The sequence below is a fragment of the Amphiura filiformis genome, chromosome 12, assembly GCF_039555335.1.
Source record: "Amphiura filiformis chromosome 12, Afil_fr2py, whole genome shotgun sequence".
In the NCBI taxonomy this organism is placed as follows: domain Eukaryota; kingdom Metazoa; phylum Echinodermata; class Ophiuroidea; order Amphilepidida; family Amphiuridae; genus Amphiura; species Amphiura filiformis.
Window position 1 is genome coordinate 37688741 of NC_092639.1, and position 71910 is coordinate 37760650.

The 71910-nt window shown below is 37.6% G+C and overlaps 1 protein-coding gene across 1 annotated transcript; it reads right to left on the bottom strand.

The window, feature by feature from the left end:
• Positions 1 to 29782: 29782 nt before the first annotated feature.
• On the bottom strand, positions 29783 to 59606 carry LOC140166152 (transcription factor SUM-1-like). The gene is made up of 3 exons (XM_072189543.1): positions 58630 to 59606; positions 44976 to 45033; positions 29783 to 33304 (listed from the first exon to the last, which is right to left on the bottom strand). The coding sequence occupies exons 1-3, from the start codon at positions 59206 to 59208 to the stop codon at positions 33114 to 33116; spliced, it is 828 nt and encodes a 275-aa protein (XP_072045644.1). The 5' UTR covers positions 59209 to 59606; the 3' UTR covers positions 29783 to 33113.
• Between the last annotated feature and the right edge of the window lie 12304 nt (positions 59607 to 71910).

Below are 71910 nucleotides of genomic sequence, written 5' to 3' on the forward strand. Positions count from 1 at the left end.
ACAATGGGCTATCATACACTGAATACATCAGAGGTCTAGCATACTTGGTTTTTAAGTTATGAAGGTTTGTGATGTGTATTTTCTTATGTATTTTATTGTTTTTTACTCCATATTTTTGCCTTTATATCAATTTAAAATTTGCATTTGGCCCCCCATGGACCAGATCGTGTCACATTTTATACACTTCAAAAGCTGTTGTTTTGTCCAAATCTACCTTGGGTGTTGAAAAAATTGCACCCAAATAATTAAGCAGACATCTTTCTCTATAGAACATGTTTATAACCTACATGGTCATTTTTGACGCCAAGTCACTGTTAAAAATGCACTTTTTGTTGGTCACAATTTTAAACTCATTTTAGTTGGTGAAAAAATGATCACGTAGTTTTAAAAGATGCACAAATAGAAATTGCGCAATTAATTACTGCTTATGTGAAACAAGAACATAAACCGAAATAAACTTAAAGAAATTGCCCCAAAACGTTCATAATAATATGTCTATGCTGTTGGTGTCATTTGATGAAACACATGTATCAAATATTTAATAGTAAAGTCTCAACATTCGGCACTATCTGGGTCCACAAGATTGAGATATAGCAGTCGATCCAATCACATATAGGCCTGTGCAGGGGTGCATCGTGCCGTTTGAAGACTGTGGTCCGCATTGAATCTCATCGGTATACCGGTTCCTTAAACCACAAAGGGAGTAAGTGTCTGCAAAGCACTGTCTGAAATGTCTTACAGCCATATTGTAACATTTGCTGATGAGTTCAATGTTTTTCAAAGTAATGTATATACTTGAATACTAACATAATTAGGCTGAAAAAAAATCAAGGCTCAGTATTTGTGATACAATCGGTGATGTTAAATAAATGACGTGTCCCGTCGTTTTATTCATACGATCAAAATATTAGTCGAGCGCATACACGATGCTCATAACATTGTAAGCGTTTGGGATGGTCATAACACATCAACCGATCTCAGTCACGGCCGACGGGGTGGCACGCATTGGCGAGTGAAAACTTACAAATCTATTTCTTTTGTTACAGTATGGCTCTAAGTGTCAAATTTAAAAGTTTTAAAGTTGAATTAATCAAAGTCTCCTAAATTTTGGTCAATTTTCAACAAACGAAAAAGCTCCACAATTATTATGGCCCAAAGTATGAAAATGTGAAATCACGTTAGGTCCAAAATGATTAAATAATTATGAATCCGGTTCCAATTACTTGTTTTAAGTCTTTTCTGTATTTCTGTAAACATGGTAAATAACTTGCCACTTTTCACTTTTCGAAACAATGATACGGGCAATGATATTTGCCCGAAAGGTACCGGGAGATTCCTTTTTACAGGTGTGCACACTAGAGCTATAGATATCAAACGTGTACATGTTATATCATATATCATAAATTTGGATACTGGTAAACTTAAAGAGACTGCTTCCAATTTAGTGTATCTTGACTATGCAAACAAGCTAATTAACATGGTATCATTTTCAGCATTTTTTGCCATCTACTGCTAATAACAATGACACATTACAGTTAACTAGCTCAATGCATTACCACATTTGTTTCACTTTCTGTTTCATTTGCAACTGTTTTAGGCTTATACATTGATTGATTGATTGATTGAAACTCACCCACATGTTGTGATCCTCCAATTCTCTATTACCGTTGGTGCATCCAGCTCTTCCCTGATTAGTGACTCCAATCCTCATTTTCGCCAGCCATCCAAGATACCACAAAAATAAAACCACAAAGAGAAATGTTATTACATCTAAGAGAATATAATGTGAACACCGCCAAATCAAGCTCCTATTCTTTCACATGTTAAAAGGTACAGAGGAATGTGTCATTTTCTTATGATTAAAAATCCCTGGTTCATTCAAAACACCAATTTAACTAATGTTTATGATATCTTCTACCATGACACCACAACAATTCGTCGGTCGCAACACATAGTGGCGTACGTGAAGGACAAAATACGTCTCCGAGCTAAGGGTTTTTGCCCGGGTTTTTTTTGAAGGATATGCTACTAGTAAGCGAGTCGATACTCCTCCATGGATATCTTTCAGTGGCCTGATTTCATTTGAAATTGAAGTTTAAAGTTCAAACTATTAAATTGCATCTTTAATTGTTAACAAGGAATAACTACTACAGCTAGCTCTAAACCTATACGCCACTATGTGAAACGGAAAATTTGGAAAATCACTCTACGCCACTATGTGTTGCGACCGACGAATTTTATGGTTGATGCGACTCGGATTTTTTTGCGGCGGTACATCGCAAACTATGCACGCAGAAATGTTACAGCACACCGTCTCTATGTAGTGACGTCATCCATCAGGTGGTGTAAAGCCAAAAACGTGCCTTAAATTTCCTCAGAATTGTAATATTTTTATGCTTAGATGTTGAGAAAACCATCCACAAAGTACAGCTATCACACAAGACAAGCACACACAACATTGAGCTCCCAGTATATGACAATCAGGAAGGATAGGAGGAACTTGGAAAGTAAGAAGAATGACACCCAAACAGAACCAACATGTGTACCTAATTTGAGCTTTAATCTATATAATAATACGCTATATCTGAGTCCGTCTATGAGTCTGTCCGCCTTTATTCTTGGAACGGACAGGTCGCAGCCCCTCAAACTTGGTGGGTAGATGTGACATGGGCCAAGTCAGAGCAAGTTTGGATTTGTTAGTAGATTTAATTCTAACACAGAGACCCCAACCTGGGGTCTTGTCGCTTGCTACCCACAGGTTGCCATGGCCATGTAACTACTACCGTATACGCTTGGTGGGAAGATTTAACTTAAAGAATGACCATTAAAATAAGACAATGTCACAGTAATTTTAGGGTCATTCGGGGTCCAATCGTCATAGATTGTTGCAGATTAATCAAATTTGTGAGAACGACCACCAAAGCGAGCCAGTGACACTTTGGGGTCATCTGGGGTCAAATCGCCATAGATTTGTAGTTTCATGAATTTGGTTGAAATAACCTCTGACTGAAATCTTCCACCAACCGCCTAAACCAGGAATGTTTCTGTTTTTAAGAACCGCGAAAACCAAGTGACCGCATTGTGATCACAAAACGCCAAATTACTTACTAATCTGTGAAATCACCCCGTAGCTGGGTCTGGTTGTCTGACGAAGCACCGAGTGCCTCTGCCCTCTTGATTCTACTTCAGTCCGCAATCCGCCAACAATGGACTGGTTGGTGTCATCATCAATGGTTGGCGTCATCATCAAAGGTTGGCGTCATCATCAAAGGTTGGTGTCATCATCAATCAATGGCTGGTGTGAAATAGGTGAAGCATCGGCTGCACAACAAGCAACCAACCAGGTTGCACTCCAACAAGCAACCAGGTAACCATGGTTGCAACACAAGCAACCAAACCTGGTTGCACAACAAGCAACCAGGCGAGGCACGGTTGCACAACAAGCAACCAGCCTGGTTGCACGACAAGCAACCAGGAGGCACCGAGTGCCTCTGCCCTCTGATTCTACTTCAGTCCGCAATCCGCCTACAATGGACTGGTTGGTGTCATCATCAATGGTTGGCGTCATCATCAAAGGTTGGCGTCATCATCAAAGGTTGGTGTCATCATCAATCAATGGCTGGTGTCAAATAGGTGAAGCATCGGCTGCACAACAAGCAACCAACCAGGTTGCACTCCAACAAGCAACCAGGTAACCATGGTTGCAACACAAGCAACCAAACCTGGTTGCACAACAAGCAACCAGGCGAGGCACGGTTGCACAACAAACAACCAGCCTGGTTGCACGACAAGCAACCAGGAGGCACCGAGTGCCTCTGCCCTCTGATTCTACTTCAGTCCGCAATCCGCCTACAATGGACTGGTTGGTGTCATCATCAATGGTTGGCGTCATCATCAAAGGCTGGTGTCATCATCAATCAATGGTTGATTTCAGTATCAGTCAATCAATCAATCAGAAAACGTCAGTAAATATAACAATGCACCCCTTAGAATCTGCCTGACAGGATCATCAACCTGGTGGTGAGCAAAATAATAATCAAGACTAAGCCGGGAGGAAGAAGCTGTGCCATTTGTATTTTTACATACTTGGAACCCTTTATCTGTAGTATCAGGATCCATTCAAAATAGAATTTGGTTGAAATTTATTGCCAAATATCACATATATACTAATATTTATTTCTTATATAGCGCAATTACATCAAAAGAACTCCAGGCGCGTTACAAAACATGAAATTAAAAGCACATACATTAGACGGTCACCTGGCTTTCGCGGTTTGTATCAGCACAAAAATTCCTGGTTCATAAATTATGATTGGACGATTTCAGCAAGCTTAAAGTGTCAGTAGAAGTCATTTCTACCCAGTTTCATGAAACTACAACTCAAATTTCAAGAAGCTACAACAACATATGGCGATTTTTACTGCAGATGACCCCAAAATATTACTGGTTCTCACTAAATTTCATTAATCTGTTACAATTATGGCGATTTGACTCTGGATGACTCCGGATGACCCACAAATGGCGTTGTCTTCATCTGTGGTCATTGTTTTAGTTACATCCACATTAAAGCGTGTAAGTTAATAAAGTGGTTAGTGTTAATAACTATAATAATAATTAAGTGTTAGGGTTAGTGTTAATAACAAAATGTAGTCATATAGATACGGCTTCCACAAAACGATCACGCAGCGCTAGTGGCGGAGTTCCGTTTTCACACAAAAACGCAAGTAGTAAATACACGCTTCTGTAAAAGATTATCAATTGCGCTCTCACTATGGACCACAATAGCCTCATCCCAATGGCATACTCCAATAACCTCAAATTAAACAATCATAGTGCAAAATTTGACCTCAAGTTGCAGAGTATGAGTTTTTGTACCCAAATTTTTCAAAGGACTTTCAATGAATGTACAAATGTATTGGGGTTAAAGAACTGTGCCCCTGATAGATAAGTATGTTGTGAATCCTAGTGTCTTCAGGTATGTCACGCGTTTTTGTTCATTCAATTCTGAATGGAATTTGTGAAACGATCTGCTCCATGGGGGCCAAAGGAGGCATTTTTAAAAATTGACTTAAGATAATTATTATCTTATACAAACAATGGGCTATCATACACTGAAAACATCAGAGGTCTAGCATACTTGGTTTTTAAGTTATGAAGGTTTGTGATGTGTATTTTCTTATGTATTTTATTGTTTTTTACTCCATATTTTTGCCTTTATATCAATTTAAAATTTGCCTTTGGCCCCCCATGGACCAGATCGTGTCACATTTTATACACTTCAAAAGCTGTTGTTTTGTCCAAATCTACCTTGGGTGTTGAAAAAATTGCACCCAAATAATTAAGCAGACATCTTTCTCTATAGAACATGTTTATAACCTACATGGTCATTTTTGACGCCAAGTCACTGTTAAAAATGCACTTTTTGTTGGTCACAATTTTAAACTCATTTTAGTTGGTGAAAAAATGATCACGTAGTTTTAAAAGATGCACAAATAGAAATTGCGCAATTAATTACTGCTTATGTGAAACAAGAACATAAACCGAAATAAACTTAAAGAAATTGCCCCAAAACGTTCATAATAATATGTCTAAGCTTTTGGTGTCATTTGATGAAACACATGTATCAAATATTTAATAGTAAAGTCTCAACATTCGGCACTATCTGGGTCCACAAGATTGAGATATAGCAGTCGATCCAATCACATATAGGCCTGTGCAGGGGTGCATCGTGCCGTTTGAAGACTGTGGTCAGCATTGAATCTCATCGGTATACCGGTTCCTTAAAACACAAAGAAGGGAGTAAGTGTTTGCAAAGCACTGTCTGAAATGTCTTACAGCCATATTGTAACATTTGCTGATGAGTTCAATGTTTTTCAAAGTAATGTATATACTTGAATACTAACATAATTAGGCTGAAAAAAATCAAGGCTCAGTATTTGTGATATAATCGGTGATGTTAAATAAATAACGTGTCCCGTCTTTTATTCATACGATCAAAATATTAGTCGAGCGCATACACGATGCTCATAACATTGTAAGCGTTTGGGATGGTCATAACACATCAACCGATCTCAGTCACGGCCGACGGGGTGGCACGCATTGGCGAGATAGGCGCTTTGTTTTGCCTCATTTATCCGGTTCAAATATAAAAGTGGACACTTTTGAGAGTGAAAACTTACAAATCTATTTCTTTTGTTACAGTATGGCTCTAAGTGTCAAATTTAAAAGTTACAAAGTTGAATTAATCAAAGTCTCCTAAATTTTGGTCAATTTTCAACAAACGAAAAAGCTCCACAATTATTATGGCCCAAAGTATGAAAATGTGAAATCACGTTAGGTCCAAAATGATTAAATAATTATGAATCCGGTTCCAATTACTTGTTTTAAGTCTTTTCTGTATTTCTGTAAACATGGTAAATAACATGCCACTTTTCACTTTTCGAAACAATGATACGGGCAATGATATTTGCCCGAAAGGTACCGGGAGATTCCTTTTTACAGGTGTGCACCCTAGAGCTATAGAAATCAAACGTATACATGTTATATCATATATCATAAATTTGGAGACTGCTTTGTTTCCAATTTAGTGTATCTTGACTATGCAAACAAACTAATTAACATGGTATCATTTTCAGCATTTTTTGCCATCTACTGCTGATAACAATGACACATTACAGTTAACTAGCCCGATGCATTACCACATTTGTTCCACTTTCTGTTTCATTTGCAACTGTTTTAGGCTTATACATTGATTGATTGATTGAAACTCACCCACATGTTGTGATCCTCCAATTCTCTATTACCGTTGGTGCATCCAGCTCTTCCCTGATTAGTGACTCCAATCCTCATTTTCGCCAGCCATCCAAGATACCACAAAAAATAAAACCACAAAGAGAAATGTTATTACATCTAAGAGAATATAATGTGAACACCGCCAAATCAAGCTCCTATTCTTTCACATGTTAAAAGGTACAGAGGAATGCGCATACTGCAGTTACTGTCCGTTTTCCTATACATAATACACAGTGCTCTTTCCCATTGACGCGTGACCTCTACAAATAGAAATGTTACAGCACACCGTCTCTATGTAGTGACGTCATCCATCAGGTGGTGTAAAGCCAAAAATGTGCCTTAAATTTCCTCAGAATTGTAATATTTTTATGCTTAGATGTTGAGAAAACCATCCACAAAGTACAGCTATCACACAAAAAGTAGGCACAGCCGCCTTCTTTTCCAACTATTTTCCATTAAATCAACCTGGAGTGGTTCTCAGAATGAAAACACTGTATTTTTCTTTACCAGCCATTCAGCTCGGACCCGATTTGGTGGCGTGAGATACAACCATGTACACTTCCTAGATTTGAACACAAAACACCAAATGAATTAGTTCCAAATCTGTGAAATTAGCTTAATTACATACTTCAGTTTCTAGTTGAACATCTGTTCAACATTTACCTCTGGGTGTGTGTTGCCTGCAGACAGACAAGCACACACAACATTGAGCTCACAATATGACAATCAGGAAGGATACGAGGAACTTGGAAAGTAAGAAGAATGACACCCAAACAGAACCAACATGTGTACCTAATTTGAGCTTTAATCTATATAATAATACGCTATATCCGAGTCCGTCTATGAGTCTGTCCGCCTTTATTCTCGGAACGGACAGGTGGCAGCCCCTCAAACTTGGTGGGTAGATGCGACATGGGCCAAGTCAGAGCAAGTTTGGATTTGTTAGTAGATTTAATCCTAACACAGAGACCCCAACCTGGGGTCTTGTCGCTTGCTACCCACAGGTTGCCATGGCCATGTAACTACTACCGTATACGCTTGGTGGGAAGATTTAACTTAAAGAATGACCATTAAAATAAGACAATGTCACAGTAATTTTAGGGTCATTCGGGGTCCAATCGTCATAGATTTTGTAGTTTCATGAATTTGGTTGAAATAACCTCTGACTGAAATCTTCCACCAACCGCCTAAACCAGGAATGTTTCTGTTTTTAAGAACCGCGAAAACCAAGTGACCGCATTGTGACCACAAAACGCCAAATTACTTACTAATCTGTGAAATCACCCCGTAGCTGTGTCTGGTTGTCTGACGAAGCACCGAGTGCCTCTGCCCTCTTAATTCTACTTCAGTCCGCAATCCGCCAACAATGGACTGGTTGGTGTCATCATCAATGGTTGGCGTCATCATCAAAGGTTGGCGTCATCATCAAAGGTTGGTGTCATCATCAATCAATGGCTGGTGTCAAATAGCTGAAGCATCGGCTGCACAACAAGCAACCAACCAGGTTGCACTCCAACAAGCAACCAGGTAACCATGGTTGCAACACAAGCAACCAAACCTGGTTGCACAACAAGCAACCAGGCGAGGCACGGTTGCACAACAGGCAACCAGCCTGGTTGCACGACAAGCAACCAGGAGGCACCGAGTGCCTCTGCCCTCTGATTCTACTTCAGTCCGCAATCCGCCTACAATGGACTGGTTGGTGTCATCATCAATGGTTGGCGTCATCATCAAAGGTTGGCGTCATCATCAAAGGTTGGTGTCATCATCAATCAATGGCTGGTGTCAAATAGGTGAAGCATCGGCTGCACAACAAGCAACCAACCAGGTTGCACTCCAACAAGCAACCAGGTAACCATGGTTGCAACACAAGCAACCAAACCTGGTTGCACAACAAGCAACCAGGCGAGGCACGGTTGCACAAGCAACCAGCCTGGTTGCACGACAAGCAACCAGGAGGCACCGAGTGCCTCTGCCCTCTGATTCTACTTCAGTCCGCAATCCGCCTACAATGGACTGGTTGGTGTCATCATCAATGGTTGGCGTCATCATCAAAGGTTGGCGTCATCATCAAAGGTTGGCGTCATCATCAAAGGTTGCACAACAAGCAACCAGGCGAGGCACGGTTGCACAACAAGCAACCAGCCTGGTTGCACGACAAGCAACCAGGAGGCACCGAGTGCCTCTGCCCTCTGATTCTACTTCAATCCGCAATCCGCCTACAATGGACTGGTTGGTGTCATCATCAATGGTTGGCGTCATCATCAAAGGCTGGTGTCATCATCAATCAATGGCTGGTGTCAAATAGGTGAAGCATCGGCTGCACAACAAGCAACCAACCAGGTTGCACTCCAACAAGCAACCAGATAACCATGGTTGCAACACAAGCAACCAAACCTGGTTACACAACAAGCAACCAGGCGAGCATGCACGGTTGCACAACAAGCAACCAGCCTGGTTGCACGACAAGCAACCAGGAGGCACTCGGTGCCTCTGCCCTCTGATTCTACTTCAGTCCGCAATCCGCCTACAATGGACTGGTTGGTGTCATCATCAATGGTTGGCGTCATCATCAAAGGTTGGCGTCATCATCAAGGTTGGTGTCATCATCAATCAATGGCTGGTGTCAACCAGGTGAAGCATCGGCTGCACAACAAGCAACCAACCAGGTTGTACTCCAACAAGCAACCAGGTAACCATGGTTGCAACACAAGCAACCAAACCTGGTTGCACAACATGCAACCAGGCGAGGCACGGTTGCACAACAAGCAACCAGCCTGGTTGCACGACAAGCAACCAGGAGGCACCGAGTGCCTCTGCCCTCTGATTCTACTTCAATCCGCAATCCGCCTACAATGGACTGGTTGGTGTCATCATCAATGGTTGGCGTCATCATCAAAGGCTGGTGTCATCATCAATCAATGGTTGGTTTCAGCATCAGTCAATCAAACCGCCAACAATGGACTGGTTGGTGTCATCATCAATGGTTGGTGTCATCATCAATGGTTGGCGTCATCATCAAAGGTTGGCGTCATCATCAAAGGTTGGTGTCATCATCAATCAATGGCTGGTGTCAACCAGGTGAAGCATCGGCTGCACAACAAGCAACCAACCAGGTTGCAGTCCAACAAGCAACCAGGTAACCATGGTTGCAACACAAGCAACCAAACCTGGTTGCACAACAAGCAACCAGGCGAGGCACGGTTGCACAACAAGCAACCAGGAGGCACCGAGTGCCTCTGCCCTCTGATTCTACTTCAGTCCGCAATCCGCCTACAATGGACTGGTTGCTGTCATCATCAATGGTTGGCGTCATCATCAAAGGCTGGTGTCATCATCAATCAATGGTTAGTTTCAGTATCAGTCAATCAATCAATCAGAAAACGTCAGTATATAATCATGCACCCCTAATCTGCCTGACAGGATCATCAACCTGGTGGTGAGCAAAATAATAATCAAGACTAAGACGGGAGGAAGAAGCTGTGCCATTTGTATTTTTTCATACTTGGAACCCTTTATCTGTAGTATCAGGATCCATTCAAAATAGAATTTGGTTGAAATTTATTGCCAAATATCACATATATACTAATATTTATTTCTTATATAGTGCAATTACATCAAAAGAACTCTCAAGGCGCGTTACAAAACATGAAATTAAAAGCACACACAAACGTTAGGCGGTCACCTGGCTTTCGCGGTTTGTATCAGCACAAAAATTCCTGGTTCATAAATTTAAATTATGATTGGACGATTTCAGCAAGCTTAAAGTGTCTGTAGAAGTCATTTCTACCCAGTTTCATGAAACTACAACTCAAATTTCAAGAAGCTACAACAACATATGGCGATTTTTACTGCAGATGACCCCAAAAAATTACTGGTTCTCACTAAATTTCATTAATCTGTTACAATTATGGCGATTTGACCCTGGATGACTCCGGATGACCCACAAATGGCGTTGTCTTCATCTGTGGTCATTGTTTTAGTTACATCCACATTAAAGCGTGTAAGTTAATATAGTGACTTTGTGATAGAGATTGGCCATGGTAACCTATGGAGAGGAAAAGAGAAGACCCACAGATTGGCGTCCCTGGGGTAGAAATCCACTAACAAATGCAAGTTCCGGGAAATTGAGTGCAATTTTTTTTCTGCAGAATTCCCTGCCTCTAAACGAGTAAAAAATGCATACGGTCATAACAGTGATCACTTTAATGGAGAGTGAAATAACAAAAGTGCAAATTTAGTCAATTTTAGTATAAAATACACTCTGCAAAGAGTGCAGTCACTGCAGTGCAATTCACTCTCAAAAAAGTGAAATTGGAGTGATCACTGGCAATCCATAAAATAGCGAAATATCACTCTTTCACGTTTAGAGAGGCACGAAACTACTACTTTGTGATAAAACATGAAACAAATAACTAAAACGCACACTTCGAGATATAATTACAAGCGTTCGCTCATCACGTTATGCTTTCTCGTGTAAACTACCGTGAACATCACTAACGACTCAACAAGCATGTATTCAGATTTTCCACCTCAGATCAGGGTAGGTGTTATGTCTTGTATTTTTGTACTGGGTAATTATTAATTGCAGCAAATACAAGGACAGACAGACTTGCTCTTTAAAACTCAAGTAAAATTATAATCTATTTTTTATTAGGCCTATACCGAGCGACACTGACGAGAGTGGACGTGTTTTGAAAGAGCTCTCCGAGCTGGACGTTTATCCCCTTTAAGTTTCCCTTTTTACTCGCATTTATTAGTTTGGTTTTACAATTATCGCGTGGAATTGACTTTTGTGAACACTGTGGAGCACTTTTTGATGTTATTGAGAATCTATTTTGGTGGAAATTGGAAAGACTTTGTGAGGATCATTCGTCGGAAATTCGCGCCACACTACCACATACTACCGGAAGTCACGTCGCGTTGTTTTATCATCCCGGAATTTCACAGCCTTAAATTCCCCCTTTTTACTCGCACATCTTCGTTATTTTTACAATTATCGTGTAAAATCTACTTTTGTGAACATTGTGGAGCACTGTTTGATGTTATTGAGGTTATATTTTGATGGAAATCTGAAAGTCTTGGGAGGATCACTCATTTAAATTTTCGCGCCATTTTACGCACTACCGGAAGCCATGTTGTTTTTATCATCGGGATTTTATTCAGCCATTGGATTTTTACTGACTGCCTCAAAGCTTGCCAACCCTAGGAATGAAGTAGGAACTCACTTTCACGGTATGAATTTTCCATTTTATATTGATATTGACGCCAGCCATTATGTTATCCAAGTTGAAATACCAAGTATAAGTCTACCCACCCAGTATTACATTTCATATTATTGTGCTATCGACCAGAGATTTGGTAGGGGTCTTCACACGAAAAATGTTATCTCTAAACTACCAAACGGCACATATGCAGCCATTCTGATTGTAAACATTTTAGCAGGTGATATTGAACAAAACCCAGGGCCAGCTAAAAGAGGAAGAAAGCCCAAGTACCCATGTACTACGTGTGATCGTGCCGTCAAAAATGCTGACAAGGGAATGCTTTGTAGCCATTGTAATGACTGGTCTCACAACAGCTGTACGGGAGTAACTGATACATCTTATGAATACCACATGAACAATTCAGAGGTAGTTTGGTTCTGCCCGACCTGTGAGTTATTAAACATTGCTCTGCCAGACGTGTCATTAGAATGTAGCCTGAGCCACAATCCTTTTGATATTTTGAGCGACTTAGAGGAGGAAGCTGAGTTTGATACCAAATTAATTTCTGGGACGAACTCGGTCTCTGCAAATAAAACCTCGAGCCCTAAACTGACTAGGACAAGGAAGACAGTTAAACAAAAAGACATTGAAAATAAGCGTAATGCTGGAAACAGAAAAAACGCATGTGATGCTGACAATTGTACTGTGAATCAAAATCCTCGTAGACCTCCAAAGAAATTTGGTAATGTTGTTAAAATAGTCATTGCAAACTTTCAAAGTATAAATAACAAAACCGCGGACCTTGCTGCATTTGATAATTCTGAAAGCCCGGATATCATCCTGGGATCTGAGTCATGGCTTGATGGCAGTGTTGCATCAGCAGAAATTTTTCCCAGCCATTTCCAAGTAACCAGAAATGATAGAACGAACACAAGGGGTGGAGGAGTTTTCATTGCAACAAAAGACACCATACCAAGACTTGAACGACCAGATCTTAATGGAGAGAACTGTCACGGTGAAATAACATGGTGCCAATTGCTTGCTGATGGTACCAGTATGTTCATTGGATCATATTATAGATCGCAGACAGCGACTACTGACTTTAAAAACCTGAATGACTCGTTAGTAAAGATTTACGAAGAAAATAAATCCCCTCATATAATTTTAGGGGGTGATTTCAATTTACCCAAAATGACATGGAAATCGCCCATCATTCCAACCAACTCTCTGCAACAAGAGATCATAAACATTGCTGATGATTTTGGATTAGAACAACTGGTTATGTTCCCCACACGTCGTGCTGCAAATGGAACTGAAAACATTTTAGATCTTTGTTTCACCACGCACCCGTCACTTGTGAGGAATATTCAGCCGCACTCTGGCTTTTCTGATCACGGTGCAGTTGTTGCTGAATTCAATATTAAGGCACCCATTCCATCAAAACCACCGAGAGAAATACATCTGTGGAAGAAAATGGATGAAGAAAAATTTCAGAAGGACGCCCATGACTTTGCAGACAAATTTCTGAATTCTCAACCAGAGTCCAAGTCCGTTGAGGAAAATTGGTGCTCCTTCAGAGACTCTATGTGCAACTTGATTGATGAAAATGTTCCAACTAAAATGGTGTCTGGCAATCCTCGTGTCCCATGGCTCACAACAAGACTCCTAAAACTTTGTAGGAAGAAAGAGAGGTATTATAATAAAGCAAAGAAACTTGGAGGTGTTGGAAGATGGGAAAAATACAAGAAAATCAAAACCGAGGTTAACAAAGAACTAAGGAAAGCCAAGCGTGCACATATCGCAGATATTTCTGAAGCAGGAAACAAAGAATTTTGGAAATACATCAAGGCCCGTCGCAAAGATAATGTTGGTGTTCAAAGCCTGAAGATTAACAACCAGACTGTGACTGACGACCAAGGGAAAGCTGAAGCCTTAGCGAATCAATTCCAAAGTGTCTTCACAAGGGAGGACAATGATATTCCCAGTATGCAAAAAAGCCCATTTCCGGACATGCCTGATATTGACTTTTCTGTGAATGGAATCGCGAAACTGCTAAAAGACATAGACATTTCAAAGGCCACAGGACCTGACAAAATCCCAAACAGAGCTTTAAAGCTGGCTGCTGAACAAATTGCACCTGTTCTTAGCTTCATCTTTAGACAATCATACGACCAGGGTATTTTACCAGAAGACTGGCGCAGAGCAAATATAGCTTCCATCTTTAAAAAGGGCTCAAAGAGTGACCCTGCAAATTACCGCCCGGTTTCACTAACCTGCGTGTGTTGTAAATTGATGGAGCATATCCTGGACAGCCAACTTATGAAGTATTTAACAGCAAACTCAATCATCACTGATTTCCAACAAGCTTTTAGAAGCGGCAGATCGTGCGAAACGCAGTTAATCGCCACGATTCACGACCTGACTGAAGCACACAACGACAAAAAGACTTGTGATATTGCTATACTTGATTTTAGCAAAGCATTCGATGTAGTTCCGCACCGTAGGCTATTACAGAAGCTAAACTACTATGGGGTTAGAAATAAAACGCTCAACTGGATTGAATCTTTTCTCACAAACCGTCACCAAAGGACTGTTGTGAATGGGAAAACATCAGATTGGATGCCTGTATTGAGTGGTATCCCACAAGGCACAGTATTGGGGCCTCACCTGTTCATACTCTTTATTAATGACATCACGGACTCCGTAAAAGCGACGGCAAGATTATTCGCTGATGATTGCATTATCTACCGTACCATCTCAGACCAGAAGGATGAAGAGTCTCTTCAACAAGACCTGAATAGCCTGGTAAATTGGGCTGATAAATGGGGCATGAAGTTCAATGCCGCAAAATGCAATGTCATGAGAATATCAAGACAAAGAACTCCAGGGAGTGCAAACTACACCATGATGGGGGAACATCTTCAAGAAGTTACAAATCATCAGTATCTAGGCGTGCATATTGAAAACAATCTCAAATGGAACAAGCAAACAAAACATGCTTCTACTAAGGCAACAAAAGTGCTCAATTTCATCAGGAGGAACTGTTATAACTGCTCCAAAGGTGTTAAAGAGAAGCTGTATCTAACCTTGGTTAGACCACACCTCGAGTATGCCTCGATAGCATGTAATCCAGTCACAAAAGAAAACACAAAACTCCTCGAAATGGTGCAAAGACGCGCTGCACGCTTTGTCTTAGGAGACTATGGAAGAAAATCAAGTGTGAACAATATGCTTCAAACCTTAAATTGGAACACTTTGGAGCAGAGACGTGAAAAGCAACGTTTATGTGCTTTTCACAAAATAATTCATGGTGGATTTGAGCTTGAATTGAATAGATACACCACCAAGAAAGTTGACAGACCAAGACGGACGCACAACCAACAATACCAGAGCAACTCTAATTTCATCACAACAAGCCAGTTCGCTACATCATTTTTCCCCTTACAATTTCATCTTGGAACCAATTACCCCAATCGACTGTAGACATCAAAACAACTGAACCCTTTAAACAAGCTATTTCAGAAGTGGACCAGACCTCAACGACGACGACCAGAAGTAAACATTAGCGCCCCACACTCTCGTCAGCCCTGTGTTTCACTTCCACGAGGAGGTCTACGGGGAGAAATTCTACAAGGTACAAGGTACAAGGTACCAAAACACGTTTTACGTCGATTTCATTATGGCGTGCCAGAAATGTTACATTTTCGCCTAGATACGCACAATATCACAAGGTGGTGCCTAAATATCAGAACATTTAGCTTTTTGCAGCTACAAACATTACAAACATTAAACATAATTCACCAGAAGATGTTTAAAGTGTTAAAAACCACCTAGATTACAGAGAACACCAGTAGGCCTAACATAATTTTTTCTCCACCTTGCGATGTTAATTGCCTGTGATATGTGCACCGAATTAATAAAGTTCTCCAGTATCACGAAATGACATTCAGCTTGTTATTTTCACAAGATCGTGTAAATGTCAAATGATTTTATTTCATTATTATCATTTAGATGTGATTAACATCAACTTTGGAATTCGCATGGTTTTCTACGCAAATAAATAATTTTGAATGGGGAAGTGAACATAATTACCCAGCAAACACAAAATGTTTTTAAAACGTTTTGATCAGGTTATATGTTGGGCTTTTGGTTTTGGTAAACACGTTTCAATAACATTAAGTATCGGGTTATATAAAGGTCATGAAAACGTTTTAAAACGTTCTGTATGAAAACACACTACAAAAATATTTTTCAATGTTTTCAAAATTTTATTGAAAAAAATATTTTTCTACAAACATTTTTTGCCAGATATTTTGTCAACACTTATACCGATATGTTAGAATGTTTGCAGTAAGTTATCAAAAATGCTTTTGAATGTCATGAAAACGTTTCATACCCTTTATTTACCTTTATATAACCCAACATTTAAACGCTTTCCGGCAACCTTTTCTAAACTTTTGCGAATGATGTCGAAAACGTTTTGTGTTTGCTGGGTAGTGGGTACACATGTACATGTTCACCATTATAAATGTTCATGTTCAAAACATTAGTCTCAGCTAAGACTAAGTTGATGATTGCACTATAAATAACCATGATATAGGCTTAATTTCAATTGCATTTAAATCGATGTGTATAGGTCTACTTAACTTTCATCAGCATGTTGTACGTGTACTGCAGCTATGTGTCTAAAAAGAGTTCCGTTTCACCGTGTCTTCATTATAACGCAGCTCCAAACTTCTTTTGTACATCACGCAAGTGATATGATCTTCTTTCTGGAACATAAAATGAAACGCAGTCTCATTAGAACGACCAGATAATTCGGGCGAATCAACCACGAACGTCATTTATAGGCCTACTTAGGGGCTGTGCAATAATTATGAGCCCCCCTCCGGGGGTAAAATTTTCAAACGGCTCGCCAAAAATCGCTTGCTCCCTCCCCCCCATTTTACCCTCCCCCAGGGCTCATAATTATTGCACAGCCCCTTAACTTTGTCGTTTCAATGATCAGTGATGATGTTGATGGTGATGGTAGATTTGATGATGATGATGATGATGATGATGATGATGATGATGATGATGATCATGATCATGAAGAATCGCTCCCCTCTTCGGCTCGCCAAAATGTCTTGCCCCCCCCCATTTTACCCTCCCCAGGGCTCATAATTATTGCACAGCCCTTTAACTTTGTCGTTTCAATGATCAGTGATGATGTTGATGGTGATGGTAGATTAGATGATGATGATGATGATGATGATGATGATGATGATGATGATGATGATGATGATGATCATGATCATGATCATGATGATCATGATGATCATGAAGATGATGATGACGACGACGACGATGAAGATGGTGGCGTCGATGATGATTTATTTCCGTTTCGTTTATTCATTAGTCGTTTTACTGCTATCGTTTATTCGTGTCATTTATTTCGCATTGTGACACCGATTTTATTGGAATCATTACTAAGACTTAGAGGAACACACGTATGATGATAAATGATGATGACAATAAGATGATTACTTACCAGTTTGATTTTGGAATTTGTGAAAGAATCGAAGAAATACGACAGTCTCAGAACAACGTCTGTATCCTAGCTTGATGATGTTATTGTTGAATTTTCGCGCCTTGGCTTTAAGGGGTGTTTCTATTCCATAATACATTTTGAGTATCTTGTATTTTTATGCAGGTGATTATCACTTGAGGGGATCATTGACTCTACACTTATGGAGTATTACTATTACTCATTTATAAAGAGATCCATAATACCGAGGTTCCCTATTTTGGACAATGGTCGAGGCCCAATGCTCTAAACTGAAAACGGAAACCTGCAAGAATAGGCATACACTTGATTGATTACATCGATCGACCAAAAGGAAAACAAAAATATTCACAAGATAAAAAAAAATAGAAACACAAATAGAAAAATTGAAATATTGTACTATTGTATTATAGATAAATAAATAGATAAATAAATAAATAAATAAATAAATAAATAAATAAATAAATTAATTAATTAATTAATTTAATTAATAATCATAATATAAAATAGAATAAAGTAAAATAAAGTTAAGTAAAAGTAAAATTTGTAAATTCAAATAAAATTAAGTAAAATACAGGTATAAGTAAAAATAAAAGTGTAAGCAAAAGTAAAAACAATAAAAGTAAAAGTAAAGTATAAACAAGTTAAATAAAGTAAACTTAAGGGATGGGTTTATATGTGTGTAAATGGAGGAGAAATGGGAGGATTTTGGCATGTTTGCTGTGATTGTTTGCCTAGCAATATTGATCACAAGTACACAATTGATGGTGCATATCAAGGACCAAACTCTATAGTTTTATATTTGAGCACGATCACTTCTGTAAGGTCATGGGAAATTATGTAAATCGGCTTTTATATTTGATGTTGCATATCGGCTCACGCACTTTTTTTTTTTTTTTTGTATTTCACAAAGTCCCTGTACTCTGATGACCCTATGACTTTTTGCTGGTATGTTGAGCACTTTAAACAATTAATTATAGTACTTACCTCCTACTTTAGGAACATGCGTATGCCTTAATGTATGTCGACCATGTCAACAACCCAGTGTAGTTTTACATGGTTGGAAAAGTCTATTTCCTTTCGCTATTTTGCCAATCATAATTCATAAATTGTCCAACTTTTTGACAAAAAGAGTTTTGCAACTATTCCGCCAGCAAGGAAACACAAATTTATGTGTATCCAGTGCGTCCTTTACGTTTAAATAGTTCAGTTTATTGTCAAGTTGTGCCTCTATACGCCATATTTACGGAATTGATGATACGAGCTGATACGGAATTTTTGAACCCAAATTTCTTGAAATATACATTACCTTTTAACTTCTCGCCACGAAATTGGATTCATAAGAAGGTCAAATACAAGCCTTCCATTATGGCTGGTATCATCATCTCGATTGGTGTCTTGTGTTAGTATTATTCCATATTTTGCTGGTAGAAGTTCAATGAAACCCTCCATAATTCACGACAACTGTCACTTGTGTTATAAACTCGATGTGTTTACTATATTGTCGCTCGGGTCCGCGACTAATCGCAGGGACCGGTCTATCATTAGCTATTCTATACACTTTTCAATAGCCTTATTGTGATGTGTGGGAGTTTTAAAAGCCGAGCCATGAACAAAATCTAATGCGAGCACCCGGGGGGCATCAACTTTAGAGGTGACGGTATGTGCCTGTCAATATATGCCCCTCTTTTGAAGCCGACTATACCCGATGACCAGACACCTTCAGTTTTCAAAATATTATACCCAATGATCCCTTTTTCATTTTGATTGTACATAATGACCCTTTTTTTTTAAAAAAAACCCCAACGTTTTGTACTGATATGCGCCTACTTCGCGACGCTTGTCCAAAATGGCACATATACCCATCAATTCTAATGTTGAGTGCCCCGGGGCGAGCGCATACTGCGGGCCAATGAACAATGAGATAGTGGCTTTTCTGATATCGCTTTGAGGAACTGTTGAAGTATAAATCAGCCAACGAGTAGGTGTGTCCAAATTGCACATCTTGAATTGAGACCAAGACATGCTGTTATTTCAATTGTTATACCGTTCCGGTTGGTTTATTACCTACCATTGCCTACGAGATGCAGTTCTAAGGTGACAGAGGGACGGGTCTGCAATTCGATTCCACAACCATTCATACCTTTCATCTGTTTTATTGTATTATCGTGCGAATTGCTCCGTGGTACCTTACGGGTACCTGAATTTTATTTGAATGAAGATGACTCTGTCATGCTCGACGTCATATTGCATAATTTCTATACAGTATATGCAATAAACCAACCAGAACAGTATAACAATTGAAATAGGCAGTTCTAAGATAGGTTAAGAAGAATATAACTTCACAATTCTGTATTATTATTCAGGGTTGTAACGTGTGTCTATGCTGTCATGTAGGCCTACCTGGCAACAGACACGCCCCCGGTACAAACAGGTGAAATTTGTAGAAAAGCGTGATTATGACAAAAACATTAAAAATGATACTTTGAGGTATTGTTTTTTAATTTTTGTATGGCAGATCATACATACACATGTGCTGAGGTCAAAAAGGTACAAATTTTGTTTTTGACCCCTGACTCACCTGTCATTCCAAACAACCCCTTAAAGTAAACTTAAAGAGATTTTTTTACATAAGGGTATTTTTGATGAAGTATATCTATCTACTACTGATAGGGATATAGACTAAGTAGCTTTACCTACTGCTGATACATGTATTGATGAAATAGCAACTTACTGCATGCTGGTATCAGTATTGATGAAGTAACTAATACTCCTTACACCAGTATTGGAGAAGTAGTCATTGATGAAGTAGTTATATACCATGTATATATACTGCTCATGATAAGGGTATTAAAGATATAACTATCTACTGCTGATATAGCTTGAAATCAGTACTGATGAATTAATTATCTACGGCTGATAAGAGTATTGAGGAAGTAACTATCTACTGCTGATATCAGTACACTGATGAAGTAGTCATCTACTGCTGAGAAGTATATTATTTAGCTATCTTCTGCTGATAAAGGTTTTGATGAAGTAGCTATATTCTGCTGATATCACTATTGATGTGGTAGTTTAGTGAAACCAACGTTAGGCTGAACAAAACATACATGGACACATGGTTATTTAAGTTTAACAAACACAGCTTTAATGATAATAATGTCTTATCCTTGTAACATATACAGGGTGTAACAATAAAATTTGTACAATTTTGAAAATAGAATGACACAAGTATGCCGCTTATGTTATAAATAAATAATAAATAAATAAATGATATTGTGTGTTTGATATTTATATGTATATCAAGATAATTTCTTTAGCCACCAGCTAAGCTTTAATTGTTTCAATAAAATCAACGGTAAAAAAGTGAAGATATGGCCAATTATGTAACCTAGTCTTAAAACCGCTTGGGCCACTTTTGTCTAAACTGTTACAAAAGTGACTGAATAGAGTTGGAACCATGGACGATGCTCTTATGATAGGTAGTTTTAAACAATGGGGTATTCGAAGTGGTAGAAATGATTACATAATAGAATATCTCCTTGAGGTTTTGAAAGTCACAACTAATCACTGACATAACAACCTCATTTACTAGAAATCGTGGCTGCAGCTCAACAACTTCAACCCCAATTCACGTTGGAAGAGCGTATTTTTATGGTTGTGACATTCGGTAGCACATGGAGTCAAGCAGAAACCATAAGATTGTTTATAGCTCATTTTCCAAACTCATGTCTTCCATCAAGGCATACATTTACATATAACTATGAGAAGTATGTGGTATTTGTTAACAGAAATGCTGGCAATAGTGGTCGCCCCAGAACAGCTAGAAGCCAAGCTGAACTTAATTTCAAAATCCTATTGTTTTGTACTTATGGATGCAAATACTGTTCTCAGTTTTACCAACGATATCTCAGGGATATGAGAAATTACTTTATTTATAAGATAATTTGAAATAAATTGCATGACTTCATTTATAGATTCTAAAGAAAGATTATATTATCATTAAGTTCGTGTTAATTATATGAAGAAACACGACTTATAAATTATTCTTTTGTGTCAGTTCTTTGATGTTTAATGCACGATAAGCATATCTACGCGGTACAAACTTGATGTGCGCAAACATGGCAAAAGTGGCCCAACACGTTTTCTGGACGTTTTAATTAATCGGACATAACTTTTGAACCCAAGCTAGTAAAGAAACCAACTAAACGTCTTCTTTTAGCCAAGATATTACTAATTGTATTACATATAACATTTGTGCCATAACTTTTTTAGTTTTTTCCTGAGAAGTCAAAATGCAATTGTATAAATTTTATAATTTTTTGTTACACCCTGTATAGTATCTCACAAATAGCGGACCAAATACAGGATTTTGCCATCAAAACATTGAAAAGCAACGAAAAAAAGCGTTTGACCTATGACCTGACCCGCATTATAGTCTTCAATACCGTATCGTACAATTGCTGATACTGGGTGTATCAAAGTGATGGGTACCCATCAATATCCAGTGAGCATGGCCAAGACTGTTTCCTTTGTTAGCACATGTCAGTCATCTATGGTTACTGGACCATGTAAACCTGCCAAAAACGAGACAAACTGCTAACCCTATGTAAATGATGAGATATTACCGTAAATATTCAAAAAGATGGCAACTCATTTCAAAAAGACGGTAACTCATATATGGGACATAGGCCTAGATATTACATAAATATTGATAAAATAGTGAGGAGAAGGGAAATGTGAAGAGAGAAACTGTAACACACAAGCAAGCAGCCAACGAGTGAAACCAAAAGATTGCAACGTGTCAGGTATGGTCTGATCCACGTTTAACTTATAATGAACCATTGAAAGTTGGATATATAAAATTAACTAGTAACAAACGCACGGCGCATGCGCGAGCCGGGAAATTCAGTTTTGGTTTTGAAACGTAAACAAAGCTGAATATCAAAACGACTCCATGCAGAAAATCACTTCTTTTTATAAAACTAAGCAAAATTACAACAATTACTTTAGGGAATATAAACACCAAAGTCATATCTAGCACATATGTCAAAAAGAAGTCGAAAATTCATCAGATAAACGAGAAAGGGTCGAATTTTCGGTTAAAAAAAATTTCGAAAAAAATCATATTTTTTTGGCCTTTAAACTTGGCCATAAAAAATTCCCGTACACCACCAATTTCATGATTTTTGTCCTCAAAAATTAACTGAGTAATCCTCATAGTGTTTTCAAGTCAATTCCCCGGGAGACGGAGAAACGGACATATAGAAAAAAGATATTTAATTTTATTTTATTTAATCCACAAATTGACACCTGAGTCGGGGCGTTGCAAACGTGTCGTACATGTGTAGGGACCGATTCTACAGCAAGCTTGAACTTCCCGGCTCGCGCATGCGCCCTGCGTTTGTTACTAGTTAAATATAAAATGGAAGTGCGCCATCGAAAATGGTTTGTAGCGATAACAAAATCTGTCGCACTCCAGTTTCTTCACGTACGTCCGTGTGCCATCGCCAGCCCTGGCCATCGCCAACAGTCTTCGAGCGCCCTCATCAAAGCCTTAGTTCTTGATCAACACTTTATTGTTCATACTGCAGCTCAGTTACTGTCCGTTTTCCTATACACAATACACAGTGCTCTCACCATTGACGCGTGACCTCTACAAATGATGTATGTTGGAAGAATGGGCACTTGCCTAGTTAACATCACTGTGTGAAAAATAACCAGCCAATATTTAACTTATTCTCCAAACTTCTAGCAAATATATTTCTCTAACATGACCTAAAATTAAAGCTAGGTTAGATGTTCAGAAATAGTCGCACTTTTGTAAAATATGAGTGAGGGCAAGGCATAGCTAGCCAACTCCCCGTGTTAATTGAATGGAGATTTGACCGAAAATCGGACCGCTCACTTCTGAAGGATGCCACAAAAAAACGGTACAAGCTACATTTAAACTATTCTCTGGCAATCATCATGATGAGTTTCTTATATAGTATGCCGAAATTGGGTACTGTAGGTGATTGACAAAGGGTCGCACTTTTGTGTTTTAGGAAGGATATTTAAACGACAGATAACACCAAAAATATGAAGAAATTATTTCCAAACCGTGTTAAGTCAACACTCATTATGTTGCTCATTTTCAAGAATGCTGGTTAACAAAAAGCAGGCCATTGTCTCATTTCGTGAACAAAGGTCCACTACCATTGTTTCCTTGCGTTTCCTTTATAATCGGTTACCCAACTGAAGCTGTATTATAGCAGCTCATTGCTATATCGCACATATAAAACAGACACATGTGCACAGCCAGAGAAGATCCGATTTAATCAGTTGATCTGTTTCAATGAGTGTTATCTTGGTTTAATAGCTTTTAATGGGGTTTAAGCCCTGCAAAGGTCGAGGTGAATTCTACTGTAGACATGACTGCATCATGTTGGGAACATAAAAAAATAATATTGAATAATTATTCCGTTATAGCGGGTATACATATAGGGGAAAGTGGGGTAATCCCGGGCACCTTTTGTTAAGGCTACACAGGTACAAGATTAAATAAAGTTCATCAGTGAAAATCATATCAATGCAAAGTAGGAGTAATGTTCTAACTAGTAACCAGTTTTTAATAACTCAACATCTATAGGCCCTAGTTAATAAGTTATAATTAAAAAACAAAATGGAAAAAAATGATGGGGTAATGCCGGACACGGGGTAATCCCGGACACATGATTGTTGCTAAGAGGGAAAGTGGAGTAGGATGATAATCCCCTGCATGTATTAGGTACTTCTGTTACCTCAAGCATGCAACTATGGGGGCTGTTGTTGTTGTCTATATTTTCGAAATAACAAGTGTCCGGCATTACCCCATCTGTATAGAGACGCATGTGTGTTCGGGATTACCCCTCTTGGTCTCGATTTATTTTTTCAGTGCTTGTTCTACTAATCCATTTTTAAGATACCAGAATTCATACATCCAGCTAACAATCAAGTATCAAACATAATTTTCAGCCATACTTAATATGTGTCCCTTGTCGCTTTAACTGTCACCCAGCTAATAAATCACTGTTCAGATAAAAAGTCAAAAATGACAATTTCTGTTTTTTCGTAATTTTCACAAAGAAAGACGAGACCCAAAGCGCTGGTAGTAGTACACGTGGCGCGTGAGGTACACCTTGAGGAAGCTAATACCCTAAGGTAGTATAATAGTGCCACCCTTCTCCGTTTAGCTGCAATCGACGTGTCCGGGATTCCCCACAGTCCGGCATTACCCCACTTTCCCCTAGCGGTGCCATTCTAAATATCAGGCATTGACGTGACGTAGATTTCTTTTTGACATTGAGGGGGATGGGCGTGGAAAAATTTTCTTGAAATACGGTGAATCCGATTTTGAAGCTAAACTTATTAAAATGTTGTGCAAAAGGGGAATAAATATTTGGGCTTTGGGGACTAAAGGGGCCAAATATGAGGTTAATTAGGTCAGAAACCATATACAGGCGTCAACATTGGGGGATGATTGTATGGACCACCCCCCTGGCAAAATATTGGGTTTTTTTTTCATGCTCCCGCGCCCCTCCAGGGATCTACGCCTATGATATCAGGCTTTATTTCGTTACTGTATAGGTTTATCATAGAATCACAAGTCATGTAGAAATTTATTATTATGCCACTATTCGCCGTAGAAGCAACGGGGCCGGATTTACCTTTTGGGGGACCCGCTGGGCCAGGCCAAAATTTGGAGGCCCCAAAGTCTCCGTGAGGAAGGCATTTGCACTCAAGTTGCCAAGTTTTGGTTCACGTCCCGGGAGGGGGCACTCGAATATGAAAGTGCCGTACCTGTCAGGAGTACGATACTACCTATCGGTGCTGTCAGGGGTCAGTGGCGGCTCCAAGAAAATGGGGGTCATTATGTGTGGAAACACTTAGAATTGGGTGTCATCATTGACCGTGAAAAATAACTTTCTGGACAAACAAAAATTTGCAACAAATTGCCATTTTAAAGCAAAAATTGCTACAAAAATGTAAAAATTGCGCAAAAACTTGTCTCTTTTGTTGTCAATAATATCTAATAAAAAAGGGGGGTCATTCGGTGTAAGCTGATGAAAAAAGTCATCTGGTGGCAGATTTGCCTCAGAAATGGGGGTCTATTGACAAGCACATGACGAGTGCGCCCCCGGGGGTTCACGTAAACTATTAGTGGCGGCGAAAGCAATAGAATTTAGAGGTAGACGACCATATTTTGTTCTGATTTGATTATAATCATAGTACATTTGCGCGAGAAGAGCGCGAAAAAAATCAATTTCAGACTATTTTAGCCTAAAATAGAGTTGAATTTTGCTTTCTATAAAAAGGGCAAATTCAAATTATTGATCATGAGTTTTTAAGCGTGAAAAGCGCGAAACACTCTCTTCATGCTCTTGGAATTGAGAAACACCCCCAGTCTTGGTAGGCCTATATGCTATCAAATTCAGAGAGGTCAGAGGTGGGTGAATTTAATTAATATTATAGTATTTTGCGCAAACGGCCAAAACATTCGTTTTGGTCTTTGGCCTTACCTCAAGAACCGCAAGACCTATGGAAATATAAATGCGATTATTGGCTTCCTTAAGATTGGTCTAAACCCTGGCATGACAACTTAGTTGCACAACTGCTAAATTGTTGGTTTAAAGCTCGGGGTTTAAAGTCGAGTCCGACTAAAGTATACTCAAGAACCACAAGACCTATGCGATTATTGGCTTCTTTATCAGGTTGGTCTTAACCTTCACTCTAAAATTTTTGGACGCCTGATAACACCTTTTTAAACACCTTTTTTGTAACAGTTCTTTTAACACCATAACATGTTCCACTATTGAACACTGGTGTTCCAAATAATGAACGACAGTGTTCAATGTGTTCCAAATATGAACGGCAGTGTTTAAGGTGGTGTTCTAGGTTTTGTTCCACTATTGAACACTGGATGTTCAAACGTACCTAGAACACCACCTCAAGAACCGCAAGACCTATGGAAATATAAATGCGATTATTGGCTTAAGTGGTCTTAATCATGGCAATTAAGTTATGGGTCTCACAACTGCTAAATTGTTGGTTGAAAGCCTATACCTCAAGAACTGCACGACCTATGGATATATAAATGCGAATATTGGCTTCCTTAAGGTTGGTTTTAACCTTGGCAATTTATGGGTCTCACATCTACTAAATTGTTGATTTAAAGTCTAGAACCGCAAGACCTATTTATTTATTTATTTATATATTTATATATTTATTTATTTATTTATTTATTTATTTATTTATTTATTTATTTATTTATTTATTTATTTATTTATTTATTTATTTATTTATTTATTTATTTATTTATTGAATATTAACCAACTTTGAGAAAATTGCCCTAAAATGGTTTAAATATGCTAGATTTAGCAAAAAAATCATAACAAAACCTGATTTTCACCCAAATTTCAAGTTGATCCCGGCAAAAAAGAAAAAAAAACGGATCTTAGATAATGTATATCCAACTTTCAAAAATATATTTTTAAAAACAACAACAAATTTGACTCATTTTTTTCTGGATACGTTGCCCGAAAAAAAATTGGGTTAAAACATAAAACAGTTTAGGGGGATTTTCTCCTAAACTGAGCATTTTTGCCCAAATTTGATCTCAGATGTGGATTCATCAAGTCATTTTTATTCTAAATATGTATACATTTATATACTTCAGACCAACAATTTGGCAGTTACGAGGCGAGGCCCAAAAGTTTCCATAATATCCAGAGTTAAGACCAACCTTTTAACTCATTTCGTTTCAGATCGATGTAAAGTTTAATGGCGAAAACAGGAAAAATATGGCTCCAAAAGTCAGATTCGCACATGTCATTTTGAATAAAATAAAACATCACACAAAACGTCTTGTTTATAGTATAATTTATTTACAATACAAAACTTTATTATCATATATACAAATGTTCATTATTTTCAGATGCACTTACAATTAAGGGATGGGGTATGAACGTTTGGACAGTATTTATTAGGGGACATTAGAGCACATCAGACATATCGAATTGCATTCTGAATACGAAGAATGTCCTTCTGATATCAAATAATTTTGATTTTTTTGAAATTCGCAATGTAATATACACATGATTAAAAATTGATATTTTTGATATTTAACAGTACTCGAAGTAAACTTTATAAATCTGATGATTTATACTTAAAGTGTATATATGTAGGTGGGATGAAAAGCCGACGATCAATTGGAAATTTTGACCTTTCGTATTGAAGATCGTCGGCTTTGCCTCCCAGCTACATACACTTTAAGAATATATCATTAGATTTATAAAATTTACTTCGAGGACTGTTATCACAAATGTTTCAATTAGGATTGAACTATGTTTCATTTGGCAAAACAGATAATATTTTATTATCCAAAAAAGTTACTGCTGCATATTTCTGAAATCGGGAGTACACCATTTTAACTAATACTCATTATCACTGATTATAGTGGAAAACATTTCCCTAATCATGCGCTGAGTCATTGTAATTAAGAAAATGACAATAAATGAAAGTTTCTTTGTTCTTTGAACACTAAATCAATGCTTGGTAAACATGAATCAACTTGTTCAGGTCATTATGCAAGGAATAGATGCAACCATCATGGGCTTTATACAAGCCATATATATAAAATTATAATAATTATCAATATTTTACAATATGTTCTTATATTCTATCACAATATGTTGTTAAAATCACACCAAATAAATAATACAAATAACATTTGTACATAAGAATAACTGGTGATGTACAATACATACATAATAACCGATTATTCCTTTTCCCCCTTCAATGCTATAAGGTATCCCAAAATGATTAGGCCCTTCACAAGTGATTTCGAGTTTCCTATTGGAGATTGTACAAAAAAGATGAGAAAGCTTTTAATTATTAATTACTTATTAGTTTCTTTCTTACGCGTGGTGGGGTCTCCCGTCAGTCCGAATTTGTAGGTTTAGGGTTAAGTTTAGCCTAACCCTAAAAAATTCGGACTGATGGTGGTTTGGACTGACGGTGTTTCGGACTGACGGATATATCAAAGTAAGAAGGTAGCAAATTCATGTAATCACACTGTTATTTAACAGAGAAAATGTCAAATAAAAATCAAATAATTATTTTGCAATTCTCAATTTTGGATGCGAGCGGGAAATAGGAAACTTAAAATCAATTGTGAAGAGCCTTATGACCCACTTCGAGAGACCATCTTATTTTACCGTTTATTATATCTGGCCTTAAAAAATCAAGATAACAACAACTAAATCAGGACACCCTGTATATTTCTAAATTTCTCAAGTGTGCAAAAAGCTTCTAGAACTACAGAAGCAACTTTGCTGTAAGTCGTTGCTGTTGCCCAAGAAATAAACAGAGTGTTGTCACACCAAAATGTGAATAAGTAAGATACGCCCAGCTATACCATTTTCCACCCTGATGTGGCAGTGACGTCAGTGCGCATTTCATATGGCGCAGCTACAAATCGCTTAGTGTTCGATCAAAGCGCAGGCGTAAAGACGCACGCGATTAAAGACGCCGCATAAATGCGCGTGCGAAACAGCTGCTTCAACGATTTGACGTAACTGCCACATCAGGGTGAAAATGGCATAAGAATTTACGATAAAATATCAGAACCATATATCAAAATTATAAATGTCGAGTGACGGTACATGAATATCGTAATTTACATTCTGGGGTAAATTGAGTTATCAATAAAATGGGGTATGAACATGCTTAGGTATTGTGCAAACATTAACCCTAACCGCCTAAGGGCTTTTTGGCGACGGAAGGGAAAGAAGGAAAGAATAAAGAGAGAAAAGAAGGAAAGAAGTTGTTTGCTCTGGGTGGGATTCGAACCCGAGACCCCTCGCATGCCAAGCACTCGGTCGGCGACACTTTGCCACGGGTCTTGGGCTTCGCTGGCCAGCGAAACCGTGCCTATATATCACTTAGGGCGATTGCGTCATCACACCACGTGGGATGCATGCACGAACAGCGCATATATCAAGTAGTATTTTGTAGTATTCAGGAGGGTTAGGGTTAAGGCTATTTCACAAATCTTTAAAAAACTAATTCATTAAATTTTAATTTAACAAGGTTTTTATAATTAAAGACAATAATAAGTTAAAAATTTAAATGCAAAAAGTTAACTCGCTTCTCCTGCGAAATTACAAAAATGTCCCTTACTATTTTTTTGTTTTTTTTTTTAACCCTTATAAGAACAATTGGACAACATAATTGAAATGCATGTCTAGTATACTAGTCGCGTAAATATCTTTAACTTGTTATGGTTTATCATTCCAACCATGACCAGTCTCATTTACTCGTATCTGTCCTCGTGACGCGTGTGTTTCTCCATCCCCTCACGAAAATCCCCCGTCCAAACTGGGGAAGCTGCATGGGAACTATTTCCCCAGCCAATAATTATTACAACACTACTTGCGCTAAAAGTATGGGATTTTCGAGTTGTTGGGGCGTCATCAGAGGTTGAGAAAAGGCCTTCCCATAAAACACTGCAGGTGTATTCGACTGCAGACGACAAGTTTCAAATTTTTCTTTCAAAATTTCATAATTGTATATTTTTTATGACCATAATATGGAATCAGCATGAAGTGCATCAAAATGAATACAACAACGCCTAGTATTGGTTCTGTGGTTCTTGAGATAGCCCTTGATATTTTGAGAAAATATCTCAAAATTATTGGATTTCGTATGTTGAAGCCTATGGCACGCCACGCTGAGCATTTCTTCAAACAATTCTTAAAAACAATTCTTCAAATAGTAAGGCTAGTGACAGTAACCATATTAATTAAACTGAAAAACCGCAGTGTAAGCTTACTTCTTCATAATACTAGTACTGATCGTAGATCAGGAAAAGAGTCAAGGAAGCCAATACTCGCATAGAACCCATATCATTTCTCTTGTGTGTCAGCTTATTTGTCTCAATGTTTGAATGAAAACGCCGCTAGGTTTTGCTCTCCTTCGACGCGCCTTTTTGAAAGATTAATTCGCATATTAGGTATGAATTTGATATACAATCTTACTATTCTGAATCATTTCATAGTTGCACAGTTTCAACTTCTAGGTTCATCGCAATTTCTTTTTTGAAATGTTTGAAGTACAATGGAGTCGGTTAGGCGGTGGCCTCCTTTATATACGAACACAATTGCGTCAGACGGAAAGATCAGACCAGTATCTCAGACTAAACACTGTTAAATTTTCTGCACTATAATATCCACGTATCACCGTATGCAATGCTAAGGAATTATCCCGATAATCTCACTTGAAGTATTAATCGATCGATTCCCTATTATGTCAATGTAATTACTCAACGCGCGTGACCGCTGTCAAATGAGTGATAGACCAGCTATTCTCATCTTCTCTGGATAGACAAAAGTACCTCTTGTCGATTAAATCCTCCTAACTCGATTCCGGTTCAGTGATTATTTTTGCTAGTGATATACGGAAGTCGTTTGGTATGAGTATCGAGGATAACATTGACATGGGATATGTGTGTTCAATCTGACTGGCAAAGGCAAGGATAAGGCAAAGGATTCAAATCATTGCGTCTGACCCAAAGTCTTCCGCATCAAAAGGGACCTCGCGCCTTATAAGGATGCTGGTCACTGGCGGTTAACAGGTGATGGTTAAGTTTCCAAAGGCATAGTCCACCGGTGAGAAGCTGTTATTTATTGTAACCTGCTAAAAATCCGATAACACGTTTTGGGCACAATAACAACTTTGAAATCGGATTCAGATTGGCTTGACTATGCTCGCAATGCTCTCTGGGAAAGCATTCCACTCCTCTTGTGACTGGGTGTCATGTCAGCCGGTTTTCCATGTTATTCTAGCTCAGTCTCCCCTTGCAATTCCTATCTGTCCGTCGAACACGGGATTAAGACGACAAAATCGTCGTCGTCGACGATGTAATTAGTTCACCGGCGAGCTATCTAGCTAGAGAGCTGCATTTTTTTCTGTCAAAAGTCAGAGATATGTCTGATGTACATATCTCACGTAATGCAGGTTAAAGTCGCATTTTTCATTTAAAGATAAGGCAATAGAAGTGTTCTAGATGCTTCAGACTTTCTTAGAATTGTACGGTGCTCCATTACGTGTTACTGGTAACCATACACTTTAAAAGAAACCTATAGTTTATATTTACATCTACTAAAGATAACGAAATGAATTCACTGCCTAAATCATATTTAAAATGTCTCTATAAAAGGTACACTTATGGTTCCAATTCGCAATCTGAACAGAGGATTTATGTTTCAAAATAAAGAAAATAATAAGTAATTAATAATCAAAAGTTACCTCGTGCCAGCCTTTTAAAAATCTTAAACAGCAAACTAAGAATCAATTCTGAAGCGTCTAATCACTTTATGATTCGTCACAATTTCTGCATAGCGCCGAAATAAGATATGCATCTTTGAAAAGAGGAATACACCTATAGAGGGCGGAGTAATCACTAAATTCACATCGGAATTTACTTTATTACACTAGTGTGTGTATCTTTGCAACATTCTCATGCAATAAAGGCATCCGTCAAATTTGCATCAAACAACAAGTTTGATCTTGTCTTTAATACTCAAATACGCACAATTTTCAGTTTACAAAAATGCATATTAATATTAATTATGTACATCATCTGTTATGGCTAATGGGATTTGGTCCATTGTCGTTGACAATTGCATGATACAATTTTTGAGGGCATCCAAGGAGTCAGCTCCAAATTGTGTTGGAATCAACTGCGGTATTTTATTTACACTACAGTCAGTCTACCATGTCTACTGTGAAGTACAAAGTACTAACGCGGACGCACACATTGTGCCGACTTTGAAGGCACGCATACCTGCAGCAGAGACGCGGTACTACGCACTGTTAACGCGCTGTGTACGCGCGAGTTGTCACTTTGTACTTCAGAGTAGACAAACTGTACACAATCTTGTCTTGAAATGAAAGTATGGGTGGAAACCATCTACGCAAAAAATAATGATATATGCAATGTGGTATTATTGCAGGCTTTTTCGGCATATTTGAGTCTCATCATCAAGATTTTTTTCTTTCTTTTCTTTTCTTTTCAAGATAGTCAAATCTAACTCCAGCATCTAGAATGAAACGTCTGCTGTGTAGATACATTTAAGGCACCACATCGATTTTGGTCCTATAACACTATCGGTGCCCGGTTATAGGTACCGATGACACTTTCTATCATACCCTGGTGAAGGAATAAACTGTATTGAATATAATAATTAGCATTTGTATAACGCTATCGTTTTTCATTGAAATAAAAACGAAAGCATTGTGCAAATGTTCAGCAGGGTACGATAGAAAAAACCCCATCGGTACCTATCAGGGCACCGATACCACTATAGGGCCAAATAAAACATTGTACCTAAACCCTTGTTAGTTTGATAAATATAATTATATTCCATTTTATGTTGTCACTGCTTATGACTAACGTCAAAGTAAAATCTATTCTAGTTATACATTGTCATTGTAGAGTCAGAGTGTACAGTGTTGAAGCCGATGTTTATCTCATGTATCACAGCATATCACGGTGACTCCTCAGGACCAGAGCTTCTGTCATGTACATCATGATCAATATCATCATCATCATGGTCATCATTCTCATCATCAGAGTGCTTCTCTTTAACTTTGTATTTAGGTCCGTATTTTTTCGGTGTAATACTCTCTACTATCAGCGATAACTGGTCGAGGCTGGACACTCGGATCTCTGTTGCATCTACAAGTTAAAAGAAAACAGAAAAAAGGTTTTGTTTTAGTATCAAATCGTGATTAATGATTATCTTCTTCTAATCGTAGTAATTTAAAGGTTATACTAACATTTTGTTCGAGTACCTTTAAGACTGTTTCCGCACATTTATACAACACAACAGAAGCAACGTCAGCATTGGACGACAACAATGACAACAACAACAGCACCACAAACGGCAAGAATATATGCATACGAACTTCAACGACAAATGAGTACAACGACAAAGACGACAAGATAAAACAACGAAGAGGACAAATCCCGGGGGGGGGGGGCACTCACATGTTAAGGTGGTACGGGTATGTGCGGCGCTCAAGGGTCCCTTTTTCAGGCTCTCCGGCAGTTCCTTAAGCCCCACATTTGGATCTGCTCCAGTTCTTTGAGCCTCAAACTCTGACAATTGTAGCTCTTTAAGCTCAAATTTGGAAATAATTTAGAAATTTTAGCTCAACAGCCTATAATTTGGCCCTAATTTCAGTTCTTCAAGCCCCTATTTTGCCCGAAAATCAGTTCTTAGTTCCCAAAGTTCGGCGCCCGCCGCACACCCCTACCAAAATTTAAGTTGAGTGCCCCCCCCGGGGGACAAATAAGAAGAAAAAGAAGGAGAAGAAGTATCGGAGGACTGAGGAGAAAGTGTTTTTGTCATTGTGATGAGGACAATGTCATCATAAAGAAGAGGTATAGAAGGAGGAAGAGAAAGAAGAGGATGAGGAGAAAGAAAAAGAAAAGAAGAAGAAGGGACAGAAGAGGATGAAGAGGAAGAGGAAGAAGGAGCGGAGGGGTACGAGGAGGACAAGGTGGTGTTGTTTTTGTCATTGTTATGAGGAAAATGTCATCAAAAGGAAGGCTAGACATGCTAGAGGAAAATCTAATACATTTATCTATATGTATTCATTGTAGACGAGCTAGAGGAATAATTAACGTTGTTAAGTTAAAATTAAATTTAAAATTTTTCTTTCTATACGCAGCCATGTCAGCCACCAATCTCCATTTACGCAAAGATGAGCTGTGGATGTTCTGTCGCATGCTACGTAACCTGTGCACGATTTTGCGTTACGGTGGATCAGTAGCGATCACGGATCAGGTGTAGTCGTCGAAATAGGGTCATTGGAGTTCATGATGCCTGCGGCTGACAAATACAGCGATTTACCCTTCTGAAGGTGGTCCTTTAGCAAGATTCAACAACAACATCAATCTAGGTTTACTAAGGGGTTAATAGTGAAAATCACTCTCAAGGGGTGTGGGCCATTTTTGTTTAGCTCCCTTTAAACTTGGGCATGTTGGGCACAAGCATCATGTCATCTCATTTCTGTAGCCCTATACTCTATGCATAATATTATGTTATGTATGATAGGTATCGAAAATTTACATCACGACATTGATATATAGGTGATTCTAAGCATCATCCGGAATGCCGTTGCTCAAAATATGTGAAATTTCTTTTGAATCAGTGCTTGTATTTAGAATACCATTTGCCTATATTGGGCGGTCAGATTCCAACTCAATCGCTTTATTATCCGCCCAAATTGTAGCATAACATTAATACTAGTAATTCAGTCTTCAATTACCATGATTGCACTAAATTTGATACAAAGAATATGCAGATCACCCCGGCAGATCATATCAAAGCCACACCTCTATCTCCTCAAACTCGGGTATATCACCTTTAAAAGGTACATGTTATTGCATAATATTTGCCCTTGAAGAATAGTGAGAAAATTGTAACTCGTTTTTTTTTAAATATAGCCCATTGTAATTGGCATATTACATCTCATTAGATATCTCGCGTCAAAATGATGACTTCAAGACTAGACTGCTAGAGTTAAGTGTCACTCAGAGTGATATTAAGTGTAACCAATTTAGACGACTGATTTGCTACTTTTGACATCCCTAAACACTTTGTTTGTTACTCGTATGTGTGAGGTCCCGGCACTAGGGTATCTTCAGCGGTTTTTACTTATCCTACTTATGTATTTTGTTAATAGACCAAGTCCAAAGTCAGTGGTGATGGCCCAAAACGGAAGAGCCCGCGGGACAACTTGACATTGATGAGGTGATTTGGAGAGGTTAGAAGTCAATAGACACAGCATGGGTTCTGTAAAAGAGACACTTCTAGGCATAGTAAGAACACGTGCTTGTAAACAAGGCACTAATCAAACTGTTACTAAAAACGGATAAGTGTTGTTCTTACCAGAGAAGATTCTCATCTTCTCTGTTCTTACATAAAAAGACACCGGTAAACAATGAACACTACGCGAAAAACACCGGGAACGCTCAGTAGCGCTCCGGAGTAGCACACCACTAAACCACTGTTGCTTTATCAAAAGAACAGTCTGCTTTTTTATCAAACGCCCATGATGTCGTTCTTTCAGAAGTAGGCATAGATGCCGGTAGAAATGGTAAACAAAATTAATATTATTCCCCGCAGCCAGGTTATAATGAAACTTGTTGCTCAATCAAAGAAACAAATCAACAATAACTGTCTATTGTATCTAAGACGAATCGTCTCAGATTGTGTGGATACCTAGTGTAACGCCATATACTGATAGGCTACATCGTGCCCCCCCCCAAAAGGTACGTATTTTGCATAGCTCTATATACACGAGGCACAAAAAGAAACTCGTCAGTTATAGTCATTCTTGCTGTTCAACAACCTGATAATTTTGGATTATTCTGAAATATACATTTTGTTAATTGGACTTTGCTTTCTCATTTGACACCCTGTTCATGACAATCGAGCAAGAATTTACCAAGATCTGCGCCTTCAAACCCTCAAACCCCAAAATCAAAAGTTACAATTTTATCGATTCAATTTATTGTGCCTGTTACATTGGCCCGTGGTGCTTGTATGCAATTCACTGATTCGTCCCAATTGAAAATTGCAACTTTTAATTTTGGAGTTTGACGGTTTGGAGGCGCATATCTTCTTGGTAAATTCTTGTTCGAGTTTCACAAACAGGGTGTCAAATGAGAAAGCTAAGTCCAATTTAACAAAATAAATATTTCAGAATAATCCAAAATTATCAGGTTGTTGAACAGCAAGGATGACTATAACTGACGAGTTTCTTTTTGTGCCTGGTGTATAGCCCAAGGTGTGTTGAATCCAATTGTCTATTTGTCTATGTTAAATGTTTTAGAAAGAAAACAAGAAAAGCCGTTACCAGTGGTATATACTTGCCATTGCCGGATTAAGCATGCATAAAACGAATCTGATTTTAACGACAGAATTCGGTAATGATATACTAGATGCTGTTTGCTGTTTTGCAAGTTTATACGATTTGGTTTCAGCTTAGGTAGCACACGTAACTATTTTAAAGATACACAAAACAACGGTACTTTAAGCCTCACCGACATGAACAAAAACAAATATTCGATTGCTTTAATAAACAATAAGTCATAATGACACAAAGTATACCAAATTGCTACTACAGGACAATGTAAAAAGCAACATTGTTACGACAGGAAAGTGTAAAAGTGTCAAGAGTGAAGTAGAAGATGTGTGAGAATAAATCAAGAAGGCCAAGAACCCTGGAAGGCTGAGCTATCTGACTTACACCCTGTAATCTGACACAAGTGAGGAAGGGGAAAAGAGTTAACCCCTCCCATGTATCTATGTTGAATTATCTTGTCCAGGGAATATTATGAAAGATTCGGCATTTCCGATAGGTACAGTGGTATCTAATCCATTGCCCGAGGTACAAGACGCGACGTACTGAACACATCCCTATCGGAGGCTCGACACAACGTAATATTGAGTGTATTGCAATTTCATTCTTGGAGGAAGTCCCGAGAGGAAGTATCCCGGGAAAAGTTTCAGTATTTCCTTAGCAATTTGCAAAATTGTTCCTTAGCAATTTGCAAAATTGCTAAGGTCTGTTTCTGTCAAGTTCTTTCTTTCTTTCTTTCTTTCTTTCTTTCTTTCTTTCTGTCAATCTTATAATGAGCCACCGTAGCCATATGCTTTGAGCCATGTTGACCATAGTTGGTCATTAGGACCATTGGGTGGGGGACAAATGAAACATGATCAACTTCAGGTCAAAGGTCATCCACTTCCGGCCAATGGCCAAAACGTGATTTCACTAAAATGCTACTCCTTCCACAAATTACACAGCACGATGATGGCACTTTGGTACATGCATCAGCTATACCCAGTGTCTAAAAGTTATTGTCCAGAATCGGGGTCAAAGGTCATCAAGGGGATACTTCCGGTATATGACCAAATACCCTAAAATGCTGCTGCTGTCGCAAATATATATAGTACAACAATGTTACTTGGTCATCAGGACTAATAGCTGGTGGCACAAATGTCACATGACCAACTCAAGGTCAAAGGTCATGGAAAACTTATTATGGCCGAAAATGTTATTTCCTATTATTTTTACTAAAACTGCTACTCCTTACTAAATTACACAGCAAGATGACGTCACTTGACACATACATTAGCCTTGAGGTCAAAGGTCATACGAAGGTCATTATGGCTGATGTGATTTTCTGTTCTGTTACTAAAAATTCTAAGTCATTCCACAAATTATAGCATGACATTACTTGCATACAACCATTGGGGTCAAAGGTCATTGGGTCAAAGGTCATTGGGGTCAAAGGTCATTGGGGTCAAAGGTCATTGGGGTCAAAGGTCATGTAGGTATTACTTCCAGTATGTAGCAAATTACCTTAGGAAGTCGCACTATAATAGCGCATGACCAAAGTTGCACAGAAATATTTACATGAATATTGAATAATTTTTGGTTAGGCCAAATAAAAAATAATCATGTTTCGCGTCTTCTCCCGCTTCCTTTTTTGAGGTTTCTTCAAATATATTTTTATTTTTTGAAATTCAGTTATAACTTTAAAAAAAATATGTCTTGGGAGTAAAGATGCTTTCTATAGCCTTGCCAATATACAAGAAACACTTTTGGAAGGTTTTGTGATAATTAGAGGAGGCCTATCTCTTTGAACAAGATATAAAAAGAGGCCTCCTCCGGATCCTTTTTCCAGGCATTATTGTGTGCGTTAACAGTTCTAATTATGGGTATTTGCACCAATTTTACGATAAAAAATAAAAATCACCCTCTTCCTCCTTTTTGAAACATGTTTTTTATTTTACTTGGCCTTATCAAAATGATTTCACATACTGTAATAGTATGGAAAATAATTATGTAATATAATTTATGATTAATACTACAAAAATCTGTTCATACATGTATATTCCAATGAATTATACATATGCTGGACCTTTTGAACTCGCATATGCTATAGGTGAGCTAACGAATTAACCTTGGTCTCTAGCCAAATTCCAAAGTTAGAGTGCATTTCAAAAATAATATACTACCTCTTACATGCATTCATGCTATATAGCTGGGGTAATTAGCTATAGGCCTAGGTAATTAGCTATTGCTAAGGTCGCGTATATGTGTATGCGCAATTAGCTCTAGTTTCCCTTTTGTTCTTTTATCATTGTTACCGGGGTGTTCGTAAGACAACCTGCCACTATAACCGATCAGTGCTGTTCTCTTGCAAGATAACGTGCTCTTCTCACATACTGATGTTACATCATACAATTAGGAAGCCAGCATCAAAAATGTATCAAGACTGATTACAGAATTGTGTGTGGGGTGAGTCGGGTGGATTGGGGATGGGAGTGTGATGTGGTGTTTTGGCGAGGATTATTGTGTGTGGGGTGTCTTCACGTGGCGTACATTTTTATCAATAGATAAAGTGGTTAAGTTATGGAATTCCCGGAAGTGATAAAACTACTTTGCTACCAACATTGTTATCAATATTTAACCAACACTGATTACATGATACATCTGTGGGGTGTGGTGTTGTTGGCGAGGAGGTATTGTTGGTGTGGGTGTTCGACGGTGATGTAGCTTTAGTGAGTTTAACTTTGAAATATAGTCATTTTGTGATATATAATTATAGTAATTTAAGTGCAAAAAAGGACATGGTCATGTGCCATCTTATACTGTTATATACAATTATATAATGTGTAGGATGTGTGTTTTCTTGTCCGGATGTATGTGGGGGTGTCGGGGTGTGTTTGTACTTGGGGTGTAGTGTAGGTGTACTTGTATATAGTGGTGTATTTGTAAACCAATATAAATGAGGACATTATTCTTACTACGTGTACTATGTGAGGACAGTAAAAAACATGTGAGGACAATTTGACACTGGCTTCCCAGTATCAATCAAAAACATCAAGGCCGCAGGGCCGACAGGCTCGAGGCCGGATGACTCTCATACGACCACTAAACACTCCAAGGGCATGAAAGCCAAGTGACCATGACACCATAGAATATATATTCTACTTTTTAAAACTTTTACCGATAATTTCCCCCATTCTTCAAGCCCTGTCCTCTATCGGGGGCTAATTTATACTTTATGCTTGTTCGATGTATACATATTTCTTCTCAAAATATATTGTTCATCAAAAATCCCAAAACATGCTTCTAAGTTATCAGAAAAGATCGCATAAAGTATATATTTCTAAACTAGATACATGTACATTACAGTATGAACAAACATAACTTAAGCAGCAATCATCGGTCATATAACAGAACTTGAATATACCAGGCAATCTATAATTCAAAGGGGATTGAAAACAAATACCAAGAAGAGAATATCCCATCTGGAGGATTGGCTTAGCAAAGATACCAATGTATGTTGCTTCCATTAAGACGTAATTGCATTAATCCACAGCCTTCCAGTCCGATAACATCGGAACCTTTCTAATGTGCTAATTAAATCTCTGGAATACGTATACACCATAATGAAGTGTTGGTATAAGATGAAAAGTTTGGAAGTAAACAACGTTGCGCAGTTGTCAATTGTATTTTGTTGTTCCATCTCAGCCATGAACAAAACATTTTCAAATCACATTACCGTCGGGACAGTGTAAGCATGGTAAGCGCGTGTACGTCACGAGTGACATTTGGTGGAAATTATTAGTGGATTATGACAATAGGAAAATGCACAATTTAACCAGTCTTAGAAACAATTAATTAGATTTTAATTAAATCATTAAAAAGGTTTTTAAAAAACCCAATAAATAAGTAAGGATATTGAAATACAAAAATATTTCCCCTGATAAAGTTTGGGATGCCCTGTGATAGGTATTGTTTTACATATGGACAGTTTCAAACCTGATTTGAACATAACAAAGGCTCGTGGATAACACAGTGCTATTCTATTGTCACACGTCATGTTGTCATAGACAGAGTTGACGAATATATACGAGAATGTGGAAAAGTAGAAAACTCATCTGAAATCATGTTACGCCAAATTAAAGGATCATTCCGGTGTTAAAAATTCAGCAGCGTTTCCGGAAAGATAACATATTTAATGTGTTTGGTAATTGAAAAATAACTGCCGCTTGGAATCAATAGAATGCGACATATTATCTATGTCTAGAAATCTCATCAATTAGAGGAGCGTTAATTGTTTGCGCAGACAATCTCACTTAGTGATGCTAAAGGTATCCTTTACTAACGGGTTTTACATATGTGTTTGGAGTGATCAAAGTGATGTTCTTAAAGAGATGAGGCACAGTCGACACCAACCATGCTATTAATGTGTGTAACCGGAAGTCAGTTTCATCAATAATGTTCTTTGGTTTCTTATTAGTTCATTAATGATAGATTTATATGACTGATTTGAATCTGGTTTTTACTATTGCATTACACAGACGAGTGGTCAGAGCAAAGTTTTGCCTGATAATTCTTATCTCTGGAACTTTTTGAAAGAGCTCTATTCTCAGATGGGTATATGCCACAATCTAAAAAAAGTGTGTGTACTAATCTAATTCGTCGCTGTTTTGACATACTGTCGTATGACGATTTTTGGGCAAAATGAGTTATATAAACTTTCAAAATCTGTGAATGAAACTCTATATATTCACAAAGTTTTGAGACCTAAATGTAATTAGTTAATGAGATATGGCACTAATTATTGTGATACGACATGGTTTTTATGTAACCCCCCCCAAAAAAACACCTCATTTTGTATTTTGACATACAGTCGTATCATGATACGTCGCCATAGACCACCGTGTAACTGTAGTTGCCTATTGTTTTGACATACTGTCGTATCACAATGTCGTATCACTATTAATACATAGGTTTTCAAATTGTGCATATTTTGGCATACTGTCGTATGAGTTTGCAGATTAATTACTACTAATTAGTGAATGAATAAACAGTTTGTATTATGTTGAGAACAAAGACAGATATATTGTTGATTATATTCTTTGATAATAATAAACGTATTTTACTTTGGAGCTCTCCAGTGGGTCTTCAAATATTGGAAAAACTTTAAATGCGATTTTCTTAAAACTGCATTTTTCGTCATACGACAGTATGTCAAAACAGCGACGAATTGTTTTTGACTCTGACTAATGAGGAGTCATAATAAGTGACTTCAGATTTGGGAGTTTTTGACAACTGCTTGCATAAATTATTTATAATGCTGTGATTTGTTTCTAACATCTACTGTTTCTTTTTACAGTCTATGATAATACTTTGTGTGTTGTCCACTTGGGGACCTTTTTGATGTCCGTTCGTTATACAGTGTTTTGTTTTCCTAAATTGCTGAGCTTACCTGATAAATCCACTGGAATGCATATTGCTCTCAATGGATCTTCCCCGTCATATATACATGTATGGGAATATGGAACAAATAGACATTTACTTTGAAAACAATCAAAATAAATTGTTTTGTACTCCTTTTCTGACCAAATGGCTGCGTAAAAGCATTCTGTATATCGCGTATCGAAAGAGCGATGCATATTTTGGTCCAACTGGATTAGCAGCAAGAGAGCGTTCTGTCCAAACCAACAGAATCGAGCTAAATTGTGGGATCTAGGCTTTTACGACGGGAATTCATAATCATAACAATTAGTGGGTTTTTAGCGGGTTCGCCGTCGGACAAGTTTAGAACTGTCAAGCTTTCGTCAGGAGTATACTGGACAAAGTACCTAAGAATGAGACATGTATTGACTGCCCCAACAGAAAACAGGCAGACCTTGCCTATCTGTTAAACTAAAAGGTTTCGTGGCTCTGAAAAGAGCCGTTCACTGAAGACTGCCCCTTGTCAACAGAAAAACAAGCAGACCTTGCCTATCTGCTAAATTTAAAGGTTTGGTGGCTCTGAAAAGAGCCGTTCACTGAAGACAGCCCCGTGTCAACAGAAATACAAGCAGACCTCGCCTATCTGCTAAATTTAAAGGTTTGGTGGCTCTGCAAAGAGCCGCGTTCAGTGAAGACTGCCCCTTGTCAACAGAAAACAAGCAGACCTTGCCTATCTGCTGATGCAACTGAGCAGCAAAGTAGGTTGCCGCGTACCTCTTTGTGTGATTATTAAATAAGCCAGGTCATTGTAGAATATCAGCTTGAATTTTGAAAACGATGGTTTGGCATGTTTGGTATTGAATTTCATTTGTCAATAAGCAATGTATCACATACAATTTGGTTCTTCTGTAAATTGTGCAGACAATATCATGACATTTCCAACCAACTTTATTTGCAGGTAGGTAGGTACCTTATACTTGTGCAAAACTAAATGATTTTATGATTCTTGGCTCTTTGATGGCAAACCTAAAGTCAGGTGAAAGCTACTGATGTGTGTTGAAATGGAATACGTATCATAGACCATAAATGGTCTATGTACGTATAGACCTATTTACTAAATTCATCCATAGGTAGGTAGACCTGCCTTGTCCCCGGGGGAGTAACACCTAGCTTTCAGCGGGTACATTGAGGGTAATTGCTTCCTCGGTCTCTCCATCTCGTTCGTCATCCATCAACCGTGAGTCTTAAACTCTCGCTGAAAGATACCCAGGTAAACATGATTACAAAATACATTACCCTAATGGAAGACCAGTGGCAGGAGACTTTAAAACCTGGCTTAATGCTATTATAATAGTGGTCAGTGTTGTGACGGTATAGCGTTTGTTTGTGGTCCGTCAGTGAATTGGATGTTTGGACAGTATCTTGTTTCTCCACTTTTCATACCTTTGTCTAAAACGCTTTCTATCGAAAACTATAAAAGACATTCTAATGCAATTTCATCTGCAAAATGGTGTCTGGATACGAGAAAATGCAAGAATAATTCCATGACTAATGTTAGAAACTGGTGATTGTCGGTTACACGTTAGATGCTATGAAATACCAGAATGGGACGATTCAAATAAATTCTTTGAATCAGTTTTGGTACAATTGCAATAGGCCTATACTAAAATTGGCAAATTATCTTGTACAGGACAGTTCGAAATTTACCCACACTTATACAGTTTCGGCGTTTCATCTCCATTAATGCCTGAAAATGACTAAATAAATAAAAACTGGACAAAATAGGAAAAGTTTGCCAAATTCTGTTCAAATTACTGTTAGCATTGTATGTTAACTGCAAGCAAATGGAACCCGGACTTTATGTTGCCATTTTGCATTATAAAAAGCATTAAGCAGTTAAATAGCCCATAGAATAAGCCCGTCGCGTCGATATGTCCGAAGTAAAAATGTTTTAAGGGTATTCTCAATCCCTATATTTTCAAGCGACTTTATTTTACAATTTTATGGTTCTTGCCGGCTCTCTGAATGTTCCTTGAATAATAATGATGATGATGAACTGTGTGATGAATAGAAAATAGAATATTTTAACTGGTAATTGGTCAGAAAGTTCATTAAAAAATTTGTTTGTAGCCTCGGATAATGAGACTGGCAATAGAAATTTTCAATCTTCAATTTCAATGGCGAACAAATTATTTCTAGCCAGTGTTTTCGTGTAACTGTATGTTATAAGGTATATTTAATTGAAAGGCAAGTATTTACGGATCTTTCAATGATATAGCCATCCAACAGGATCATCTTGCCGACCGAGTAAATCACACTGTAGCATCTCGCGTGCCGAAGAGGTTCATTGCTACGCAGAAAATGCGGTCTAGTATGGTGGATAGATTACGCGTGTACTCAACTGCTTTACCATCAGGTGCAAAGAATTTAGCGTAATCTGTACGCATTTTCTTGTCAAAGTTTTAATAGGAGGCGGGATGTCCTGTCAATTTTAATTACTTATTCAGTTCTAAGTGCTTAAAATATGAAATATGTGTGTGTCTGGAACTGGATTTGTATCAAATATTTATGTTGTAATTAAAAGCATCATCTCACCATTTCGGTAGATTTTTGTATAACACAACAGCCTGATTATTGTTAGATTTTATGGAAATTAAATAGAATAGTATTTTGAATATTTTGTTAATTTGCTATACGCATAATGACATTGTTTATTGCTGGATTATCAATATCTTTGTCTGGTGAATTATTAATGACCAAGGAGAACGAGTTACATGCATGATACCGAGACAATAAGCAAGCAAACAAACAAACAAACAAACAAGCAAGCAACCATTTTCCATGGACCCAAGCGTATGTCCATTTGGGGACCAAACTAAACAAACAAACAAACAAACGAAGAAGGACAACAACATATTTGGCACTTCAACACTATGACACAAACACACACTTTACCCACCCTCTCATCATCCACGCTCTGCTCACAAACACCACCCCCACCCACCCCTTCTTCCACACCACACCCGGCTCACACCCCTACTATATGCACACCCCACTAAATCCACCTTTCTGCTTACCTCCATTAGAATTTCCAAGGCCAAGAAGCTTCCCACATTCTCCTAATGCATCACCATTCTGAAACAAAAGCAAAACAAAACAACAACACACATTTAATTAATATTAATTCTTATAGAATGGTTCCTCGTTGAGTTGGTGTGATTCCCCTTCGCCAGGGCCTCCTAGCATGCCTAGCTAGAAGAACCAATTTCATATAGTTGCTATCTACTCTTTTTTCTCTTTCACATCTCAAATGATGAAGTGAAGAAAAACATTTTGTGTATAGCACTAATGAGATTGAATAGACGTGCTTTGTATGTAATTGCCGTAAGCACATGTTATACACTCATACCATTTTCATATTCTGATCGTGTAGATATGCTGGCTCGTTCTAAAAATGGATATTGTTTTAATAATTTGCAAGTTTTGCAAGTTTCAACACTTTTATTGATGCCACTTCCTAAATCACTTAAGTACTAACATTAGATATCATCTCGAAGGGTTTTGATGAACAACTTCGATAATTGTTGTTCTGATGTAGTGTCATTGAAAATGTATCATGTAAATTAACTGATCAAGGGCTCAACCCATCCCTCATCTTCATTTAAGCGAAAATTAGATTTTAGTACCAAATTCGTCAGCAAAATGGACTTTCCATTCACAAGCAAAGACTGAAGTCCGTTTTCAACCCAAATAAAGCCATGATTAGCATGATTAGTGAAATGTAGCCTTATATAATATATACAAAGGTCTATGGGCATAAGGGCAGGATTTATTATTGAGAAAATTGTAGAAATTATTAAGAAAGGTGAGTATAAATGGCAAAACTTGACTGATGAGGCATTGTTGCACTGCGGCCCTCAATATAATGTCTTTGTGATCTGATGTAATACTGATCATTATATACTCAAAATCTGATGGATCTTGTTGTTCTTGAAAATATGCGCAAAATATTATGACCAACCAATCATTGTATCATCAGTATCCAAAAACCAATATGAATTCCCTATAATTATACACAAGCAGATTGGTTTTAAAGATAATCTTTCAATTTTAAGAAAATGTCCCATGCAATCTTCAACAAAGATCTAAGACCACAACAAAGACATCAAGAGTTACTCATTTTGAATCACTCCGAAAATACATAAACCACCACCATCATGGTTCATCTTCAAGAGGTTCAGATATTATTTTAAGTCACAAAAATGACACGTCAATCCTCAAAATGTCTACGGTCAGTGAGTCAATGAACCTGAGCTGAATTCATCGTCCAAATTGGAGTCAAATACAGAACTGTAAGTTGGTTTCACCATCAGCTTGCTTGACATACACTATGGACCACAATGGCCTCATCCCAATGGCATAATTCAGTAACCTCAATTAAACAATCATAGTGAAAAATTTGACCCCAAGTTGCGGAGTATGAGTTTTTGTACCCAAATTTTCAAAGGTCGTTCAATGAATGTACAGATGTATTGGGTTAAAGAATTGTGCCCTGATAGATGAGCATGGTGTGGATCCTAGTGATACACATTATATCGCTATACTTGTATGATGGTTATGCCATATTCACGCCGCTAGCAGGCAAATACATTCTACATAGCAAATTACCAGTAACCAAACCTGGTAAAATTGTCTCTCTGTGGTCTCGAACTCTTCCCCATAGGAAAGCATCTCGTTTACATCCTAAACATGCCAGATTCTTTTGTTAAATACTTGAGATAGATTTGGTGTCAAACTTGGAAGTGTTTTATTGATATACCAGATCGTGGTAGAAGGAGATGACTTTGATTGCTTTATTGGATGATGGCCTTGGATGAATCAGGGAAACAATTTTGTCACAAAAATTTTACATGATAGCCACGCACATTATTTATATAACATATTGAAAAAATACAATTTACATTACTCTTTAACTTTGCAAGGGAAGTCGTTGGTTTAATAAGGGCGATGAAAAGGAGGTCCCTAACCCTAAACCTGACCCTAACCCTAATCATGACCTCTATAACCCTAACCCTAACTCTAACTCTAACCTCCTTCTCATCCACCTTATCCAATGTTTACCTTGCATGAATTATGATACATTTTAAAGCTTATATCAAACGTATTGGTAAGTTGGACACCAATGTGTAAACTGTTCGTTTATTGTATTATGAAATAGACGTTTTATATTTAAGCACAAAACTTAATTGTTTACTCTTATTGTTCTAAGGTCCTTCTGATAAGAGAAGAGAGGATGCACAGTTTCATTTTCTGGGACAAGATGGATATATTTTGCTTGCCCCACTCTACCTAGGTGTAATGGGGATCCGAGTGACAAGCCTTAGCTATAATACAGCCGAAGGCACACTGCACTCCCAGGGCTTCAACAGTTTCAGAGAACCGATATATCCCTCAAGTTGTACTTCTGCACAGTGAAAGACCACTAAAAGATCGTTGTCAAAATGCGCATGGACGAGAAACCTTCCAGGGCTATTATGATGAAAACACTGAAATTTACCAGGTTCACTAGAGAGACTTATTACATGCATACTAGTAATCAATTCTCGGATCACTGGGATCCACAACATGCTCATCTATCAGGGGAACAGTTCTTAAACCCTAATACATTTGTACATTCATTGAATGACCTTTGAAGATTTGGGTACAAAAACTCATACTCTGCAACTTGAGGTCAATTTTTGCACTATGATTATGTAATTGAGGTTATTGGACTATGCCATTGGGATGACGCTCTTGTGGTCCATAGTGGATGTTATAAAATTTTAACTGACTCGACCAAACTTATCCATCTCATCAAAAGTCATTACATAAATTATTCTCTCAGGTCTCATGATGGAGTGCAAAAGACTGATCTGGAACCTCCTGTTGTCCACCGTTAAGTTTAAATTACAAAGTTTACTAATTACCGAAGCATAAAACATACGGCGAGGTACTGAAAGATGTCAACTATACAATCGTTCATGATTAGTCTGTTTCATATGTTTTCCCCCCATAAATGTCTACAAATGTGTGATACGGTATTAAATTAAACGCTCCAACACTGATGGAGCGTGCCCGAACCATCATCAGAGCAACAGAGCATGATGTTACGATGTTCAGTCCCTTTCTCTTCATCAACACATATGTCACGCAAAATTGAAGCTCACTTCGTTTCTTATATAATTAAAAAAAATGGTTCATGTTGTTGTATGATGACAAACTGTTTGTGAAACGCTTCGAGTATTTGGCTACTTTCCTCTGTTTATACGAATTAAGGCCAATATTAGACAAGAAAACGGAAGATAATTATAATTTTATTGGTGTAAAATTCACGAGTTAATACAAATTCTGAAAGTGGTCATTTCATGTAGTTATGGTAGTTGGTATATCAGTATTTCTCAGTTTTCAGGCTTTTGGCCTAGTTAAAACTTACATTTTATTTCATTTGGAGAAAACTTAAAATACTATGCTGAGCCACCAGCCTGGGTGGTTCACGCTCCAGTAATTTCAGATGATTGGGCTCAATAATACATCAAAGAATGTCTTCCAATTCATGAAAACAAATAGATAATCAGCTTATCGGATTAAAAGCTTAGAGGGAAGGTCTTGCTGCTCAGCGAGTGTTTGTAATTATCAGAAGGTTTTCTCAAATTAATTCTCTAATGCGCCAAGTCACGAAGGTATATGCAAACATTTCAAGATTCAATTGACATAATTAAAATCATAATCATAATCGAAGGAGATCCTGTGCCATATATTGGGGTACCCAAAAAGGTGGCTTTGTTACATTTTGATATGCAGTTTGGATTTCAAAACACTGTCTCTTGAGTATTCCTTCACTTAGAAGATTCAATTAGGTCTTAAATTGAGGCTAATTTATTCTATATTACTCATGTTTTTATCCTGTTTTAAAATATTTTTCAATTATTTTCTTATGACGTTTGGCATGAAATGTGCCAAGGGTGGCTGAGGATTAGGGGGAGGAGGATTAGGGGGAGGATTTCATATTTTTAATTTGATTTAAAACCCCCTTTAAAAATTTGAATCTAGTAAAAAATGTCCAAATGAACTCCCAGACATCTAAACCAAGTAAATAAATACAGAAGTTCATTTAAAAGACCAATACTTGCTCAGAATGATTGTAAATGTGGAAAAAAAGAGATGGGGTTACATCCTCCCTACTTTGTGATTGTTTTTGCCCGCACTCTCTCATTTTTTTAACCGATTTCCATGAAAAAGGTGTCAAAATGCTCAGAAGGATGAACCACTTCAAATGAGATGTGTAGGTAAAATGTTTGAACCATTTCATTTTTTTACTATGTAACACAAAGGTACCCCAGGTTGTGACACAGGACCAGGAGTGTTCTAATTATTTACATCGATTTGAAAGATAAAGACATGGTTTTCCCTCCATATCTTTTGGAATCAAATTGTTAGGACTGTTTCTATTGTAACAGTGGCAATCTCTTTTTTTTCCGAGTAAACACAAGAATATTAAACTTTCATATTAAATTAAATTTGTTCATAAATTGCTTAAAATTGAAGGATAAGTCATTCATATTTTCTAATTTATATACTGTCAGTATAATTACAGATTCATGTAAATGCCTTATTTTGTCTTAAATACACGCCTTCGTAGAACATGTATGACAATGACTACAAAGATATCAAAATCTGAAGTTTGATTACTTTTACGATCGTCCGGATGAGTAAATCACTGAATGGGCCTTTAATACAAATTCTGAAAGTGGTCATTTCATGTAGTCATGGTAGTTGGTATATCAGTATTTCTAATTTTCAGGCTTTTGGTCTAGTTAAACCAAAGTATTACTTTGGTTAAACTGTTAAAACTAATATTTTCTTTCGTCAAGTAATGAAGGTGTATGCACAAATATCAAGATTCAATTGACATAATCATATAACCATATAGGGGGGAATTATTATAAAGACATAGTTTTCCTCCATATTTTTGGAATAAAATTGTTAGGACTGTTTCTATTGTAATACTACCAATCTATTCTTTCCCCGAATACACACAAGAATATTAAACTTTCATATTTTGTGATGCAGGGGTTGACAAGTAAGATGAGTGTTGTTTGCAGTCATCTTAGTGACAGTTTCGTTACTATTTTTACTAAACCCGTCCATCTAGCTACTTATTGAAAAATGAACTACACAGGAAAGAATGTAGTACATGTACATGTAATACATGTAATATATTGTAATCATTACTGAAATGTACTAATTTTTCAGATACTATTATAAACTTCCCAGACTATCGTAACACCTGGCGCAAGAGTTTCTTTCATGTTGCAATTAAAAATGCTAACCACGCCCAATTCCGTAATTGACTGTTTTGTTTGATAAAAATCACCACGTTTTAGCCGAAAAGGAAAGTATTAATTTGATTTGGTGCTAATTATACATGTTTTATTGACGTTGATTGGTGAATTGCTCATAACATGTGATTGATATTTTGAGCAGACGGTATTATATCGGTAAATAGACAAAATCAGGAAATATATGTGAAAGAAAAGTTTATTGTTTCTATATTTACATGCATGTAGCTGAAATTATTGGTAATGTCGAAAATTACACGCACTTCATTCATGTCATTTCTATCCATTTTGCACAACATGTTTCAAATCCATACACAACACAGTTTCAAACTTTAAAAATGTACCACTTTCAAAAGCAACATTTGAACTACTGTAATACTCACTATGGACCACAATGATCTCATCCCAATGGCATAGTTCAATCACCTCAATTAAACAATCATAGTGCAAATTTTGACCTCAAGTTGCAGAGTATGAGTTTTGTATCCAAATTTTCAAAGGTAATTCAACGAATGTACAAATGTATTGGGGTTAAAGAACTGTACCATGATAGATGAGCATGTTGTTGATTCTAGTGACTAGAAACAATAGCTTTATGAAGTAAAGTTTTTAGGTCAATCCGTTTCAATACAAAAAATGTAAATGACATTGAAGTTATCAGTCTCGTCAAATATCAAATTATTAAAGGTTCATTGCATGGAAATTGTTTTTTTATAGAAAATATGGTTGTAATTTTTATTTTCCTTAATGGTACATGTCGTATTTTTATATTTATTTATGTATGCATCTCTGTTTGTGTTTATACCAAAGTAGTCATGTGACTATACAGATATATAAATCTTCATAAAATATAGGGAAAATATACTTTTTTAAGTTTGCAGTTGTTCTATTTTTATCATCAGTGTAATATAGAATTCTTACAAGCTCAAGACATATCATATACATGTACTATTCATCAAAAATACAAGCTTCATCAATGTGTTCGAGCATGTCCATCATGTGTGTATCGAAGTTGTCTGCTGTCGATCATTTTCGCGCCATTTTCTCGGTGATCTAACGCTACGGATCACCACTAATGGTCACAACAAATGGCAACAAACCAGTCTGTAATATATACAGACATCTTTGGAGGTTGGCTGAAAAGTAGCTACTGTTCACTGAATTCAAACATTACCATGATTATCAAACTAAATTGGTAGATTTTAGTGGAATATCTGAATATTTGAACACATTTTTGCTTCTACGAATCCCTATAATCATCCGGGATAATCATGGGAATCCAGCAAAGAAAATGCACACACCCACCCATCCCACATAAATATGGAAAGAAAGAAGACCGTTTCTAAAATAATCTTGGTATACTAAAAATATTTTATGGCTATTATGATTGAGACACATGTAGATAACTCATATCAATCACGAACAACATTTACAACATGCATTAAGCTCTCACAAACAAACAAAAAAAACATCAATTATATAGCTGTCCGAATTCGGTATTTTGTGTAAGACTTTCAGGCGTGGGACGTAACATCAAATACGCTCATCCAACAGGACAGAGTTCTTTAACCCCTATAAATTTGCACATACTTACCCGGTATAGAATGAACTTGGCAAGACTTTGGGTACAAAAAATCATACTCCATAACTTGAGTTCAACGTTTATGCCATGATTGTTTAATGGAGGTTATTGAACTTCACTATCGGATATGAAACTTGAATAGAAATATCACGATCACAAAATCACACATACATTTCATAAAATACATTTAACCAACTGATATGATTGACATATAAATAGAGTGTAAAGGAATTGCGTCTTGTTTCGATGGCATGTCTTGGAAAAATAATTATGAAAATTGAGATGTAGAGTGAACTTGCAACAGAAGACGAACCTATGTTTATCGCAAATGGTTATGTGTGCAAGTATTTGAATTGGGTGCATGGCAAGTATATTTGGAATCGGGACATGACATGACGATTTTGACATGTGAGATGCAAAAAAGGAAAAGTAATATTACAACTACAAGACACCACAAGCTTTTAAAAAATGTATGTACTCTATCAAGAATGGGTGTAAGTGCAAATTTCCATCTTTTTGTTTTATTCAAAGGATCTAGGATCGACAAGACAATAATTTTGGAGCTATACTGCGATAGATAGATAGATAGATTATTCGGTGAAGGGAGACAAAATTGTTGCAAGCGAGAAGCGCATTATTGAGGTCCAGGAGGCTACAGATCTGAGATTTGGCTATTCATCTTATTTTTTTGGCTGTTGATGTTATACTGGACTGCATGTCTTCAATGGCAAACCAGGGGTGTGAAACTACATTGTCAAAGCCAACTCAATTATACCTGCAATATTGCGGTAAACGCTGACCTATAAAGAGTGTTTTAATGTGTTGAAGTATTCGGCAAATCTTTAAAGACTTTTTGAGGCTTTTTGGACTTCCGTTTCTCCACAGGTAGGCGATGAATTGAGCTAAAGGTGATAGAGGTGATGAAGGATTAGGTTGGAGCAAAAGCTTCATGGTTTTATCACAGGTAGAGTTTCCAGCAAGTCCAGTCTTAGCCAAAATGCCACACCTATGTAAGATAGCAAACAACGGTGTCATCTAACGTAAAGGATATAACATGTAAAGCTGTCCAAAGTGGGAGAATAAAACAATACAACCATATTTATAGATGTATACACCAAAACAACCAATGCCGCTGTCAGTCTCATAACCTTCCGTTGAACTCTAAAATCATTATTTCTAGAAAGGAACGAATACTGATGCACATAGAGTACTAGTATTATGAGGTGGGTGGGTGGGATGGGGTGTGTAAACATGGTAAAGTTTGAACGTGCATAATCTGTATATGAGTGTATAGGTATTTACCAGCAAACGAGGACACACACTCGCACTTCACATTCAAACCGCGGACCACTCTGCAATGGGGACCGTCCTCGGTTTCTGGAGGTCTGCAAACAACCGCAAATGTATGTATAATGTATTTGCGAAATACGACCTCTATCGTTATATAACATATACGTCCGCAGTTGCTATAGGTTAAATTCCATACACACAAAAATACACATGATGCAGTCATGTCTACAGTAGAATTCATCTCGACCTTTGCAGGACTTAACCCCATTAAAAGCTATTAAACCAAGATAACACTCATTGAAACAGCTCAACTGATTAAATCGGATCTTCTCTGGTTGTGCACAAGTGACTGTTTTCATGTGCGATATCGCAATAAAACTGGTATTCATAGCTTCTGTTGGGTAACCGATTATAAAGGAAACGAAAGGAAACAATGTTATGTGTGGCTTTGTTCACGAAATCAGACAATGTCGTGCTTTTTGTAAACCAGCATTCTTGAAAATGAGCAACATAATGATTTTTGACTTAACACGGTTTAGAAATAATTTCTTCATATTTTTGGTGTTATCTGTCGTTTACATGTCCTTCCTAAAACACAAAAGTACGACCCTCTCCAAACACCTAAATTAGCTAAAAATTTAGGACATGTTACAAAACTTTATTTTCTAGAACCTATTTAGAATAATTTAAATGTAGCTTTTACCGGTTTTTTGTGGCATCCTTCAGAAGTGAGCGGTCCGATACCAATATTTTCGGTCAAATCTCCATTCAAATAACACGGGGAGTTGGCTAGCTATGCCTTGCCCTCACTCATATTTTACAAAAGTACGACCATTTCTGAACATCTAACCTAGCTGTAATTTTAGGTCATGTTAGAGAAATATATTTGCTAGAAGTTTTGGAGAATAAATAAAATATTGGCTGGTTATTTTTCACACAGTGATGTTAACTAGGCAAGTGTCCATTCTCCCAACATACATCATTTGTAGGGGTCACGCGTCAATGGTGAGAGCACTGTGTATTGTGTATAGGAAAACGGACAGTAACTGCAGTATGACAAACATAATGGCGGAAAACGTCCTCGGTTTGTCGATTGCGTATGGATTCAGACGACCACGTTTACATAATCCTCAACAGCGTCCACGGGGGTGTTCTATTGGGGTGTGTGGGGTGTGTGATATGGGCATGGTGGGGAAGGGGTGCGTTTGCCTTCTCACATAACTGCTATTCTTAAACAGCATCGTGGTTTAAATGTTCAGGATGATGGTTTGGATCAAGTGTATCCATATTATAGTGTGGGTGTGGGTGTGTGTATACTGATAGCTTAATATTGAAACTGCAGAGTCATGTTACCAGTTTCGGTTAATTAGTCCAGTTATAAAGCAACCGCGTGATGCTGCTAATTATTTCGGTTTCCTTTGACATTATCTCCCATCAAGGCCATCTAATACCATACGCTAATTTCATTTATATATCTACTATAAGTGATGGATCTTCTTTGATAAACCGCTTTAAACTTGACCATGAACAATAATTTCATAGACTAAGGCCTATACCGGTAATTGATGAAAATAAGATCAGCATTAAGTATGGTTAATATTAATTTCTATAATTTTGATTTCAATTAATGTACAATTATATTATCTTGGCATTTATATTGAAAAGTGTGGTTTTATTGTAATTTTATTATCATTTGAAAAATATGGTTGAAAAATATGGTTGTTGAAAAATATGGTTGTTGAACTCGATGAAATGCAAATGTTTTGCAAATTTATTAATGTTTATAGTTCCATTTTCTTTAAACTTTCCCGTTGTTCGTAATTTCTTTTCTATCGTCTATATCTGTTATTATGTGTAATTTTCCATATGTCGATATTTGAGGTTTCCATCCCAACATGAAGTATTGAATTGATAAGATCACGGGGAGGACTTCAAACGAGCGTCTTGATCATGGTGATTCACACAATTGCATGAAAGAAAAAAAGTTGAGATTTCTTGATAAGAATAACAATATTCCTTCCAGCTATACAGAACAAATCAAACATTTGTTTGCTTTGTAAAACGTTTGTTTCTTTTGTTCTGTTTTATAAAAAAAAAGGAAACAAAGAGATAAACATGATTAGTGAACAATTCAAGTACATGTGCAAATTTTGAAAATCACTTAATTTTTCTCATTTAAACGTTAAGGCACATTGCGCACACATGATGCTGCAAATCATGTTTTGTTTTTAGTTTCGTTATTTCGATTGTGATGATGTACGTTGGGGTGTGAGTGTGATATACCAAGGATATGAGATATCCCTGGATGTACGTTATTGGGTTGGATGTGTGTTGTGTCGGGGGGGTGTATGTGAGAGTGTGGGATCATCATTTGGATCAGTGGGTAGTAGGTGAATGTAGGTGTTTTCTTTAACTGGTCGGTTGATTACTTTTATCCTTATCAAGAAATCTCAACTTTCTTCTTTCATGTAATTGTGTGGATCGCCATGATAAAGTTCCTTGTTTGAAGTCCTCCCCATGATCTAACCAATTCAATACTTCATGTTGGGATGAAAACCTCAAAAATCGACTTACAGAAAGGTACACACGATGACAGAAAAGTTTGCAATAACTGTCATATTTGTATCGAACTTGAGTGTATCATTCAACAAGTTTACCGGAACCCTTTATCATCGTAATACCGCCACTTATCCAAGACCTCAAGCTGATGTTTGGGCCTGTATTATAACCTTGTAAACCAATTATGATTTTTAAGGGTAATATCAGTAATCAAGGCAGAAATTTGATTTAAGGAGATCATAAATTTGGTGATTTTCCTTGAACGTGTTAACGTATATGAAGGTGAGGACAACTTGCTGACAATCAATGTAAAGAAAGTTTACCTGGATGCGCGTGGCCCTCTCGAAAACGTTCTTCAGATTGCTTTTCTTGTACATATGGAACGTTTTGGCTCACTTCTCTTATAAACCATCTATGCGCAGTTTCCACCTCGATACACCTGAGCACTCAATTTCGTCCAAGAGCTTCCAAGCAAGCAGTGAATTGTCTCTACACAGTCTCTGATTACACTACACGGTTGAGTGCATAGCATCATAAGAGCTGAGTGAGCTTCTAGCTGGTGGCTTGTGGAAAATATGCACCTGTAATTGGTTTTTGTCAAAACCTCAAGTGTTCCCTTCATCCAATCAGAATTTTTTATATATCGAACGAAAGCTAACACTTCACCCTAAAAACCGTTTTTCAAATTTGAATTTATGTTTTGTCAACAGAACGACATTAAATTTACAACACAGTGACTTTTTATATAGTACACATAACATAATCAATCATCCATAACTCGTAAACTCAAAAAAAATTTGGGAATTAAGCTTTTTCGTATTATTAAAACATAGATGCTGAAACATACAATAAAAAGAAGATGCTAAAATCCCGAAATGCTCCTTTAAGCAAATAATTATGACCTCGTGTCAAATGGCATGGTTCAATTAGCCCTTTTAAACCGCGGTAGCTCTAAAATTGACCTCATACATTGTGGGTATTATTTTTTTGTACTCAATGCATAAATGTAATACAAATCCGGTTTTCAAAAAAGTCATAAATGTTTATTGTTTTTACAATCTTCTGATCAATGCTGTAGTTATTTTTTAATAAGCTTCCATTGGGTTTATGAGATTGATTTGGTACTACCAGAGAAGATGAGAAAGATCTTCTTGGGTATTTTGGTATTACCAGTGATTGCACAGAAATAAACACTAGGATCCACAACATGCTCATCTATCAGGGGCACAGTTCTTAAACCCCTATGCATTTGTACATTCATTGAATGACCTTTGAAAATTTGGGTACACAAACTCATTCTCTGCAACTTGAGGTCAAATTTTGCACTACGATTATGTAATTGAGGTTATTGGACTATGCCACTGCGATGAGGCTATTGTGGTCCATAGTGAAAGGCTAGCCTCGATGACCAGCAGTGAACTTACCCCAGCCATGAATTATGAGAGATTTGATGAATGATGCTACAAGTTACTCTTTCATTTTTCACAGTAAACGTTTTGTATCAAAACAAATTGGACTTATTCGTTCAACAGTAATGATTATGATGATGTTATGCAAGGCCGACCATTCATGGTCATGAGATTTAATATTACAAATAATTTCTGATGAATTAAATTACTTAGTATTGAGTTTCTACCAATGTAGCAATGTTTTCCAAAAGCACAGTAGTAATCTTAAAATATGAAGGGCTTTTTGATTAACTTGTGTTTTCAAAATAGTCGAAGCTCTTTTTACATTTCAATGAGCAAGCGTTTAATCCAATTACTGAAAAATTATATCACTCTAAGAAATAAAGGTTCTAAAAAGGTTCTAAAGTTATCTTCTCAGAAGAACCCTTAGAGGTTCTCTAAAGAACCAAAAATGGTTCCAAAACCGTCGAAAATGACCCCAAGAATGTGATACAGAACTGTTTTCGGTTCTTTAAAGAACCTTTAAGGGTTCTCCAAAATTAAAGAACCTTTTTGAGAGGTTCAAGAGGGAGGGTTCTCCTGAGAGGACAAAAGAGGTTCTATCTAGAACCTTTATTTCTTAAAGTATAGTGTACACAAATTGGCGCAAACCACGATGACCTACATTGCACTGCAAACATTTGTCGACAAAAAGCTTTTAAGCTTACTTGGTGTGCAATGACACCAATTTGTAGTTAAAGGCCCTACATTTACAACTATAAACTGTTTCTTAAACATTATTCGGGCGTCGGCCCATATTTCTATCATCTTTGGAAGAAATGAAAGACGCATTTGAAAATCAAAACTGGTAACTATATGCTTTATTATAGGTCATAGAACTTTGCACATTTGTGTACCTTTCTTTCAGTTCTGATGTCAATGGAGTAGCCTACATATAAGTGGGCCTAAAAGGCCTACAGTATGCTTGTAAGCATAATGTAGGCAAAGGCGTACATCCCGGGGATTCCCCTACATCCCCAATATTTTGATAGGGGTGGTCCATACAATCATCCACCAATGTTGACGTCTGTATGTGCGTTTCTGACCAAATTAATCTCACATATTTGACAATTTTAGCCTAAAAAAGCGCAAATTTTGCGCGCTCCGCACGAATTTCACTTTTGCTCATTTGTAACATAAACATATTCTGTCACCAAAAGGTACCAGGATTCACGATTCACTTTACTTCTAAGGACCCCCCCACAAAAAAAAGAAATCTACGCCATTGAATGTAGCATATATGATCTACTAGTATAGGCCTACCTTTTGTATAATTGCGCCATTTTCACACCTCTTATAAAGTAGGCTATATTTTGACGAAAATGCAAAGAGGCGTAGGCCTACATTACAAAACCAACTTTATAATGGTCAGTTGCAGTACCACATCTATCACCCAACAAAATCCAAAAATTAACCTTAAATTAATGTCAAAGGTATGGCTTTGGTTAACACAACAATGAAGGCATAGACTTACCGATAGTGCTTCACCAGATGCTCTAGCGATGGCTTCCGCTCTGCTTAAAGACATCCCATGCGGCGTCTCCGCTTCGTGTAACATCATTTGCAAACGTTCTATATACTGAATTGCATTTCTCAAAATTGTCACTTTTGGCATTCTTTGCTCTGGGTTTGTACAAGTCCGTCTCTTCAAAATCTCGAAAGCTGAATTCACTTTACAAAGTCGTCTTCTTTCACGGTCCGTCGCAGCTCGTCTTTTGTCGTAGATACTTGTCTTTCTCTTACAAGCTTTACACGCCCATAATAAGCATTGTCTGTCGGGTCTGTTTTCTGGTCCTGGTGCGAGGACATGCTGGTGATAGTGTGAGGTGCCATCCCCGTGGTGATGATGGTGGTGATGATGCGGAGGAGTCTTCTCTCCTCCTCTGCCGATATACATAGATTCTGTTTGCGATTCGGCATATGCCATGTCGTCGGTCCCACAAGGACTGTACATACTGTCTTCATACCCCGTTTGATAGTCATCAGGGGACCCTCCAGAGTCACCATACGGAGAATAAGGGGATACGAACCCCATCTTCTGTACATGTAGCATAACCGTTGCTGACGGTAGTTGTCATAGCCGTGGCTAACATGATTGGGATGTGCAAGCGATTTCGGCAAACGCGGAAGTCTGTTTAGTTTTGACGCGATGTAAACCGACTATTTTACGACAAATCCTTCGCTCTAAAATAACCACAACACTTGTATCCGGTGATAAATTTTTGGTAAAATCTGTAAAAATTGTTCACTTTTTGTATATCCGTTCTGTTCACAATAACACATCGAGTTGTAAACGTGTTTCAGTCCCAAAACATCGGTATCACATCAGTAGAAATTGGTTTGTTTATGTGGGCTGCCGAAATGAACAAAATGACACCCATCCATTCACCGAGGTGTTATTTCCTCAACTACCTATTTACCTCCGACCCCAATCTTCACTCTCATCATCAGTGCACTTATAGAATCTTAACATATCTGAAATAGGCATGCGCAACTTTTTGTCTTGAAAATTAATTTTGTTGGTGCCAGTTTACCATGAAACATTTCCTACCACAAAAGGAGCCATTTGTCGACTGGGAGTTGCAACTCATCCCTACCGGCCTGTAGCGACCCCAACACCCTTGATCACTTGGTCGCTGACAGATTCGCCGATATAACACGGGATGCAACCAGCCATGAGCACTTCAGACCTTCTTGGCATTAAATACCAGTGATTTAAGGAAATAACACTGCAGAAGATGCTTAAGGGGTAAACATCTGGAGTATTTTACTTTAATTAATATTTTTGATTTTTCCCCCAGAATCCAAGACCATCCAGTTTACCGCGTTATATCGGCATTTTCGGCAGTCAAATTTGTGACACACGTACGTTGTAAACAACCAGCTGATTTAATTCCAATAAGTTTTCTTTTCATGTTTACTGTTGCATTTGATTTGTCTTTAAGGGGGTACTACACCCCTAGATAAATTTGTGACTATTTTTGCATTTTTCTCAAAAACTAATTACACCCTGGTAACAAAAGTTATGTATATTATAGGGGCAAGGAATCCAATTACTACACTGGAATTTCAGTGACCCAAGACAAGCGGTTCGATACTTGTGATAGAAAATGAGGTACCGCTAGGATGTACCTCATTTCCTATCATATTTACTGAACCGCTTGTCTTGATTCACTGAAATTTCAGTGTAGTAATTGGATTCCATGCCCCAATAATATACATAAATTTTGTTACCAGTGTGTTATTATTTTTGAGAAAATGCAAAATAGTCACAATTTACCACAAGGGTGTAGTACCCCCTTAAGGAAAGAAAATTGTGTAATGAAAATTTTAATGCTTCTATGAAGTATATATATTTTGACAATGTTTGAGGAAAATACAAAGAAGCATCCAACATCCAGTCATAATATGGTCTTACCATAGGTTTAAATGTCGGGTTATATAAAGGGTATAAAACGTTTTAATAACGTTCATCAAACATTTTGAAGACCTGATGCAAAACCTAGCAATTAGAGGACATGTCTCCAAAAACATTTAAAAAAAAAGAATCATGTAGGCTATCTCGTCTGAAAACACGCAGTCAAATGCTCAGAAGCTGCATAGTTTTAAGACCCTCTCAGACTGAAAAGGTGAAATGTGTGACATTTCGAGCATTTTTCGAACAAGTTTGATTAATATTATTATGATATGGTGAAATGAAGGGAAAATATAATAATGTCTGATCTATTTAGCAATGCCTTTATATAGCTTAGCTTCGAGAAACTGGTCCAATAATTATATAAGGGCCATTCAAAGAGCCCATAATCACTGGAGTAAATATCGCCCGGTGTAAACACACACACAAAAGTAAATTGAGGAAGCGATCAAATTAATCGCATTGTTAGATCATAGCTCCATTTTGCGTTTATCATGTTTATATACGTGGTCAGATTGTTTTGAAGATTGAAGTTTACTAAATCTGATAGAATTGCGAAATGCAAAACAAAAACAAAAAACGCTTTCATTGTTCGTTTGAATAATGTGATGCTTGTTTCTTTCTAGTTTAAAATATTGGAATACTATGGTATATATCATTTCATTTCTAACTCCTCCACTTATTTTGGCATCAAGCTGCGGTTGGATTTAGGCAGTTTTGAAAAAAAGACTCTCATCATGTATAGTTATTGTACTGTGTTTTTTGTACCAGGAGACAAAAAAAATTGTGGCAAAAAGACATACATGTATAACGTGTTCCACAATTACGATTTTAATATACATGTATTCTTAATTGTTATCATATTGCCATTTTCAATTGTCAAAAAGGCAAAGACATTTGATTTCGTCATAAAAGAAGCTCGAAAGGAACATTATTTGAACCATCTTGGACATGTCTACATGATTTAGATTTTTCCAAATAAGTATTTTGACATTGGCAAAGTTTTGATCACGATCATTTTGTTGCGACACCTCAAAGTAAAGATCTTTATACAACGTTTTTAAACATGTTAAAAAATTAAGAAAGATTGTTTTCTTTTTCTCCATTTTTTCTTTTCACATGCTTTTTCCTTCCTCATCAAAAGTTGAATAAAATACATGAAAATAGCACAGCGACGACGCACAGCACAGCGACGACGCCTGGTAAATAATTATATAATAAATCTTTGGATACCGGTATAGAAAATGATGAATAGCTCCCGTAATTTTTGGTTTCTAAAGAAGCCAATTGTAAGGCTTGCACTTGAATGTGTTGAAAGAACATGATAGTCGTTAGCGTGCGTATATTGACAAACAAAGTTGCATTTTGAAATCAAAAACTGACAAAAAAATCAGATTTTATTATGTTTAGAACAAAAAATGACAGCTGTGCTCATTCGTAAACACTCGAGTCACGGAACATAACACGGTACTAGCCACATTGTACATGTTGTAGACCACTGGTGGAGGCAGTCTAAGGCAGATGACGTACCAGGCTCACTCAGTCACCAGGCATTGTCAATAGCCTTAGTCGGATGTCCCTCGGCCCATTATGCGTCTCAAAACTATTAAACAGGTCGGAACAAAATGGCCATGCGTTGTTGTTGAAGAATAAGTGGATTCATTCTACCATCATGGCGATTTCTGCCATGAAGATATCGGGGCGATGACACTGTGCCCCGGACCTCTTCAGTCTCCATTCACTATAGCCTACCGTATATACACGACATGTAAATATATACCGTAGAATTCCATGTACAAGCATATCTGTCTCTAAATGAGACGAAAAGATCGACGAAAGGCAGACACCCTTCACAAAACATTACAACAGATTGATCTAATTACAATAATACATGTTTGTACAGCCCTCTGTATCAGTAATATAGTTGCTCAAACTCCCAAATAATGTTTTTTGGAGGGTGTCTGCCTTTTGTCTCTTTCATCCCATTTAGAGACATAGTCCTATAATAGCTATACGCTTGTAGATGCAATTCTACGATACATAAGAAAGGAATTGTCCTTAAATCGGATATTCTCCGTATAGTACGTGTATAAATAAGTGAAACTCAATCTAATATTTCCTCTTTTTTGTGAGATTTGTTATTTTTGTTTAGATATCGTAGTCATCGTCTGTACGCACCTGTCTGCAGATTCTGTCGACAGTACCGCAATAGGTCTGCAAACTCTGGTAGACTCAGTCGTGGGGTTTAACATGGGATGGGTAGGGATATAGTCAGAGCTCCTATAAACCTTACCATTGCTTACACTGAACAGGTAGAAAGATGAGGACATGAACCTTTTTGAGAATCGAGGAGCTATGATCAAAACAGCTGATGGTGAATGTTATTTTTAGGTCAGAATGTACAAAAAAATTAATTTTATCAATGACATTATGCATTATGCATGCATGCAATGGTTATTTCAGACTATTTATGAACAGCTGAGAATGAGATATAATTATTATTTTGCCTATTTATACATCATACGTACGTTGAAGCTCGGGTTGGAAATTGAATTAGTCATAATTATTACAAACAAAAAGCAAGCGATGTCCATGTAGCTACAAAACAGCCTTTCACTTTGCGCCGTTTGCCATATTCTGGCAGTCACTAACAACAGATGAAGTGTTCCTTGTTGGGGTCGGAGCTGATCATGGTTAGAGCTATTGGTAGGGTCTCCCCCCATTGCCGACCCTTCCAAGTCCCCCTCCCCGACGGTTCATCATTTAGCTACAATATAAGCTAGTTCCGCAGTATTTTGGAACGCCGCAACATTGACATGATTGAGGTTCCTTTATCCGTGCTCCGGGAGTTTTACGGAATCATACACCATTGAAAGGTTAGCAAACAAACTATGCTCTAAGAGCACTAGCACTAGGGCATACGTGTATACATCTTCATCTCGGAACACACTATCCCTCGTCATTGTTTTATCCGCATGTCAGATTATCTGCAATTTGCAAGAATATGCATATTGCGCAAGCAAGACATGCTCACTAGTAACTTTTCAAACTTTGAGTCATTGAATCTGTCTACTCAACTAAATTGGAGAAATGTGGAAATTATAATTTAGGATTTGAAACTTTTGATCTCAGATCAGAGGTATCTGAAATTTTCGGGCACAATTGTGTTCTTCAATCAACTGTGATCGCAAATTTGAGGTACTTGAGATCAGAAGTTTATGTACCAACACAGATGAACTTTTAAACTTGGAAATTGTTACGATTTCACACGACCCAAATTGAGTTGCAAACGATACACGCGTAAATTGTTATTCAAGTGCCGATAACATAACTGTACTGATAAAATGTCCGACCCAAACTCAACACGAAAGTTTGCAACCATGAGAGTTACCAAATCTTTAAAAGACCCCTTTTGCAATGATTTTTTAAAATCAAATTTACCCCTCTTTTTCATGCAAAATCGAGGACAAAATTTTGCCAAAAACAACCCTTTTTTGTGGTTTTCAATGACTAGAATTTCAGACATCACTTTCCAATGACACTGAATATTGACATAAAATTACCAGATTTTCCCAAGTACCCCTCCAAATTTCGCGAATTAAATACCCTCTATTTGGCTGATTTCACGGTCAAATTTTGTGGACAGTGCAAATTAAATGCCCCTATTTTGCCTATTTCACGGTCCTCGCTACTGGTAAAAAAATTACTGCTTTTCTGCGCTATTTGGTAACTCTCATGGTTACCAACTTTTGTGTTGAACCTAAAATGACACACATGTATATTATACTAATGGTATATCAAACATTATGGTTCAACTCACAAAAGTGTCCAAAAAAGATTCATAAATTGAAATAAGAAGTTATAATTTTAACGAAAAAAAAATCAGCTTGAAAACCGGCTCCACATTGACCACCAAATCACCTATCAAATGGTCATCTGACGGGGAGCTTTACTATGACAATTCAAGATTTAAACTTTGGTTTTAAACCAATAAACAACTAAAAAATACAAATACATGCAATTACAATTTACGCCAAAACCAACACCCTTTCTCTCTGCTTGTTTGTACGGTTGCGGGGCAATGGTTCTTTATGGGCTTCGTTTTCTTGCTTTTTATCCAAATTTGAGAGAAAATTCCCATAATCCAACATCGGGCTTAGACGGGATTCGATGGGATTCCGCGTTGTTTGGACAACCGGTGATGCCCCGAGAGACTTGCATGTTTTGCCTTCCATGTTTTTTTATTCCAATTTCGGTCAATAATAATTTTGAAATTAGGTTGAGAAGAAGTGCTCATGATGTGTTCTGCATGATTCAAGTTTTAATTTGTATAATTTTATTTACGTAACATCTGGTGGGGACAACTGAATCAAATTTATACAAAATATTAAATTGTATGGCAGTCTATTAATGTCTGTATTGAGTAACAAAAATAAACACCAAATTGCAGACGTATAATTATCCGTATGCTATAATTGATGATAAATTATGGGAGGATTCACACATTTCATCATTACAGTGATTCACTGCATCCGTTGATGAAACTTGGGATGATCAGGGATAACGCCCGGGTGCGCTCAACTTTAGAAGTGATGGGTGTGTGCTACCGGCATCGGGAAGTAGGAACCTATCAGTATAGGCCTATATTTTGTTTTTAAAAAAGGTGGTCAATGGGTATTGAAACATGGGTCATTGGGTATAATATTTTGTAAAATAAGAAGCCATTGGGTCATTAAATTAGAGAAAAAAAGGGTCATCGGATAAAAAATTCAAATGCCAAATTTACTTTACAATTTGCTGAAACAAGAGAAATTTGAAAGTTTCCTCATAGTTATCTTATGGCATTTTAATGATAATATTCTAGAAAAATATCGAGTATTTGTATAGCCGAACCTTAAAAATGGGGGTCATCGGGTATGGCTTTAAAACAAGGGGTTAACGCCGCGCCGGGTAGGACGACTTCAGAAAAGGGGCCTATATTGACAGGCACATATACCCGTCACTTCAAACATTGAGTGCCCCCTCCCGGATAAAAAGTCAACTAGCTTAAGCAACATTGCACTATATACCCTGAGAAACTACATATCCCTCATTTCAAAAGTTGAGCCACCCCCCGATTAAAAGTCAAGTACCTTAACATTCATATCCGCCTGAAAAAACACAGAAAATACACCTCACCTACGCACCCCAACACACTTATTACAAACACTTTTGTAAGGGCAGGCGCGTAGCAAGCGGGGGGACAGGGTGGACGAAGTCCATGGGCCCCGAGGGTTCAGGGGCCCCGAGCACAAAAGCAAAAATAAATAAGGGCTGATAATGGAGAGCAGGGCGGGATTTATCATTGGGCCAGATGGGCCCGTGTCCAGGGCCCCCCAAAATTGCCCTATGCATCTTTCTTTTAACCCCAATAACAGCATGTTTTTTGGCCAAAATAGGGCAAAATTGTAAAATTTTCCTCCGCGCTTCGCGCGCATTCAAATGGCAAAATTCATGTTGATCTGGGCTAAAATAGTCTGAAATTTTTTACGCGTGCTTTGCGCGCAAATGTCCTATTAAACATCATAACAAAATATGTTATAATCAGGGATATATTATATCCCTGATTATATGTAGGCCTAAACCAAAACTTGGCCACATGCCTTCCTCGGCACGCGAGTTCGGCCGGGGCCTTCGAATTTTGGCCTGGCCCAGGGCCAACATAAGATAAATCCCACCCTGGTTACAAGGGCCCCGGTATTGCTCCTTGTCCATGGGCCCCTGATGCTCTTGCTACGCCCCTGTGTAAGGGCCACCTAACAGGGGGGGTCATGTCGTTATTCCGAAGGACCGTTATTCCGAAGGGTCATTACTCCGAATTTACAACAAGGCTCATTATTCCGAAGGGTCATTACTCCGAAGGTTCACTATTCCGAAGGGTCATTACTCCGAAGGGTCATTATTCCGAAGGGTCGTTATTCCGAAGGGTCGTTATTCCGAAGGGTCATTACTCCGAATTTAAAACAGGGCTCGTTATTCCGAATTTACAACTAGGCTCGTTATTCCGAATTTAAAACAAGGCTCGTTATTCCGAATTTAAAACAAGGCTCGTTATTCCGAAGGGTCATTACTCCGAATTTAAAACAGGGCTCGTTATTCCGAATTTAAAAGGCTCATTATTCCGAATTTAAAATAAGGCTCGTTATTCCGAATTTAAAACAAGGGTCGTTATTCCGAAGGGTCGTTACTCCGAATTTATAGCAAGGTTCGATATTCCGAATTTAAAATAAGGCTCGTTATTCCGAATTTAAAACAAGGGTCGTTATTCCGAAGGGTCATTACTCCGAATTTAAAACCAGGCTCGTTATTCCGAATTTAAAACCATGCTCGTTATTCCGAATTTAAAACAAGGGTCGTTATTCCGAAGGGTCATTACTCCGAATTTAAAGCAAGGTTCGATATTCCGAATTGAAAACAAGGGTCGTTATTCCGAATTGAAAACAAGGGTCGTTATTCCGAAGGGTCATTACTCCGAATTTAAAACCAGGCTCGTTATTCCGAATTTAAAACCATGCTCGTTATTCCGAATTTAAAACAAGGCTCGTTATTCCGAAGGGTCATTACTCCGAATTTAAAACCAGGCTCGTTATTCCGAATTTAAAACCATGCTCGTTATTCCGAATTTAAAACAAGGGTCGTTATTCCGAAGGGTCATTACTCCGAATTTTGAGTATGACCCTTCGAGATTGATCCTTCGGAATAACGAACCTGGTTGTAAATTCGATTCAATAGGGTTCGTTATTCCGAAGGGTCATTACTCCGAAATGACAATAATGGGCCTTATAGGTAAAAAACCAATACAAAAAAGAAAGAAAGAAAGAAAGAAAGAAAGAAAGAAAGAAAGAAAGAAAGAAAGAAAGAAAGAAAGAAAGAAAGAAAGAAAGAAAGAAAGAAAGAAAGAAAGAAAGAAAGAAAGAAAGAAAGAAAGAAAGAAAGAAAGAAAGAAAGAAACTAATTAATCAATTAACTAATTAATTAATACTTTGGTTAAATAAAAGCGAAAAATACAAAAATAACCTAATTTGCATATTTAATTGGCGGCCATCTTGGGTTTTTAGATGTCGGGATCAGGGGCGTAACCAGACCTGACCTTCCGGGGGGGCAAGATTGAAAACTTTCCCAATTCTTGACCAAAAGTCGCGAGCGGCTTGCCGCGGAGCGTTAAACGGGTGGGGTCCAGGGGCCCGCCTTAGGGGCCCTGGTGGGGTCCAGGGCAAAGCCTGGGGGTCAAGGGGCGGAGCCCCTGAAGCTCCTGGTTTTGGCATATTAGAAGCTAAAAATCAGTGTTTCAGAGTACAAATTTCAAATTCCCTCTTTCTTTCCCTTTTCTCTTCTTCCTTTCCCCCTTTTCCCCTCTTTTTTTCTTTTCTTCTTTCCCCTTTCTCTTCTTCCCTCTTTTTCCCCTTTTTTCTCTTCTCCTTCCCCTTTTTTCTTCCCTCTTTTTCTCTCCTTCCCCCCTTTTCCCCTTCCCAATTTTTTGCTCTTCTTCCCAGTTTTTTTGTGTCCGGGGGGGGGGGCAGCTTGCCCCCCCCCCCCCACTGGTTACGCCACTGGTCGGGATTTCAACAGAGTAAAGGTACAAAACGAAACATGCTAGAAACCTAACTTTTTTAATGAACGATAAAAAAAAGTATGGAGTTAGATTTTGTTAAACATGAATTGGTATAATAATAGCGTTCCCTATTAATGCACCGAAAATTAAAATGTTTGGGTTTTAAATACTTGTTTAAACACTTCAATACGTTTACTTTGTAATACCTTTAAAGGTTACCATGATTACAGTTCAGGTACATGAGGTAAAGACTAAATTAACCAAATTAAACAGTAAATTAAACAGTCACGTAAATACTCAAAAACACTAAGGGCTAACTATAGCCCCTAGGTCTATGGCCTAACGATAAACACATTTAAAGCAATAATGTGTGATTTGCATAAAGAATAGATTCCTATTTAAATGTTTGTTTTCGCTTTTAATTCCCCTATAACACATTCAAGATGTTAACAAAAAATATGTCCCGGCACTCCGGCCATATTCAAGGTTAAAGGTCAACACAGTGGTCAAATTTCAAAGTTGCTCAAATCTGGTTAACAATTATTCCTCTCATTGCAAGGATTCAGAAAAGTATAGTTTGACCTACCTGCGACTTACCGTTCTTGAGTTATAAGCAAAAAGGTCAAATTTTGGGCGGTGGTCAGTTTTTTGGCCACACAGGGGCCAAAAATTAAAAATGCTCCGATTTCAACGCAAATGGTCTCAAATTGCTCGTCATGCAAAAGCAAGTCAAAGAAGGATTTGTTTGCTCTGTCTAAAATGCTTCGTTATTGACAAAATTGGCCATAATAATTTTTGGCCCCTATGTACCAAAAAACTGGAAAAGCGTTCATTTTCTAAACATGTATGCCCTACTGAACTCGGGGGGGGAGGATGGTTGGGGTAGAGTGCCGACAGGCGTTGGGTAGTAGGGGCCTGTCGGTAATAAATGGTGATTAAAAGGGTTTATTGGGTATTATAAAAATGAAAAAAGGGTAATTGCGTGTAAATTTTTGACAAAATGGGTTTATTGGGTATAAGACTTGAAAAAGGGAGTTATCGGGTAGAGAAATTTCAATAAATGGGTATTTCTCTGAAAAGGTGTACTATTTGAAGATAGGCAAATATGAATTTGAAAATGATTATAAAAATGTTTCCTTTACATATCTGTAAGGATGTAAGTCTCTAGTGCGTGAAAACAATATTTGGCGCAATCTTTAGGGCGCCCTCTATATTATAGAGGGCGTAATCTGCAGGTTGTGCCAGGTGAGCATCATCTCCGTCACATTTAGGCCACAAAAGAAATAAGGACAAAAAATTGTTAAAACTCTTAATTATGAGTTTTATGGATAACTTGTAAGTTGCTTGATTCATGTTTGCTTTTTTCATTTAAAAAAAAATATGATTTTGTACTTTCGTCATTTAGTTGGGACAATGAGAGGCAGGCTGTACGGAAAATGTCATGTCTGTTAGTATTTTTTTATACAAACTTAAGTATATTCATAATTTTGCTTGAAATAACTAAATAAATTTCTATTGACATAGTAAACACATACAATATCAATTACATTTCCAAATAGTAAATTTCATGTTGTCTGGGTCAAAGGTCAAATAAAGGTCAACAACAATTGTGATGGAGATGACAATGCTGTGATGGAGATGATAGTGATGTGACGGAGATGATATTTCTACACAAATTCCTATAGAGAATCATCTCCGTCACAGACATTTGATTTCAGTAATGTTTTCACACTACTTGAAAATTAAATTCATACAGATGAGAAGGTCTAGAATTGGTAAGCATTTTCTGATAAACTAAACTGGACTTCGCTGTATCTCAAGATCCGGTGATGTGATGGAGATGATGGTGATGTGACGGAGATGATATTTCTACACGAATTCCTGTAGAGAATCATCTCCGCCACGGCAAATTGTGACGCCAACTGATGTAGCGGAGATGATGGTTCAGACATTGCTTACGATTAATAGCAGGGTTAATCTTACCCACGTGTTACATATCACCACAAGTTCCACAACAGCTTGTGGGACATATTCAACCATCATTATTTTCCGGAAAATTTCAACAATAAGACTTATATCAAATTGATCAGAAACGTTTGGAGATGATGTTGAATAAAGGTACGCGCGTGTATACTTGAAGATACCCTCAAAAGTGGCAGGAAAAGAGTGCCAATGTGCACCTATTCCGGGTTGATGTTTTTCGTCGTCTGTAAAAGGCAGCGTACAGGGTCAAATTATTGACCTCTGATATTTGGTCTTCACCTCCAGTCGTTTTGATGCCAATGTGACGGCAATGATGCAAAACCAAGGGACAGCAATTTTTGACACACATTTTGAATTATTCCATAATATTGACTTTAGAAGTGGTTTTAAGCATTTAAACCTTCTTAGACATGATATTTACCCCAGTCAGTGGTAATTTTCACTTCTCACACTTGCTCACAAAAATACTACAAAATCACTAAAATTCGGTGCGTGACATCGGGACATGGGGTTTTCAGGGGGGTCGTCAGATATTGAAGAATTTTTTGACTCCAAGAAATTAAGTTTTCCCCACTTGGATGTTCTTAACTATTTTTATACATACAAAAGTCCATGACTAAGCCAAAAAAGAAAGAAAAATCCGCTTTTAAAACTTTTATGAGCGCCGGAAGTCGCGGGACTTAAAAGTTACTCTTTTCAGAGAATCACCCAAATATGGAACAAATTTCAAAAGTTTTAATTTTTTGCAAATTTGCAATAGAAATATAGATGCCAATAGTTTGATTTTAAGTTTCTTCATTAATTACTTCATGGCATTTTTATGATAAAATTGGGTAGAATGTAAAAAGAAGGAGGGTCTCATCTAGCATATTGACTTTAAAAAGGGTCTTTTCTTATTATTCGGCTAATTCCAATCAGCCGGAATTAGCGGACCGGAAAACTGGATGGCGCCTCTGCCGAACTAAATTTCCCTTTTTTTTCCATTTCATATTATGTTAGGGAAATGTGGCTGGGAGAATGTATGTATGGCGAAGAGTGGTGTGAGATCTAGCTATCTCGCTGGCAGTTTTCCGGTTTGCTAATTCCAGCTGATTGGAGTTAGTCGAGCCAAATACGCCCAAAACGCCATCAACGTCAGGATGGGTGCCAGTTATAAGATAACTCTTGACAGGCACATTATACCCGTCTATTCAAAAGTTGAGTGCTCTCACTGAACTTTTAGGGTTGAAATCCATGAACACGAAGACAGAGTAGGCCTATTAATCAACTGATGACACAATCTTAGAAACAAACAGGTTGTAGGGGTTCTACATACAGGACAACTAGGAAATTGCAAGAACTCAAAATGGTTCCTTCTGGCTTTAACAGAACCTGGCTTCTCATGCCTAAAATGGATCTTTCTGGCCCTTGCATAACCCTTTTTATTATAGTTCTACGTACATGACATTCTAAGTATAGGTTATCTCGAAAGTCTCTTTACCATTTCGAGCCTTTATATCTCTCACATGTATTATCGTAAGGGAAATCCAAATACATATTTGAAAAGAGCACACTTGTACAATTATTCTCAAACTCAGGTGCCCTTTTTATAACCATGGATATCAACTTTTAGATATTCAAGTCAGGAATGTTTGCTAATGATGTTTACCAACTGTAGATATTTGATTTTGGACTTCAGAAGTTTAAATTCTGTCACTAGAAGCTACTGGACCTTTCAAAACAAGAAAATACCTGGTTAAGTTTCAGCTAGATTACCATTATGTCAT

What these genes read in the sequence shown, in the direction of transcription:
- LOC140166152 (XM_072189543.1), bottom strand. Translation starts at nt 59,208, where the DNA reads ATGCTACATGTACAGAAGATGGGGTTCGTATCCCCTTATTCTCCGTAT. An exon ending in CATCTGGTGAAGCACTATCG is followed by an intron (nt 45,034 to 58,629) that starts GTAAGTCTATGC and finishes CTTTTGTTTCAG; the next exon opens with AATGGTGATGCATTAGGAGA. An exon ending in CCTTGGAAATTCTAATGGAG is followed by an intron (nt 33,305 to 44,975) that starts GTAAGCAGAAAG and finishes TTTAACTTGTAG; the next exon opens with ATGCAACAGAGATCCGAGTG.